Below are 72,089 nucleotides of genomic sequence, written 5' to 3' on the forward strand. Positions count from 1 at the left end.
CACCACCTCCACACACTACCACCACCTCCACACACTACCACCACCACCAAACACTACTACCACCACCATACACTACCACCACCACCACACTTTACTACCACCACTACACTCTACTACCACCACCTCCACACACTACCACCACCAACACACACTACCACAACCACCACACACTACCACCCAATACTACTTCCACCACCACACACTACCACCACCACCAAGCACTACCACCATCACCACACACTACCAACCCCACCATACACTACCACCACACACTACCACCACCACCAGACACTACCACCTCCACACACTACCACCACCACCACCACCTCCACACACAACCACCACATACTACCACCACCACCACACACTACCACTACACACTACCACCACCACCACACACTACCACTACACACTACCACCACCACCACCACCACCATTCACCACCAATACACACTACCACAATCACTACACTACCACCACACAATCAACCCGTTCTCACACAAGACAGCATATATATGACCTAATGCTTAAAGTCAATATGTTGAATATGAATTTGTAAATATGTGATATATTCCCAGTTACTTTTTTTCTAAGGCCCAAACTCTTCCTCACGTACCAATTTTCGTCTCACAGTACCAATCCGTCAACCTAGATAGCAGAATAGTCGTGATTGGTTCAATTATAAGGAAAATTGTTGTTTTCAGGTCCCACATGGGTTGTGAAATTTACCTACTATTGTCCATGCTCTTAGAATATTACAGATCAGCTACTTCCTATTGAAGGCTCGTAGTTTTGTTTTGAGAAATATTAGTTGTTCTTTGTAAATTATAATAAGCACTAAAAATTATTACATAGAATAACAGTCCTTCACCAATCAATATTATATACCATAGTTTGTGCTTTATAAATCTTTAAAGGATGTTTTGTAGGAACGCTAACAGAAAACGATGTTACATTGGAATGTCTATGGGGTAAACTATTGCAAAAATGGATGGTATTGTGTCTTACTATACCAACTATAGCTAGGATGGGTATATTGTCCACTACCACCTGTTAGGTGGGTAAGGGGTCCAATACCACCCACAGGATGGGTATGAGGGTCACATCCACCCACAAGATGGGTATGGGGATCACATCCACCCACAGGAAGGGTATGGGGTCCAATACCACCCACAGGATGAGTATGGCGTCCACTACAACCCACAGGATGGGTATGGGGCTCCAACCACCCATAGAATGGGTATGGGGTCCAATAACACCCACTGGATGTGTATGGCGTCCATTGCCGCGCGTCGAGCTCGAAAACCGCAGCATTCATCTCAGAACCATGCCTATTTCACACAGATTCCTTAATAAACGTAAGAGTTTTATATGTCACAAGAAACATAGAAATATAAGCTTCATTCTAAATACCTTACCATGGGCATATTTAAATTTAAAGCGAAGATACGTGTACTTTTATAATAGCCAAGCTCCGACCCGGGAAAGATCGATCGACCGAGCAACTCTCTCGCAGAAATATGTTTATTTTACGTGAATTCGTTAATAAACATATATGTTTTATATGTCTCAAGAAAGGCAGACATATAAGCTTCACTTTAAACACTTTACCATAGACATATTTAAAGTTCTAAAGAAGATACATGTATTTTAAAAATTACGGAGCTCCCACCCCGTACAGATTGAACGACAGACCAACTCTCTCTCAGATCAATGTTTATTTCACGTAAATTCGTTAATAAACACAAATGTTTTATATGTCTTAAGCAAGATAGAAATAAGAGCTTCATTTTAAATACATTACAATAGACATATTCATAGTTCAAGTGAAGATACATATGTTTTTATAGTAGCGCTCAGTAGCTTGTCGGGCATGGAGTGCAGACGCCTACGCACTTGCCGATATATTGTATAATTAACAAAGATACGCTAATAAAGCCTAAAATCTTATATGCCTCCAGAAAGACCGAGATATGAACGTTATTATGATTGCACCAAATGAAATATATCATGTTCGAGAACAAAGATATATCAATTTTAAATTAAGTTTCGATTCTTGCTCGGGCGAGAGAGATGGGGCGACTCTCGCCCCATCTCGCGTTCGCTACTTAAACTACCATGTACTGTACTTATGTAAAATCTCCCATGTCTCTTCACTCATCTCACCGAACCCTACAGGCTCTGTGATATATTGTTTAATTAATTGAGATTCACAAATAAAGCTTATAATTGTATATGTTATCAAAAAGGCAGAGCTTAGTTTAGTTCATTTATTATGCACTCCCATATCCATCCTATGGGCGGTAGTGGAGTGTTACAGAGGCACATAATGGGCTCAGGGACTGAGCCCCACAATTCATATAGCCAAGCAAGTTATAATCTTGATAAGCTAGTTACAAAAGTCAATGCACATTGTCACATCAACAATGGGCTCGAGACCGACCACAAGTACAGTTTATAATTTAAGCAACTGACATATATGGAGGGCTAGTGTCACAATTGATATGTTTATCATACACATAACCCCCTCTCCCCCATCCAATGGGCAGCGGTGGATAGGTTACAATCAAGTCGTTTTTTGCGTTTTATTCAGAGATTAGATCTTATTGGGTGAGGAAAGATATTCATATTTTAAAGAAGGCTTCTTGGCTGATGCTCTCCATTGATGGAAAATATACAACCTTTTGAAAATCAATGTTAGTTTGATCTAGATATTGTAATTAACGAAAGTATTTATGTCATCAGAAAGGTAGAAATATAGGCTACATTTAAAATTCTTTGTCATAAATATAACTGAAGTGAAAACGAAGATATATGCGTTTTGATAGTTACTTGATGGCTAGCTCTGAGAGTGTGAAGCCCTGCACACCATCCAATAAATTGTATAATTAGTTTCCATATATTTTAATTAATTTTAAAAATCTATATATCAGAAGAAAGGAAGATGTAGCCGTTAATGTGACAACATTTAAAAATATATATCTCTTAAGTTAAATAAATAATACCACCTTATCGCCGGTGTCCGGACACAGGAAAACTACCTAGGTATCAGTATCCAGCCAGGCGGGGATCACAAGCTGCACAATACTGATAAATTATGTAATGCACTACTTGTGGTCGATCTCGAACCCATTTATGATGTGACGACTTATAGTGAATTTTGTAACTAGCTCATCAAGATTGTATCTTGCTTAGCTAAATGAATTGTGGGGTTCAGTCCATTCATTTTCTTTCTTTATTATGCACCCCATAATACCCATTCCGTGGGCGGTGGTGTAAAGGATTACAGAGGCACATAATCGGTTCAGGAACTGAACTCTCTAGTTCGTTTAGCTAAGCAAATAACAATCTTTTGACGCTATTTACAAAATTATTAATGTACACATACTTATGCATACATGTACATATACATACGTATACATATATACATACATATTTATTCAACCAAACAAATACACACATCAGTAATCTTTTGTCACAAGTAATTCAACAAGAGGCTCACAACAGTCACTATAAAAGGCACTTTACATCTATGAGGAGTCGCACAGTTACTAGTCTTGCTCCACACCCACCCAACTGGGCGGCAGCTTTACAGTCATGTGCTCCACACCAACCCAACTGGGCGGCAGCTTTACAGTCATGTGCTGCACACCCACCCAACTGGGCGGCAGCTTTACAGTCATGTGCTCCACACCCACCCAACTGGGCGGCAGCTTTACAGTCATGTGCTCCACACCCACCCAACTGGGCGGCAGCTTTACAGTTACCTGGTGTTATTCTTCACCTTTACCTTTTTCTGGTTAATCCCTATTTACGTTATGCAGTTCACGTTTCGTCGCCATACTATAGTTTTTAGTTTAGTTAATTTATCACATAATGGGTTCAGGGACTGAACACACAATTTATTTATCTAAGCAAGTTACAATCTTGAGGAGCTAGCCACAAAATTCATAACACATCGTCACATCAACAACATGGGTTCGAGATCGACCACAAGTACAGTTTCTAAATTAAGCAAATGCCATATGTGGAGAGCTAGTGTCACAATTGATATGTTTGTCCTGCACATTTCCACAGTAGTTTGCTTGGGTTCTTTTAATTATCTTAGATATCATTGAAGAGAACCTCCTAGGTACTATACTGTATATATGCTGGTAAGAAGTATAATTATCCTGAGAAATCGTGTAAATTATGTTGTATGAGTGCTTCCAGTTAAGTAACATAGTTCATTTGTGTGTGCGTGCATGAAGAGGAAATGTTATCCCCCCCCCATTGTAAATATTTGTGGGTTTCAGACCATACGACCGCGACTTACCCTCGCCGCGGTCGAGGGTAAGAACACCGGATGTATACCCAGTATTACAAGTAAACATTAGCAATAACAATTATGGAAAGTTCCTTCATCTATACATAGACAAGAGACTGAACTTCAGCACCCACATACAACACACAAGGGGATGCTCTGAGAGAGAGAGAGAGTGAGAGTAAGAATGTCCACTCAGGTCTGATTAAGTCCTTTTGGGGACCTTAATCATTAGGACGTCCAATGATTAACGCAAAGTGAAGCGTATTCAGATGGTATATTGACAACATTCAGCATATTTCATTCAACATTCAGCAACATAGCAACATTCATAGTGACCTAGTAGTACTTGTTGCACAAATACCTTTTCCAAAGGAATCGCAAAACATAATTAAACACAACTGTACCGTACAGTGTTATATATTTATTTCAGTTTGAACAATTTTTAACATTAAAGGATAAATCCTTTAATTGGTTGATATTGGTTTTAATATTCGAAATCTAATTTGTTGATGTTAAATAATATAAGTTTCAAATTTATTATGATACATACTTTAAAAACTATTTCTATTTGAAATTTAAATAACATAAAAAGAGTTCAGAATATAACAAATACCGACTATATAAAAGACCTGACACTTGCAGCACTTAATTATGCTATTGTAACACATTGAAAGTAATAACATTATTTGATTCAGCAAAGCATTTGGTAAGGTTATAATAATAATAATAATAATGTATTAATTATTTTAAATTATAATTCATAACTTGCTAGCGCACAAGAAACAAATCCACGAATCATCATTACATTCTGTAACACCTACACATGATCCATGGTTCCATATATTGCAACGGTCACAGCATACTATCAGCTTCAAATCATTTGGCTTTCTGCAAATGCAGTACACTTCCATCGAGCATGACCGGATGATTCGTTTTCTTCTCAGTGTCTGAGCTGCAGGGAATGAAATGAGACACTTTCCTTTAAAGTTCTCTTGAAGATGTTGTCTCATATTCTGCATATCATACGAGGTTCACCGGATCTACACCACTTGCAAGTGATGCAGCAAACGCCACAGCATGTACCCCACTCATACTTGAGTCCCTGTGTCTGCTGACATTCATTATATTGCATATCAGATTATCATCCTGGCAATTAGCAAGAGCATACAAGATAACTGCAATAGATTTGGATGGTAATTTATGCCTGGTGTAGTATATGTTAATTTGTCCAGTTACTCCAATGTTGGAAACGGTGACCCAGTGACAACCATCAACTTGGATAATTTGAATAAATTCACCAATTGTAACTAGCCAGGAGAGGTCCCGGTACAACGCTGGGTCATGAAGGCCTCTACTCTTGGCACAGTTTGTTTGATGAGGTCACATGCAGATTTTATATGAAGGTCAGAGAGCTGTACATTTGTTCCAATGTTCATTATCTCGTCATCTGTTAAATAATTTAACATTGTCGAATGTGAAGCACTGTTATCACTCGCCTTATTGTTGCCTTGGTGTGAGGAGTGGCAGTGATTGGTGTAGTTTATTTTTTTTTTAAATAGGGACATATATTTGTACTGCAGATACCAGTACAGTTGCACCGTTTCTTTATATATTTTATACTTGGGTTAGCAAGGCGAGACGCTTCTCTTAACGTGATACTGTTGGTATCAAATAGAAATAGTTTTTAAAGTATGTATCTTAATAAATTTGAACCTTATATTATTTAACATCAACAAATTAGATTTCGAATGTTAAAACCAATTTCAACCAATTAAAGGATTTATCATTTAATGTTAAAAATTGTTCAAACTGAAATAAATATATAACACTGTACAGTACAGTTGTGTTTGCCTGCCACAGCCTTGAGAGCACGGAGCCTCTCTCTACATTGGCGACCCAGTCTGGCTAAAACATTGCGGTACAGTAGAACCTCAAGACCAAGGTATTTGTATCTGGTAACATAGTCGAGCAGAGAGCCATCATCCAACTGCATTTTGCGAACGGCCCCACCTCGTCTGGGTGGGTGTCGGTTCAGGATATTTGTTTTCTCTACTGAGATGACTAAGCATAGTTCCTGACATGTGCACAATACAGAGTTCAGAACATTTTGGGTGTTGGTATACCCATTGGTGTGGATCAGTATATCATCCACATAGCTAATGATGTGTTCGCTGGACCTTCTAGTTACTAAGTTTAAAAGTGCATTGATTAACACATTGAACAGAGTACGACTGAGGACACCTCCCTGTGGAGTGCCAAGTTCTAAATCTCTCGTTACACACCTATGCCCTTGGAACAGTACAGATGACTTCCTGTTGGATAGATAGCCTCTTATCTGTAGTAGGGACTAAGACGCACAGACGAATTTTCGTTTCTGGGAGAAATTCGTGTTTGTGGCACAGGGTTTTCAGGTCAAAATTCGTCTGTATGTCTTCGGGGTTTTCAGGTAAATTTGGGCAGTCACAGATTTGGAATTATGGAATTCTTATGAGGAAAATAATTTCTGAGATTTTAGAAGTTTGTTAAAAGTTCTTATGATGAAAATAAGTTCATACAAGTTTGTTAAAGTTCTTATGGGAGAAATTCAAAATTCGTGTTTATGGCACAGGGTTTTCAGGTCCAATATCCCGCATATAGCTTCGTGTTTTTCAGGTAATTTTTGTCAGTCACAGATTTTAGAAGTTGTTAAAAGTTCTTATGATGGAAATAATGTCATACGAGTTTGTTAAGAGTTCTTATGATGAGAATAATGTCATACGAGTTTTGTTAAGAGTTCTTATGGGAGAAATTTTCAGAGTTCCTACCGATAATAAACCAATATATACATTTAGCCTTATACATTTAAGTAGGATTCTTACTTAGAAACTAGTATATTGCTATATAACTGAATCATTTCCCTACCAACCCCTCCCCCTGCATCTCCTGCTCATACCTCACACCCCCTCCCTCCCCCCTTACCTCACAATCTCCGGCGACACCTGTGTTTACTTTACGCCGTTAGCCAAACGCCGCCTTCAGATCACCTCCGTAATCTTATCTTCTCCATAATATCTGGACCGTCCCTCTCCTTCATATTGTTCATTCATAGTTCCTCTTCATTAAACTAGTCAGTTTTACATATATAAGCAAAGTCAGGGTCTAGCTCACGTTCCCGCCTTAGTTTTACTAATACATCTTCTTTAGTATCCAATCATTTTCTTCAAGATTTAAAACACAGCTATTTCAAACGTATTAAAATACAATAATTTTTTTATCGAGCTCCAACTCCTGTCCCCCGCCTTAGTCCCCTGTCGTATAATAAATACTAACAGTCCAATCCCTCTAAAAATTTAAATAATCATATTTCAAACGTAGTTCAATACAGTAATTTAGTTACCAAACTCTAGCTCTTGTCCTCCGCCTTAGCTCTCTCTCGTATCTTCGTTAATACCTATTCAAATTCCCCGAAATTTCTACCCGATGTATTTCAGACATAGTTTAGTAAATGCAAACAGTTACCGAACTCTAGCTCTTATCCTCCGCCTTAGCTCTCTCTCGTATCTTCGTTAATACCTAATCAAATTCCCTGAAATTTTAACCCTCTGTATTTCAGACACAGTAAATAAGATCAAGTCAGTTACGGTTTCCAGCTCTCATCCCTTACCTTACTTCCCTCTCGTGTCTTCGGTAATATCCTATCAAATTCCCTGAAATTAATACCCTCTGTATTTCAGACATAGTAAATAGGACCCAAACAATTATCAAACTCTGGCTCTTGTCCCCCAGCTTAGTTCATTTGTACAAGATCGTTAGTAAAAGACCAATTTTCCCGAATTTTAAACAGACATACTTCAAAGTTAGTAAATAAGATCAAGTCAGTTACTGAGCTCCAGCTCTTGTCCCCCACCCTACTTCCCCCTCAAGTCTTTGTTAATATCCTAACAATTCCCCTGAAATTTTTACCCTCTGTATTTCAGACACCGTAAATAAGATCAAAAACAGTTATCGAGCTCCAGCTCTCGTCCCCACCTTAGTTCTCTCTCGTATCTTTGTAAATAACCCATCAATTTCCCTTAAATTTTTTACCCTCTGTATTTCAGACATAGTAAATATGATGTAAACAATTATAAAACTCTAGCTCTTGTCCTCGGTCCAAGTTCACTCTTGTAAATTCACTACTATCAGTCCAAATCCCCCGGAGATTTAAACACCCAACTACATTTTCAGAGATAGTAAATAAAAGCCAGTTCAGTTACCGAGTTTCAACTCTTGTTCCCCGCTTAGCTCATTTTGTACAAGTTCTTTATTATGCAACTAAATCACCTGAGATTTAAGATCACCTTACTTCTAACGTAGTAAAATTAATCAGGACATTAGCCAAGCTCCATTTCCTCTGTCTTAGATCATCGAACATAAATATATCCGATCAAGTCCCTCTCCAGCCTAACTCTTTATCATAGTAATCACCTTACCCTTTCCCTCCCTTACCTTCTCATCCCCAACGTATCCAAACCTTCAATAATCATACTGTATTTGCATATTTTCTCTACATTCAGCAGTGTTCTTCACATTTTTTCCATGTTTTCTGTGTTCGCTCCATGTTCTACAAATGTTCACAGCTAGCTCAGTTCAAATTTTTTCACCTGTTTTTCTCAATTTTTTCGGTTTTCTACCATTTTCCCCCCATGTTCATTACAGTCCCTTACATGTTCCCTGTACAACTTTTATACTCAGTATTCATGTTCTCAATGTTCTTAGCTTGTTCTTCACACATTCAGTGTTCATTATTTGTATTCCATATGTTCCTTATCATGTCTTCATATTCTCTATAAGTTCTTGTTCCCTGCATGTTCACTCTATTCATCAACTTTTTCTTACATGTTTTCTGTGTCTACCGTATGTTCACTGTGTTCATTCCCTTACTTAACCTCAATTTTTTTATGTTCTTTGTTTCTTTCAACCAATTTGTTTCTTCCATTCACTAACTAGTTCTTTGTCAAATATTATACAGCAATATTATACGGCAATACAGTTCCCTCAACAATTTTAGTCACCCAGTTTTATTTGCAAAACTATGTCAAAGTAATTCTCGTAGTCAACTTAATAGTTCTACCAACCCTGTTCTTAAACAAATCTACGCTTTATTCAGTTCCAAATTTTCAAAGACAAACCTTTCTTGTAACTTCTTAACTAAAAATTGCTTGTCAATCAACCGAAAATAGTCAGGATTAATCTTATTAAACACGATTCTTAACTAAAACAACCTTTCTCTTAGTTAAAAATCGTCAAAGGAATCTTACCATCACTGTTCTTAACTAAAATAACCTTTCTCTTAGCAAAAATAGTCAAGGGAAACGTTTCCAATACTGTTCATAACTAACTTAATCCATCGTCATTAATAAAATAATAACTTTCATCATTTCCTAACTAAACTTATTCCATAGTCAACAGAAAATAACCGTGTTCATCATGTTTCATTGTCATTTCTTATCTAAAAAATTATCCGCCAATCATCAGAAAAGTCATGTTCATCATGTTTTGTCTTTTGCTTAACTAAAAGTATTCATCAGTTGTTACGAACCCGGATCCAGCGTCCGAGCACGGAGCAGTGACGACCGCGCCATCTGTGGGTCGGCTCCCGAAACCCCCTCCAAGCAGACGATGACACCTGGTGAGGACAAGGTGTACTGGCCTAGAGGGCCTGTTTCCAATCCTGTTCAGCGCTCAACACAGCCGCTGCTGACCTCTGGTGAGGTGGTGCTTAGACACCAGCGCCATCTATGGAGTGGATATGTCGGGCGTTTGTGTCTGAGCCTGTAAGTGAGGTGTTTTAGTGTCCCTGTTATTGATGACGTGTCTGCTTACAGAGCCGACCTGGGACCACTGAGTTGGAAGTTGAGTCAGTCTACCCAAGGCAGCCGTCTCCATACCTTGTACTTTGCTGCAGCAGTTGTGAAGTCGTCCCCCCGGAAGAACACTGTGGTGTGTTACCCTGCCAGTGGAGTGGCAGTAGAAGGATTACCCGGGACCGACTGTTGGAGACGATCATCCACTGGGGTATTGAGGACAGGAGAGTGATTTGTGGTGTCACACGAGGCTCCTGCCTAGGGCGTTCCCCTTATATCGTTCGTGGAGTGGTCTGACCAGCCTTGCTGTTCCGGAACCTGCCAGCAGACCAGCTGGACGTGTGGTTGACGGCCTCCACGGCGGTGCCCCCAGTGGACCTGTGTTTTGGCTGACCTGTGGCCAGGGTAGGCTCAACTTCTCAGAGGATTCATTGTGGGGCCACGAAGAAACACCGAGGACTTAGCACCGCGAGTTTTGCACCAGGGTCTTCAGCAGAAGACAACGATTGTGAATAATCCCCCTGTATAGTGTTAATATCCCTCACCCTGTGCACTTTTATATATTATTTATTGGTGATGGGAATAATTATAATCTTAAGTTCTTAACTTTCTTTCCCTACCCCCTTTAAGTTACTTGCGTCACGGATCACATCCCTTGAAAGCCACTACTGGCTTGGGGTCGGATACAACTTCCTCTAACAACATCAGAGTAAGAACCCTGTTGCGTCCCGAGAGGGCCGTAACATAATTGGCATCCCCAGCGGGATCCGACCCCTTGTTAAGTATGTTTGACAGGGGTGGTGAAGTGGCGTAATCCCTGTATATAATTCCCCCTGTGTGTGACGATTGTGACGTTATACGTCCGGTGCGGTGCTCAAGAGTGACTAAGTGCAATATTGTGCAGTGCGGTGCTCGCTGTGACTAAGCGATTAAGTACAATATTGACTAGTGCGGTGCTCAGTGATTCAGTGCAATATTGTAGAGCGAAGGGTTCGCTGTGATTAAGTGCGATATTGCGTAGTGCGGTGCCCAAAGTGATTACGTGCAATATTGGCAAGTGCAGTGTTTGGTGCGATAAAGTGCAGTATTGGCGTAGAACAGTGCTCGGTGCGTTAAGTGCTAACGTGTAAGCAGTGTGTTAAGTGCTAAGTGTTCCATCTCTGACAATGGCAGAAAAAGCTACCATCGATGATCTGGACGAGGTTCAGGCTTTTCTGAACAGAGAGGATTGTCTTGCCAGATTAAAATATCTGAGCAAACCAGAGCTTGTACTAGTGAGCGCCTACCTGGAGATCAAGATCCGTGCCAGTGATTCCCGTGTGGAGATCTTGTCCAAGGTTCACCGGCACCTGAAGGCAGAAGAGAAACAGGAAGGCGAGACTCCTAGTACAAAGGAAAGTGCAGACATAGCTTCCACGGAAAAGGAAGATAAGGGCAGTGACGTTGACAGTGATGCAGGTGAGCTTAATATCAGCTTCCTAACAGTCAAGATGCGTGCCCTAGAAATAAATCGCGAGATAGAGTGGAAGAAGTTAGAATTGGAACGCGAATTAAAAGATAAAGAAATGGAGATGAGACGTTTAGAATTAGAGGAAAGGAAAGCAGAAAAAGAAGAGAAACGAGAAAGAGAAGAACGAGAAAGAGAAGAGAGACGAGAAAGAGAAAGAGAAGAACGAGAGCGAGAGAGAGAAGAACGAGAGCGAGAAAGAGAAGAACGAGACAGACAAGAACGACGAGACAGAGAGGAAAGAGAGAGACAACATGAACTAGAAGTTTTGCGATTAGGCGGTGGTCGGAGGCAAACAACGGACACCAGTAGCTTCGATCCGGTAAGAAACATCAAAATGGTCCCCAAATTCCATGAGAAGGAAGTGTCAAAGTTCTTTGCAGCCTTCGAGAAAGTCGCTGCCTCTTTGGAGTGGCCAAGGGAGAATTGGGCCATCATGATAGTCAGTCTTGACTGGGAAGGCCCAAATCGCTTACTCCACGTTATCCCTTGACGACTCCGGCGATTATGACAAGGTGAAGAAGGTTGTGCTCATGGCATACCAATTGGTACCTGAGGCTTACAGGCAAAAGTTCCGAAACCTGAAAAAGACCTCAGAGCACACGTTCACCGAATTCGCCACGATCAAGGAGCGACTTTTCCAGGAATGGTGTGCCTCTCGGAAGGTGGAGACCAAGGAAGACCTCGAGCAGCTGATGCTGCTAGAGGACTTCAAGGATTGTTTGTCTGGAGACCTGAAGACGTACCTAGAGGAACAGCAGGTAGAGACCTTGAGTGCGGCAGCCACCATGGCTGAAGAGTATATCCTGACTCATAGGCCGTCTGCTAAGTATGTCCCAAGGAATTACCAGCGCCGGTTTGACAGACCTCATGACGAAGAGGAAAGACCCGTCCCACAAAGTGCTAAGAAGACGCCCCCAAGTAGCCCTCGAAGAACAAGTCCTAGCAGTCCGAAACACCGGAGTCCAAGGAGGAATATGGTGTGCTGGACTTGTGGGCAGAAAGGGCATGTAGCTGCTATGTGCCGAGGCAGAAGAGGTGGCGGCGCACGAAGGGAAGTGATGTTGATGAGCTGTGGAATATCACCAGCAGGAAGCCAGTCGACGACGACGCAGGAAGAACCCAGATTGTTTTCCCCTCACACTTCAGGCGGGTATGTATCGAGTGATCATACTGGTAGACCAGTTGTAGTGCTCAGAGATAGTGGAGCAGCCCAGTCCCTGATCGTGAAGAGCTCGTTACCTGAGAGAGTAAGTGTGGACGGGAGACAACAGGTTGTCCTGGTTGGGTTTCCTAGGACGCAGTACATCGCCCCCTTAGTGCCAGTACATCTCGACTCGCCTTATTTCAGCGGCACTTGAGAGTTGGCAGTAGTCGATACCCTCCCTGTGGCTGGGATTGACGTGATACTAGCCAACGACTTGGTGACCGATTGGAGCACCAATCATCCCAAGATAGCGGACGAGTCAGCCAGAAAAGCAAGGTCTGAGGTAACGGCAGGCAATGGTAATATCCAGGTAAAGACAGACCCGGATTTGAACATGTTTAATTTGTCCTCTCACCCGCAGATCGACAGTATTCTAACGGTGTCTCCTGATTCTTCTCCCGATGAGGAACATACGGTTACGATAGCAGAGGTAACTGAGCAGGAAGAGAAGCCTTGTGTGCAGGCACCCACGGATACCAACGAGTCTGGAGCGAAGGCGGGTGTGTGCTTGCGGTATGGCAAGTTACAGCGTGTATTGAACCAGCCAGAGATTCCCCAGACGTCAGAGGTATGTGAGGTGTGTTCAAAAAGTCTAGTGTCCTCTTCGGTCCAAGCCAGGCTAGTGGATGTTGCCGGCTATGGACATGACAGGCTCAGGAAACTTGTCCCTAAGGTAACCAAATGTTTCCTACCGGTATTTTGTTTTGTTCTCGTATGTGTTCTCTGTGTTCTCAGTAAGGATCAGTGGACGACCCGAAGGATGATGGCTCCCGTGAATATCGTAAAGAGTTCCCAGGGATTGGAGATTTGCACTGCAAGTGTTGCAGGCAAAGGAGGGGCCTGGAAAGTGATGGTTGATACAGGAGGTACGAGATATGATAATGTGAGTGACTGTTTCCGACAGGTTGACACCCCCCACGTGACTGCTGAGCCTCAATGCAGCGTTATGCGGAACGTTGGCCGACCTGACGGTGGCAGAGCGAATGCCATCTTCGGTGTGCAAGCAGCCCTGTTGGAACTAGGTGTGGGCCTAGTAGATGAGTGTGTAGTATGTACTGCCTTGCCCACTGTCACTCTGAATTATCAGACCCCTGTATTCCAGGTTCCTATCTCCCTGAAGGACTACTGGACCGGCACCAGAAACGCCGTCTGTGACCAGCCATCATCGGTGCCACGACATAGGGAAGTGTCGAGTCGCCCTAAACCGGGTCGATATCGATCTTTACTCGAGAGGTGTGAGATGATGCCCCTGCTTGACATCGCAGTGGAGACGTGGAAGATTACGTCAGGCAGGTCATCGCCTGCCATTTTCAAGTTCCCTTTGTGCCAGGGTTTCCCCTTAGTACAGTTCTGTGGACGAGACAGCCTCGCCGTTCCAGTATATAAAGTATGGCTCCCGAAACCCCCTCCAAGCAGACGATGACACCTGGTGAGGACAAGGTGTACTGGCCTAGAGGGCCTGTTTCCAGTCCTGTTCAGCGCTCAACACAGCCGCTGCTGACCTCTGGTGAGGTGGTGCTCAGACACCAGCGCCATCTATGGAGTGGATATGTCGGGCGTTTGTGTCTGAGCCTGTAAGTGAGGTGTTTTAGTGTCCCTGTTATTGATGACGTGTCTGCTTAAAGAGTCGACCTGGGACTGCTGTGATGGAAGTTGAGTCAGTCTACCCAAGGCAGCCGTCTCCATACCTTGTACTTTGCTGCAGCAGTTGTGAAGTCGTCCCCCCGGAAGAACACTGTGGTGTGTTACCCTGCCAGTGGAGTGGCAGTAGAAGGATTACCCGGGACCGACTGTTGGAGACGATCATCCACTGGGGTATTGAGGACAGGAGAGTGATTTGTGGTGTCACACGAGGCTCCTGTCTAGGGCGTTCCCCTTATATCGTTCGTGGAGTGGCCTGACCAGCCTTGCTGTTCCGGAACCTGCCAGCAGACCAGTTGGACGTGTGGTTGACGGCCTCCACGGCGGTGCCCCCAGTGGACCTGTGTTTTGGCTGACCTGTGGCCAGGGTAGGCTCAACTTCTCAGAGGATTCGTTGTGGGGCCACGAAGAAGCACCGAGGACTCAGCACCGAGAGTTTTGCACCAGGGTCTTCAGCAGAAGACAACGATTGTGAATAATCCCCCTGTATAGTGTTAATATCCCTCCCCCTGTGCACTTTTATATATTATTTATTGGTGATGGGAATAATTATAATCTTAAGTTCTTAACTTTCTTTCCCTACCCCCTTTAAGTTACTTGCGTCACGGATCACATCCCTTGAAAGCCACTACTGGCTTGGGGTCGGATACAACTTCCTCTAACAACGTCAGAGTAAGAACCCCGTTGCGTCCCGAGAGGGCCGTAACATCAGTCAACTAGAAAATAGTTACTTTATCATTTTTCCCTGTCATTTCTTAACTAAAATATCGCTTCTCTCTTCTGAAAATAGTCATGTGCAGCCTCTTTCCAACACTGTCCTTAACTAAAGTAACCTTTCACTTCGCTAAAATACTCATATTCATCATTGTTCCTAACTAAAATTATATGTCGTTAAGTAAGAAATATAGTCAAAGACACTCTTTGAGACATCAAGGACTTACTCAAAGACATCAAAGTTGCACTCAAAGACATCCTTTGAGACATCAAAAAACATCCTTTAAGACTTCAAGGGCACTCTTCGAGATATCAAAAGACACTCTCAAACACTCAAAAAAATTTACTCGCATCCTCAAATTTATTCTCTAAGTATCTTTTAGTTCATCTGAGAAGCTTTCTAAGCCATCTTTGTTCATCAAAGTTGTTCTCTAAGACATCAATCTTGTTCTCTAAGACATCAAAGATGTTCTCTAAATCATAAAAGGTAATCTCTAAGTCACCTTCGTTCATTAGAGAAACTTTCCAAAACATCTTCGTTGATCAAAGTTATTCTCAGAGTCATCAAAGTGATCTCTAATTCACCTTTGCTCACCAAAAAGTTGTTCTCTAAGACATCTTTGTTCATCAAAGTTGTTCTCTAAGACATCTTTGTTCATCAAAGTTGTTCTCTAAGATATCAATGTTGTTCTCTAAGACATCAAAGATGTTCTCTAAATCATAAAAGGTAATCTCTAAGTCACCTTCGTTCATTAGAGAAACTTTCCAATCCATCTTCGTTGATCAAAGTTATTCTCAGAGTCATCAAAGTGATCTCTAATTCACCTTCGTTCTCCAAAAAGTTGTTCTCTAAGACACCTTCGTTCATCAAAGAAATTCTCCTTCTTCCATCATGTTATTCTTTAAGACATCTTCAGTCATAAAATTTCTCTCCAAAATGTAACTAGTTCAGCTTTTCATACCAAACCTGCACTTCTGTTAAAATATATTTTCTTAGTCACTTTACCCTAAAACAGTTCTCTGAACTACACTGCTCAAACCTACGTAACCTATCCTCTCCACCCAATGTTACTTAGTTAACGTAACGTTCCTAAACCTAACTTTACCTATCCTAACATAACTTACCTTATTTTACCTAACTTACCTAACCTAACCTAACTTATCCTGCTTAACCTAACTTACCTACATTACCTAACTTAACCTGCTTAACCTAACTTTACCTATCCTAACTTAACTTACCTTACCTTACCTATCTTACCTAACTCACCTAACTTAACCTAACGTATCCTGCTTAACCTAACTTACCTACATTACCTAACTTAACCTGCTTAACCTAACTTTACCTATCCTAACTTAACTTACCTTACCTTTACCTATCTTACCTAACTTAACCTGCATAACCTAACTTTACCTATCCTAACTTAACTTACCTTACCTTACCTAACTTACCTAACTTAACCTGCATAACCTAACCTGCTTAACCTAACTTACCTTACCTTACCTATCTTACCTAACTTACCTAACTTAACCTAACTTATGCTGCTTAACCTAACTTACCTACATTACCTAACTTAACCTGCTTAACCTAACTTTACCTATCCTAACTTAACTTACCTTACCTTACCTATCTTACCTAACTTACCTAACTTAACCTAACTTATCCTGCTTAATCTAACTTACCTACATTACCTAACTTAACCTGCTTAACCTAACTTTACCTATCCTAACTTAACTTACCTTACCTTACCTATCTTACCTAACTTACCTAACTTAACCTGCTTAACCTAACTTTCCTTACCTTACCTATCTTACCTAACTTACCTAACTTAACCTAACTTATCCTGCTTAACCTAACTTACCTACATTACCTAACTAAACTTGCTTAACCTAACTTTACCTATCCTAACTTAACTTACCTTACCTATATTACCTAACTTACCTAACTTGTCCAGCTTAACCTAACTTACCTACATTACCTAACTTGACCTGCTTGACCTAACTTTACCTATCCTAACTTAACTTACCATGCCTTTACCTATCTTACCTGACTTAACCTAACTTATCCTGCTTAACCTAACTTACCTACATTACCTAACTTGACCTAACTTTACCTATCCTAACTTAACTTACCTTACCTTTACCTATCTTACCTAACTTAACCTGCATAACCTAACTTTACCTATCCTAACTTAACTTACCTTACCTATCTTACCTAACTTAACCTGTATAACCTAACCTGCTTAACCTAACTTACCTAACCTTACCTATCTTACCTAACTTACCTAACTTAACCTAACTTATCCTGCTTAACCTAACTTACCTACATTACCTAACTTAACCTTCTTAACCTAACTTACATAACTTAACCTAACCTGCTTAACCTAACTTACCTTACCTTACCTATCTTACCTAACTTACCTAACTTAACCTAACTTATCCTGCTTAACCTAACTTACCTACCTTACCTAACTTAACCTAACCTAACTTACCTACCCTACCTAACTTAACCTGCTTAACCTAACTTACCTTAACCTGCTTAACCTAACTTACATAACTTAACCTAACCTAACCTGCTTAACCTTACTTACCTTACCTTACCTAACTTAACCTAACTTATCCTGTTAACCTAACTTACCTACCTTACCTAACTTACCTACCTTACCTAACTTAACCTAACCTAACTTACCTACCCTACCTAACTTAACCTGCTTAACCTAACTTACCTTACCTAACTTATCCTGCTTAACCTACCTTACCGAACTTAATCTTACATTCCCAAACTAATGTATCCTAACTTATCTAGTCCAACCAGACATTATCTAACTTACATAATTATTCCTGCTTGTCATTTGTTTTTCGTCAATCATTGTCTCATATTCATTTACTCATTTCAAGGGTTAATTTCTCAAATGGACATTTTTGCATTTCATGTGTTATTTGTTTAAGATTGGGTGTTTAACCATTTCAAAGGATTTTTGTTATATATGAGAATTTACTCGTTTCAAGGGTTAATTTCTAAAATGGTCATTTTTGCAGATCAAGGGTTATTTGTTAAAGTTCATCAAGTTGCTCATAAGTTGTATTTATTATGTTTGTTATCATTTATTCTTATTCCCCAACCCTTTAACCTAACCTTTCAGATGTAGTTTACTGTGTTTTTGACGTATTTGTTGAATATATTATCCTTTTCATAACCTTTCAGATGTAGTTTTGTTTCTCCTTTGTATATTTTTACCCAAACCCACCATCCCTCTTAACCTTCTTTCCTTCTTTTACTTTGTTTTCATATATAAGTTCATTCCTTATCTTAGTAATAATAAAATTACAATAGTAAAGAATCAGATCTACTAAGACTTGAAATTGAGAAAAAACAAGAGAGCAAGGGAGTGAGAGCATGAAAAGAGGAGAAAAGAGTAAGAGAGAGGGGGAGGAAGTGTATAGGAGCATTAAGACTTGAATTTGAGAAAAAGAAAAACTAAGTGAATGAGAGTGAGGGCGAGAGAATGGGAGCATTAAGACTTGAATTTGAGAAACAAGAGAGCATTTGAGCAAATGAGTGAGAGAGAGGGGGAGGAAGAGAGAGAATAAGGGAGAGAGATAGAAAAGGGGAGTTAGAAGGATAAAGAATGAACTTATATGTGAAAACAAAGTAAAAGAAGGAAAGAAGGTTAAGTGGGATGGTGGGTTTGGGTAAAAATATACAAAGGAGAAAAAAACTACATCTGAAAGGTTATGAAAAGGATATTATATTCAACAAATACGTCAAAAACTCAATAAACTACATCTGAAAGGTTAGGTTAAAGTGTTGGGGAAGATGATTAAATGATAACAAACATAATAAATACAACTTATGAGCAACTTGACGAACTTTAACAAAAAACCCTTGATCTGCAAAAATGACCATTTGAGAAATTAGCCCTTGAAACGAGTAAATTCCCATATATAACAAAAATCCTTTGAAATGGTTAAACACCCAATCTTAAACAAATAACACTTGAAATGCAAAAATGTCCATTTGAGAAATTAACCCTTGAAATGAGTAAATGAATATGAGACAATGATTGACGAAACACAAAAGGCAAGCAGGAATTTTTATGTAAGTTAGATAATGTCTGGTTGGACTAGATAAGTTAGGATACATTAGTTTGGGAATGTAAGATTAAGTTAGGTAAGGTAGGTTAAGCAGGATAAGTTAGGTTCAGTTAGGTAAGGTAAGTTAGGTTAAGCAGGTTAAGTTAGGTAGGGTAGGTAAGTTAGGTTAAGTTAAGTTAGGTAAGGTAGGTAAGTTAGGTTAAGCAGGATAAGTTAGGTTAAGTTAGGTAAGATAGGTAAGGTAAGGTAAGTTAGGTAAGATAGGTATGGTAAGGTAAGTTAGGTTAAGCAGGTTACGTTAGGTTAAGTTATGTAAGTTAAGTTATGCAGGTTAAATTAGGTAAGTTAGGTAAGGTAAGGTAAGTTAGGTTAAGCAGGTTAAGTTAGGTAGGGTAGGTAAGATAGGTTAGGTGAAGTTAGGTAAGTTAGGTTAAGCAGGATAAGTTAGGTAAGATAGATAAGGCAAGGTAAGTTAGGTTAAGCAGGTTAGGTTAGGTTAAGTTATGTAAGTTAGGTTAAGCAGGTTAAGTTAGGTAATGTAGGTAAGTTAGGTTAAGCAAGATAAGTTAGGGTAAGTTAGGTAAGGTAAGGTAAGATAGGTTAAGCAGGTTAGGTTCGGTTAAGTTAGGTAAGTTAGGTTAAGTTACGTAATATAGGTAAGTTAGGTTAAGCAGGATAAGTTAGGTTAAGTTAGGTAAGATAGGTGAGGTAAGGTTAGTTAGGTAAGTAAGGTAAGATAGGTAAGGTAAGGTAAGTTAGGTTAAGCAGGTTAGGTTATGCAGGTTAGGTAAGGTAAGGTAAGTTAAGTTAGGATAGGTAAAGTTATGTTATGCAGGTTAAGTTAGGTAAGATAGGTAAAGGTAAGGGAAGTTTAGTTAGGATTGGTAAAGTTAGGTTAATCAGGTTAAGTTAGGTAATGTAGGTAAGTTAGGTTAAGCAGGTTAAGTTAGGTTAAGTTAGGTAAGTTAGGTAAGATAGGTAGGGTAAGGTAAGTTAAGTTAGGAGAGGTAAAGTTAGGTTAAGCAGGTTAAGTTAGGTAATGTAGGTAAATTAGGTTAAGCAGGATAAATTAGGTTAAGTTAGGTAAGTTAGGTAAGATAGGTAAGGTAAGGTAAGTTAGGTTAAGAAGGATAGGTTATGCAGGTTAAGTTAGTTAAGTTAGGTAAAATAGGTAAGGTAAGGTAAGTTAAGTTAGGATAGGTAAAGTTAGGTTAAGCAGGTTAAGTTAGGTAATGTAGGTAAGTTAGGTTAAGCAGAATAAGTTAGGTTAAGTTAGGTAAGTTAGGTAAGATAGGTAAGGTAAGGTAAGTTAAGTTAGGATAGTTAAAGTTAGGTTAAGCAGGTTAAGTTAGATAATGTAGGTAAGTTAGGTTAAGCAGGATAAGTTAGGTTAGGTTAGGTAAGTTTGGTAAGATAGGTAAGGTAAGTTATGTTAGGATAGGTAAAGTTAGGTTTAGGAACATTACGTTAACTAAGTAACATTGGGTGGAGAGGATAAGTTACGTAGGTTTGAGCAGTGTAGTTCAGAGAACAGTTTTAGGGTAAAGTGACTAAGAAAATATATTTTAACAGAAGTGCAGGTTTGGTATGAAAAACTGAACTAGTTACATTTTGGAGAGAAATTTTATGACTGAAGATGTCTTAAAGAATAACATGATGGAAGAAGCAGAGTTTCTTTGATGAACGAAGGTGTCATAGAGAACAACTTTTTGGAGAACGAAGGTGAATTAGAAATCACTTTGATGACTCTGAGAATAACTTTGATCAACTGTTACGGCCCTCTCGGGACGCAACGGGGTTCTCACTCTGATGTTGTTAGAGGAAGATATATGTATCCGTTCCCAAGCCAGTAGTGGCTATCAAGGGATGAGATCCGTGACGCAAGTAACTTAAAAGGGAGTAGGGAAAGAAAGTTAAGAACTTAATATTATAATGTTCACCATCACCGATTAAATATATAGAATAAAAGAGTACACAAGGGGGAGGGGTATTAACACTTTACAAGGGGATCATGCACAATCTAGTCTTCTGCTGAAGACTCTTGATCAAGAAGCTAGGTGCTGAGTCCGCGGTGCTTTCTTCGTGGCCTCAAGACGTGTCTTCTGAGAATGCCGAGCCTACCCTGGCCACAGGTCAGCCAAAACACAGGTCCACTGGGGGCACCGTCGTGGAGGCCGTCAACCACACGTCCAGCAGGTCTGCTGGCAGGTACTGAGCCACCAAGGCTGGTACGGCCACTCCACGAACGATAAAAGGGGTACGCCCTAGACAGGAGTCTCGTGTGATATCACAAATCACCCTCCTGTCCTCACTACCCCAGTGGATTATCGTCTCCAACAGTCGGTCCCGGGTAAATCCTTTCACTGCCACTTCACTGGCAGGCTAACACACCACAGTGTTCTTCCGGGGGGACGACGTCACAACAGCTGCAGCAAACTTCACAGTATGGAGACTGGCTGCCTCGGGTAGACTGACTCAACCTTCAACACAGTGGTCCCAGGTCGGCTCTGTAAGCAGACACGTCATCAATAACAGGGACACTAAAACACCACACTTACGGGCTCGGGCACAAACACCCGACGTATCCAGTCCATAGATGGCGCTGTCGTCGGAGCACCACCTCGCCAGAGGTCAGTGGCGGCGGTGTTGAGCGCTGAACCAGACTGGAAACTGGTCCTCGAGGCCAGTACACGCTGTCCTCACCAGGTGTCGTCGTCCGTTTGGCGGGGGTTTCGGGAGCTGACCCACAGATGACGTGGTTGTCACAGCTCCAGGCTCGGATGCTGGATCCGGGTTCGTAACATCAACGAAGATGGATTGGAAAGTTTCTCTAATGAACGAAGGTGACTTAGAGATTAACTTTTATGATTTAGAGAACATCTTTGATGTCTTAGAGAACAAGATTGATGTCTTAGAGAACAACTTTGATGAACAAAGATGTCTTAGAAAGCTTCTCAGATGAACGAAAAGATACTTAGAGAATAACTTTGAGGATGCGAGTAAATTATTTTGAGTGTTTGAGAGTGTCTTTTGATATCTCGAAGAGTGCCCTTGAAGTCTTAAAGGATGTTTTTTGATGTCTCAAAGGATGTCTTTGAGTGCAACTTTGATGTCTTTGAGTAAGTCCTTGATGTCTCAAAGAGTGTCTTTGACTATATTTCTTACTTAACGACATATAATTTTAGTTAGGAACAATGATGAATATGAGTATTTGAAGTGAAAGGTTACTTTAGTTAAGAACAGTGTTGGAAAGAGGCTACACATGACTATTTTCAGAAGAGAGAAGTGATATTTCAGTTAAGAAATGACAGGGAAACATGTTGATATAACTATTTTTTAGTTGACTGATGAATACTTTTAGTTAAGCAAAAGACAAAACATGATGAACATGACTTTTCTGATGATTGGCGGATAATTTTTTAGATAAGAAATGACAATGAAATATGATGAACACGGTTATTTTCTGTTGACTATGGAATAAGTTTAGTTAGGAAATGATGAAAGTTATTATTTTTAGTTGAATGACGGTGGATAAAGTTAGTTATGAACAGTATTGGAAACGTTTCCCTTGACTATTTTTGCTAAGAGAAAGGTTATTTTAGTTAAGAACAGTGATGGTAAGATTCCTTTGACGATTTTTAGCTAAGAGAAAGGTTGTTTTAGTTAAGAACCGTGTTGAATGAGATTAATCCTGACTATTTTCGGTTGATTGACAAGCAATTTTTAGTTAAGAAGTTACAAGAAAGGTTTGTCTTTGAAAATTTGGAACTGAATAAAGCGTAGATTTGTTTAAGAACAGGGTTGGTAGAACTATTAAGTTGACTACGAGAATTACTTTGACATAGTTTTGCAAATAAAACTGGGCGACTAAAATTGTTGAGGGAACTGTATTGCCGTATAATATTGCTGTATAATATTTGACAAAGAACTAGTTAGTGAATGGAAGAAACAAATTGGTTTAAAGAAACAAAGAACATAAAAAAATTGAGGTTAAGTAAGGGAATGAACACAGTGAACATATGGTGGACACAGAAAACATGTAAGAAAAAGTTGATGAATAGAGTTAGCATGCAGAGAATAAGAACTTATAGAGAATATGAAGACATGATAAGGAACATAGGGAATACAAATAACTGAATACAAATGAACACTGAATGTGTGAAGAACAAGCTAAGAACATTGAGAACATGAATACTGAGTATAAAAGTTGTACAGAAAACATGTAAGGGAGTGTAATGAACATGGGGGGAAAATGGTAGAAAACAGAAAAAATGAGAAAAACAGGTGAAAAAATTTGAACAGAGCTTGCTGTGAACATTTGTAGAACATGGAGCGAACACAGAAAACATGGAAAAAATTTGAAGAACACTGCTGAATATAGAGAAAATATGCAAATACAGTATGATTATTGAAGGTTTGGATACGTTGGGGATGAGAAGGTAAGGGAGGGAAAGGGTAAGGTGATTACTCTGATAAAGAGTTAGGCTGGAGAGGGACTTGATCAGATATATTTATGTTCGATGATCTAAGACAGAGGAAATGGAGCTTGGCTAATGTCCTGATTAATTTTACTACGTTAGAAGTAAGGTGATCTTAAATCTCAGGTGATTTAGTTGCATAATAAAGAACTTGTACAAAATGAGCTAAGCGGGGAACAAGAGTTGAAACTCGGTAACTGAACTGGCTTTTATTTACTATCTCTGAAAATGTAGTTGGGTGTTTAAATCTCCGGGGATTTGGACTGAAAGTTGTGAATTTACAAGAGTGAACTTGTACCGAGGACAAGAGCTAGAGTTTTATAATTGTTTACATCATATTTACTATGTCTGAAATACAGAGGGTAAAAAATTTCAGGGAAATTGATGGGTTATTTACAAAGATACGAGAGAGAACTAAGGTGGGGACGAGAGCTGGAGCTCGATAACTGTTTTTGATCTTATTTACGGTGTCTGAAATACAGAGGGTAAAAATTTCAGGGGAATTGATAGGATATTAACAAAGACTTGAGGGGGAAGTAGGGTGGGGGACGAGAGCTGGAGCTCAGAAACTGACTTGATCTTATTTACTAACTTTGAAGTATGTTTGCTTTAAATTCGGGAAAATTGGTCTTTTACTAACGATCTTGTACAAATGAACTAAGCTGGGGGACAAGAGCTAGAGTTTGATAATTGTTTGGTTCCTATTTACTATGTCTGAAATACAGAGGGTATTAATTTCAGGGAATTTGATAGGATATTACCGAAGACACGAGAGGGAAGTAAGGTGGGGATGAGAGCTGGAAACCGTAACTGACTTGATCTTATTTACTGTGTCTGAAATACAGAGGGTTAAAATTTCAGGGAATTTGATTAGGTATTAACGAAGATACGAGAGAGAGCTAAGGGATGAACATGATGCGGCGGAGCAGGAGGCGATTTTCCTTTGGCCTTGTTGATCTGCCTCCAGATGTCGCCCAAGGACGTACGCTGATTTAGCTTGGCACACCACTCGAGCCATTTTTCTTCTCTGAATTTTGCTGTTTCTTCTGTTTCTTGTTTCTGTTTTGTGGAACCAATTACCGCGTAACGTGGTGGAGGTGGGGTCCCTAGATCGTTTCAAACGTGGGTTGAACGTGTATATGGGCGAGATTGGGAGACTGGATAAATAGGAGCTGCCTCGTATGGGCCAAAAGGCCTTCTGCAGTTACCTTCATTCTTATGTTAGCAGCTTATGTTCTACTGGATGCTTCCGTTCCTAGTGTAGGGTTATTAGGTCCAGTCACTGCGCTGGCCCGGGGTCTGGAAGTGGGTAGTGTGTAACTGTGTATTAGTTGGTTATTGATTGTAATCAATAACCAGCTAGTACACAATATTAGTACTCCTGGTACCCTGAGAAGTGGACCAGGGGTACCTGGTACACTGAGAAGTGGACCAGGGGTACCTGGCACACTGAGAAGTGGACCAGGGGTACCTGGTACACTGAGAAGTGGACCAGGGGTACCTGGTACACTGAGAAGTGGACCAGGGGTACCTGGTACCCTGAGAAGTTAACCAGGGGTACCTGGTACACTGAGAAGTGGACCAGGGGTACCTGGTACACTGAGAAGTGGACCAGGGGTACCTGGTACACTGAGAAGTGGACCAGGGGTACCTGGTACCTGAGAAGTGGTCCATGAGTACCTGGTACACTGAGAAGTGGACCAGGGGTACCTGGTACACTGAGATGAACAGAGAACCGTGTACCGGACGAGAGGGAACAAAGTCTTTGAAGAATATCATAATTAGAATGTCATTAGCGTTGTTCTAAAGGTTCTTATTAACAACCCTGTCGATTGTTGCCACGTGTGTGTCGCAACGCTGACTCCACCTGTGACTCCACCTGTGGCACCACCTGTGGCTCCACCTGTGGCTCCACCTGTGGCTCCACCTGTGGCTCCACCTGTGGCTCCACCTGTGGCTCCACCTGTGGCACCACCTGTGGCTCCACCTGTGGTTCCACCTGTGGCTCCACCTGTGGCTCCACCTGTGGCTCCACCTGTGGCACCACCTGTGGCTCCACCTGTGGCACCACCTGTGGCTCCACCTGTGGTTCCACCTGTGGCTCCACCTGTGGCTCCACCTGTGGCTCCACCTGTGGCACCACCTGTGGCTCCACCTGTGGCTCCACCTGTGGCTCCACCTGTGGCTCCACCTGTGGCACCACCTGTGGCTCCACCTGTGGCTCCACCTGTGGCCCCACCTGTGGCCCCAGCTGTGGCTCCACCTGTGGCACCACCTGTGGCTCCACCTGTGGCTCCACCTGTGGCTCAACCTGTGGCTCCACTTGTGGCCCCACCTGTGGCTCCACCTGTGGCTCCACCTGTGGCTACACCTGTGGCTCCACCTGTGGCTCCACCTGTGGCCCCACCTGTGGCTCCACCTGTTGCCCCACCTGTGGCCCCACCTGTGGCTCCACCTGTGGCTCCACCTGTGGCTCCACCTGTGGCTCCATCTGTGGCCCTCACCTGTGGCTCCACCTGTGGCCCCACCTGTGGCTCCACCTGTGGCTCCACCTGTGGCCCCACCTGTGGCTCCACCTGTGGCCCCACCTGTGGCTCCACCTGTGGCTCCACCTGTGGCTACACCTGTGGCTACACCTGTGGCTACACCTGTGGCTCCACCTGTGGCCCCACCTGTGGCTCCACCTGTGGCACCACCTGTGGCTCCACCTGTGGCTCCACCTGTGGCTCCACCTGTGGCTCCACCTGTGGCCCCACCTGTGGCTCCACCTGTGGCCCCACCTGTAGCTCCACCTGTGGCTCCACCTGTGGCCCCACCTGTGGCTCCACCTGTGGCTCCACCTGTGGCCCCACCTGTGGCTCCACCTGTGGCTCCACCTGTGGCTCCACTTGTGGCCTCACCTGTGGCTCCACCTGTGGCTCCACTTGTGGCTCCACCTGTGGCTCCACCTGTGGCTACACCTGTGGCTACACCTGTGGCTACACCTGTGGCTCCACCTGTGGCTCCACCTGTGGCTACACTTGTGGCCTCACCTGTGGCTCCACCTGTGGCTACACCTGTGGCTACACCTGTGGCTCCACCTGTGGCTACACCTGTGGCTACACCTGTGGCTATACAACGCTGCTACATCAAGGTCTTCCCTTAGTCACAGCGTTCCACGAAGAGGTCTGACTGTGTATCGTATTCTGTCTTCACTGTAAACTCTCCACATATTTCATCTGTGAGTTTACTGTAACCTCACTGTAAACCTAAGATGTCTTCACCTATCTTATGAGCAAGGCGTTGCGCCCTACTCTGATTTCTAATGACTCAATCACGTAATTAGGGCAAGCCTGGTGTTATCGTGTTAACGATTCCATGTAAATTATAGCGAGTCTACTCCTAAGTCTACTGAGTTTACTGAGTAAAGTCTACTCCTTCGAGTATCTCAGTTACTCTTTTATCTATAGATATTACAGTTTGAACCCTAACTGTACTATCCATTTTCCGCACCAGTAACCTGGAGACATTCAGTGTTCCGCTCCAGTAACTTGGAGACATTCAGTGTTCCGCTCCAGTAACCTGGAGACATTCAGTGTTCCGCTCCAGTAACTTGGAGACATTCAGTGTTCCGCTCCAGTAACTTGGAGACATTCAGTGTTCCGCTCCAGTAACTTGGAGACATTCAGTGTTCCGCGCCAGTAACTTGGAGACATTCAGTGTTCCGCACCAGTAACCTGGAGACATTCAGTGTTCCGCTCCAGTAACCTGGAGACATTCAGTGCTCCGCGCCAATAACTTGGAGACATTCAGTGTTCCGCTCCAGTAACCTGGAGACATTCAGTGTTCCGCTCCAGTAACCTGGAGACATTCAGTGTTCCGCTCCAGTAACTTGGAGACATTCAGTGTTCCGCTCCAGTAACCTGGAGACATTCAGTGTTCCGCTCCAGTAACCTGGAGACATTCAGTGTTCCGCTCCAGTAACCTGGAGACATTCAGTGTTCCGCTCCAGTAACTTGGAGACATTCAGTGTTCCGCTCCAGTAACCTGGAGACATTCAGTGTTCCGCACCAGTAACCTGGAGACATTCAGTGTTCCGCTCCAGTAACTTGGAGACATTCAGTGTTCCGCTCCAGTAACCTGGAGACATTCAGTGTTCCGCACCAGTAACCTGGAGACATTCAGTGTTCCGCACCAGTAACCTGGAGACATTTAGTGTTCCGCGGCAGTAACCTGGAAATCAGTACAAGGTAGAATTCCCATTTTCCCTGGTTCAATGCGACCTTCCGCAGCTCTGGGTGAAAATATTGGCAAGTTACCCCTCTCATTTTTCCCTCTCTAAGGGGTAACTATATTACATTCGTTTACTTGTTCCCACTTGTATCTTCATGGGTCCCTGGCGTGTTTAGTGGTGTGGTAGGCTATATTGCAGGGGCTCCCGGAGACCATTTACCTCCTTGGGTACCCATACGTCAAGTTCAGGAATGATAGGGGTAGTCCTCAGAGAGTGACAACGAAGTATGTGAGGAATTCTTTGCGATATTTCGGATTTTTTTTTTTAAGTGAACGAGAGTGGAGACGGAGCGAGAGGCGAGGAGAAGCAACAATGAAGAACATAGTGGTAAATGAGGAAGTAAATGGAATGCGTCCAAGGCTACAGGATCATGCCGGATATCGCCAGGGGTACTAAAGGAAGCTACTGAACTACTAAGAAAGCCACTAAGGTCTACAGTGTAACACTTGCACTAAAGAGTGCATCAATTCAGGATATTTCGGAAACTAAAGGAAATTCAGGCGTACATAAAATCCATTTCCTGGGATATAGAGGCTGAATACAGTGAGTATTCTACGATTGTTAAAGTGTCTTTGATAAGAGCCAGGCAGGAATAACTGAGGAGGTCTGAGACTGAACGAGGGAATACCTCAGAGATAGAAAATAGAGAATGATGAAAAATATCAAAATGGAGACAAGTTGAAGCCGAGATCTAGAATGGCTTAGTTCTTGTCCCCCAATTCTGCTCCAGACCTAAGTCAGTCACTTCCATTGGCACTCATATCTGTCAATGCATACTTGCAGCATACCTGTCAATGCATACCTGCAGCATACCTGTCAATGCATACCCACAGCATACCTGTCTATGCTTGCAAGATATGTAAAGGTGACAAGTAGGTTACGCTCGGAGGAGGCTTGCAGACTCCTGCAAGTGACCCTAGGCCTAGACAAACTGTAACATCATATGTATAATGAAATCGATAATATTCTCGATAATCCTTATGTTTTTCTTCACTGAAGCAGGAAGATTAAAAATTAACTCTCCAGAGTTAATTTTTACTCATTATTTGTGTGTGACGCCTAGTGAAGCGTTTCGTAATGTGTCGCCTCACATGCTCAAAGACAAATTCTTCTGTGTAGCTCCTGATTATCTCCTCTAGTGGTGAGGTGGCAGGTGAGTACACTCACACCTCCCCTAGCACGTGGGGGAGTATATCGGGGTATATGACCCCCACCGTTGACCCCAGTACCCTGACCCCCAACACCCTGACCCCCCACGCCTCCATCAGACAAGACACACATATATACCCAGATATTCGGTGTATTCATCTCACTGTGGACAATCGGAGCATCTTATGTTTAAACAAGTATCCTGATGGGCGCCGCTTCTGTGTTCTCCACAACTCTGATAGGCTGATGGGCCCCATAACTGTGGACCCCCCCCCCTGCCCCCCTGCCTGCCCCCCCCCTCCACCATGCACGCGCTACACGATATTTTTTCCACGCAAAAAGAAGTTCACCTTCGCTATATTTCGAGCCGCTGACAGGGGCGGCCCAAGGAAGGCTGGCACTACCTGCAACACTGCTTGCACCAGCGAGGGCCGACGCATTATACCCCAAGCTGTCAACACAAATAATTCCGTCAATATATCATAAGAGAGTGCTGACCCTCATCCCCCGGGAGCAGGTCTTAGAGGCGAAAGTCCCCAGGTAAGGCGAGGACATGTGGGCTGTCAGTCAGCTCCAGGTCAGCCGTAGGACGACAGCTCAGCCCTTCAAGGCTGACACTTAGACTTTCCAGTCTTGGGGACACTGTCATTACCTCGATAAATGTCAGCAAGTTGCAACGGGAGGAAATATGAGGTTGCGCATACGGTGGGTCGAGTGCCAGCTCCTGAGTCCAGTTTCGCAAAACAATGGATATAAATAGGATAAATTTAGAGATTCAGGAAAGACCTGGGTAAATACTGGTTCGCTAACAGGTTAATACTGGGTTAATACCGGTTTGGGAAGAGGGTCATTCACTTATGGATAAACCGGTAACACAACAGACGAAGGATCACTGGATTGTTTCAAGCGCAGGTCAGACATATATATTCCTATGTTCTTGTCTTCTCTGGTTGAGTTATTCAGTGACCGCATCTTCTTATATATAGATATACTTTCCATTCACCGGGGGTGTAGGAGACTCGAACCCTGGGCCCCCACACGTGTTAGGCTCACCCCCAAGCTCACCCCCCTGGTTCACTCTCGTCCCAAGCTCATCCCCCTGGTTCACTCTCGTCCCAAGCTCATCCCACTGGTTCACTCTCGTCCCAAGCTCATCCCACTGGTTCACTCTCGTCCCAAGCTCATCCCCCTGGTTCACTCTCGTCCCAAGCTCATCCCCCTGGTCCACTCTCGTCCCAAGTTCATTCCCTGGTTCACTCTCGTCCCAAGTTCATCACCCTGGTCCACTCTCGTCCTAAGCTCATCCCCCTGGTTCACTCTCGTCCCAAGCTCATCCCCCTGGTTTACTCTCGTCCCAAGCTCATTCCCCTGGCTCACTCTCGTCCCAAGCTCATCCCCCTGGTTCACTCTCGTCCCAAGCTCATTACTTTTGGTCACTATCGTCCCAAGCTCATCCCCCTGGTTTACTCTCGTCCCAAGCTCATTCCCCTGGCTCACTCTCGTCCCAAGCTCATCACCCAGGTTCACTCTTGTCCCAAGCTCATCTCCTGGTTCACTCTTGTCCCAAGCTCATCACCCTGGTTCACTCTTGTCCCAAGCTCATCTCCTGGTTCACTCTCGTCCCAAGCTCATTCCCCTGGCTCACTCTCGTCCCAAGCTCATCACCCTGGTTCACTCTTGTCCCAAGCTCATCCCCTGGTTCACTCTTATCCCAAGCTCATCCCCCTGGTTCATTCTCGTCCCAAGCTCATCCCCCTGGTTCACTCTTGTCCCAAGCTCATCCCCCTGGGTCACTCTCGTCCCAAGCTCATCCCTTGGGTCATTCTCGTCCCAAGCTCACCCTTTGGGTCACTCTCGTCCCAAGCTCATCACCCTGGGTCACTCTCGTCCAAGCTTATCCCTTGGGCCACTCTCGTCCCAAGCTCACCCCTTGGGTCACTCTCGTCCCAAGCTCATCACCCTGGTTCACTCTCGTCCCAAGCTCAAGACTTAACTTGTCTATTCAAGCGTTCTTGACCTTACTGCCAGGTATAATATGACGTGTAATATCATATATATATATATATATATATATATATATATATATATATATATATATATATATATATATATATATATATATATATATATATATATATATATTCTTAAGCAATGTAATTCAACAATATTAAAGGATTTAGAGTGAGATGAATGCCAAGAGAACAAGAGGGTGCACATAGCAGTCAAGACACCCATTGTCTGTCACTATTCAATACTTCAAGAATAGGGTACAAGTACCTTCAACAGCTGAGCTTGACAAAGGGGCCCTCAACCCACGCACAGGGGCCCTCAAGGCACACACAGGGGCCCTCAACCCACGCACAGGGGCCCTCAAGGCACACACAGGGGCCCTCAACCCACACATAGGGGCCCTCAAGCCACAGTCATAGGGCCAATCATACCTGCAATGAAAAAAAGTATCAATATGTTAATTATACGTTCAATTTCCATGTTGTGTTGACACTTTGCATCAATAAGATACAATGACTGTATGATAATATGTATTGTGATCCAAGATGCAAGAATGATTCCGTTATGTATATGTATCCACCCAGGAATACATGAAACAAAAACTGCGAACACTTTTCTTGTTTCAAGACGTTATCCAGGATCTTGATCTACTGAGCTGTAGTGAGTACATGTTCCTAAACCCGTGAGAAAGTTAGTAGGAGGAAATGAGGAGGATTCGAACCTGGGTACTCGCGATCACACCCATAACTACTCCGTCTGTATTCCTTGATAATAACTAGGACCTTTAACAAGGTGGTAGTTTGCCGTCTCCTGTAACTACCATCGCTACTACTGTCTTACCCAGCCCGTCCTTCTAAGGTTCCCCAACGTCCAGAAAACGGTCTGTTTAAAGTGCCCTTATCCTAACCTGCCAGAGGAAATACAACAGAAAACGGGACAGTAAGTCACATTCGCCAGCCGCTTCCATTTTCTAGTACGATAATTTTTGGCCTTAATTTATTTTAATTTTGCCCCGAGGGGCGAGTTTATTGGGCAGCGTCACTCATCCTGTGAGTGGACACACCGCCATAGTGACAGTATTGGGCAGCGTCACTCATCCTGTGAGTGGACACACCGCCATAGTGACAGTATTGGGCAGCGCCACTCATCCTGTGAGTGGACACACCGCCATAGTGACAGTATTGGGCAGCGTCACTCATCCTGTGAGTGGACACACCGCCATAGTGACAGTATTGGGCAGCGCCACTAATCCTGTGAGTGGACACACCACCATAGTGACAGTATTAGGCAGCGTCACTCATCCTGTGAGTGGACACACCGCCATAGTGACAGTATTGGGCAGCGCCACTCATCCTGTGAGTGGACACACCGCCATAGTGACAGTATTGGGCAGCGGCACTCATCCTGTGAGTGGACACACCGCCATAGTGACAGTATTGGGCAGCGCCACTAATCCTGTGAGTGGACACACCACCATAGTGACAGTATTGGGCAGCGTCACTCATCCTGTGAGTGGACACACCGCCATAGTGACAGTATTGGGCAGCGCCACTCATCCTGTGAGTGGACACCGCCATAGTGACAGTATTGGGCAGCGCCACTCATCCTGTGAGTGGACACACCGCCATAGTGACAGTATTGGGCAGCGTCACTCATCCTGTGAGTGGACACACCGCCATAGCAGTATGTACAACACTCCCCAATAGGAAGAAAACCCGCTGGGTTGTTCATCCTGTCACTTGTACCCAGACACAGCTGGGACTTGCTTAACTGTCTCAAGTGAACAGCTCCTCAAACAAGATTAACATCTATGAACCCTTAAAATCTTACGTTATCTTGCGGGTGCAAAATGGGGAAATCTTTTAAGAACAGATATTTAACCAATGACATTTTCCTAACTCCAACAATGTGGGGTTAATTATTCTACACATATGTTTAATGATCTACACATATGTTTAATGATCTACACATATGTTTAATGATCTACACATATGTTTAATGATCTACACATATGTTTAATGATCTACACATATGTTTAATGATCTACATATATGTTTAATGATCTACACATATGTTTAATGATCTACACATATGTTTAATGATCTACACATATGTTTAATGATCTACACATATGTTTAATGATCTACACATATGTTTAATGATCTACACATATGTTTAATGATCTACACATATGTTTAATGATCTACACATATGTTTAATGATCTACACATATGTTTAATGATCTACACATATGTTTAATGATCTACACATATGTTTAATGATCTACACATATGTTTAATGATCTACACATATGTTTAATGATCTACACATATGTTTAATGATCTACACATATGTTTAATGATCTACACATATGTTTAATGATCTACACATATGTTTAATGATCTACACATATGTTTAATGATCTACACATATGTTTAATGATCTACACATATGTTTAATGATCTACACATATGTTTAATGATCTACACATATGTTTAATGATCTACACATATGTTTAATGATTGTTAGATGTGCACTCTCTCTCAGGTAGTGGTGAAGGCGGTGTCCGTCAATCTCACCACACACTTTGCTGCTGCTCCATAGCTGTGACAACGTCTGTTAGTCTGCTGACTGTGTCTAACCCGTCTCCTTGTGGTGATCAATGGACCTGTTACTTCCTGCTGGCACTTTTGGGTTTTCTTTCTATTTACCTAAACAGTTCTCGTGTAATGACACTTTTAATGGGACTTATTTGGGTGCTCATTATTACGTTCATCATTGTCATTATTTACTGTAAACTTAGCCAGCTGCAGCCTTAGCCAGCTGCAGCCTTAGCCAGCTGCAGCCTTAGCCAGCTGCAGCCTTAGCCAGCTGCAGCCTTAGCCAGCTGCAGCCTTAGCCACCTGCAGCCTTAGCCAGCTGCAGCCTTAGCCAGCTGCAGCCTTAGCCACCTGCAGCCTTAGCCACCTGCAGCCTTAGCCACCTGCAGCCTTAGCCAGCTGCAGCCTTAGCCACCTGCAGCCTTAGCCAGCTGCAGCCTTAGCCAGCTGCAGCCTTAGCCAGCTGCAGCCTTAGCCAGCTGCAGCCTTAGCCAGCTGCAGCCTTAGCCAGCTGCAGCCTTAGCCAGGGCGTCAACTTTAACATGTTCCTGCAGACCAAGGTGAGAGGGGAGCCACAACAATGTGATGTTAACCGCCTTGTTAAGTGTGCATATATAGCTTGGGAGAGAAGCTCGGTGGTTGACTGTAAGTTGATTGTAATGACAGCAGTGTGTTAAGGAAGAATGGAATAAGGTGATTCCATTCAGGTGAAGAAGTCACCTCCACAGATGGGGACCGACTACTCACACTATGGCTAAATTTCCAATGAAAACCCCGCGCCTTGACACCAGTTTAGAACCGAGAACCGAGAACCGAGAACTTTGTCCACCAACAAAGTGGCTCTACACCTGGGGCATGGGCAGGAGTACCCCACACTCGCCGGTGGAATGGTCAGTCTCCATGTAGCGGAGATTATCATGTAGTGTGACTGGAGAGTTCTGCCCGACTGCTCGGCCTACTCAATTTGCCACTCGTCAACCTGGTGGGATCACAGGCAGGTGATGCTGTACAAGAATGTAACAACTCTTGTATATATATATATATATATATATATATATATATATATATATATATATATATATATATATATATATATATATATATATATATATATATATATATAAGCTGTTAACTATACGGCCCACATCCTCCCTATAGACTCAATGACGGATTGTAACCTCAGCCAACCTCTAACAACTGCTAGTAACTCACTTTGTAACCTGGCACTGTGCTCTGTGAGCTAGCACTGTGCTCTGTGAGCTGGCACTGTGCTCTGTGAGCTGGCACTGTGCTCTGTGAGCTGGCACTGTGAGCTGGCACTGTGCTCTGTGAGCTGGCACTGTGCTCTGTGAGCTGGCACTGTGCTCTGTGAGCTGGCACTGTGCTCTGTGAGCTGGCACTGTGCTCTGTGAGCTGGCACTGTGCTCTGTGAGCTGGCACTGTGCTCTGTGAGCTGGCACTGTGCCCAGAGACCTGGCACTGTACACTGTGAGCTGGCACTGTGCCCTGAAACCTGGCACTGTACACTGTGACCTGGCACTGTACACTGTGAGCTGGCACTGTGCCCTGAAACCTGGCACTGTACACTGTGAGCTGGCACTGTGCCCAGAGACCTGGCACTGTACACTGTGAGCTGGCACTGTGTCCTGAAACCTGGCACTGTACACTGTGACCTGGCACTGTACACTGTGAGCTGGCACTGTGCCCAGAGACCTGGCACTGTACACTGTGAGCTGGCACTGTGTCCTGTGAGCTGGCACTGTGGTCTGTGACCTGGCACTGTGGTCTGTGACCTGGCACTGTGGTCTGTGACCTGGCACTGTAATCTATGACCTGGCACTGAGCTCTGTGAGCTGGCATTGTGCCCTGAGACTTGGCACTATACACTGTGAGCTGGCACTGTGCCCTGAGACCTGGCACTGTGCACTGTGACCTGGCACTGTGGTCTGTGACCTGGCACTGTGGTCTGTGACCTGGCACTGTGCTCTGTGACCTGGCACTGTGCCCTGAGACCTGGCACTGTGCTCTGTGAGCTGGCACTGTGCACACAGGGGGGGGGGAAGTGATTGATGAACAATAAGCCACCCAAATGGTGGCACGGGCATGAATAGCCCGTAATGCAGGGGAAGAGGAAAAGAGGTTCAAGTTATGGAGACCAACCACTACCACTATCACTACCACTATCACTCCCTGTCGGGGAAAACCGACACCATTAACCAACATTTAACAATATATGCAGATAATATTGCTGCTGTTGTAAGTACAAAACAAACTAACCTTGGAAATAGTGCTTTAATCACTCATAGAAGACGGAGCACAGTGGAAATTTCCTCAGTAGAAAACGGGGTTATCATTGGACGGTAAACATCATAAAAACGTTCATTTGAACCAACATAATTACCAGTACCAAAATAGGGGTTAGACTTAAGCGGCAACAATCCCGGTTACAATTCTTTTGACCACGTCGTGGCGCAGTCGACTAAGGCGCGTCTGGGATCATCCCGGACCTAAGTTCGAACCCTCATCACGGCCCTAGTGGATTTATCCACACTAATGTGTTCTCACAGAGATAATAACATAGGACAAGAACATAATTACCATGAAACACATATGAACATGTATTACACGAATCATATGTAACAACTCTTGTATATATCTAAAAAAAATATATATATATAATCTCTTAGTTGGAAACTGTCAAAATCGTTCGCAATCAATTTAAAATAATTACAAAACAAGTTAAGAAAGTACAGAATTATTAACACATAAAAACACTGAAGCTATACAATGGGATTGAACAGGCGATCGTGGACTATAGGGCTCTCTACAGTACCTCATTGATCCATCACCTTATTGTGGCATCACTGTGCATATAATAACAATAAAATTATATATAAATATAATTCGTTAGTGGTAACTTTCTAGTGAGGAAGTAATAGGCAGGTTGTATGACACACCGGCGCTCATCGGTGGTATTCTTGGGGACCGGGCCGCGGGGACGTTAAGCCCCGAAATTGTCTCAAGATAAGGATGCCTTACCCAAGCCTCAAGTGCTGCTGGTATGACCCAATATACACCAGTATACGCAATCATCACACCATAATATAACACAGTATACCATTGTATCACCATTATATATTGCTATATCCTTATACCCTATTATGTATATAGGTTCCATGTATTACTATGCTTATGTATCTTATGTATGACTATCCCATGTATTATTATATATCTATTAATATGTCAAGTGAAGTAGGTTAATATGGGCTGATAGATATTGTTATACTTTGTGTTGTGAGGACCTCACAACAGTCACAACCAGGGGTTATGAGGTCACGTGGTATTGTATTGTATATTGCGAGTTGTATATTGTGATGCTCAGCTGTGTTTGCTCAACGAGTGCCGGCGGGGTGATGGGGAATTAGCCTCGGCTACCATCATCTTTTGTCCAGTCGTGATGGTCGAGTGGTTAAGGTGTCCTGTACACCAGTTGCAGAATGCTCCTGACAGTATGGGTTCGAGTCACTTCTGGGGTGTGAGTTTTCAGTTATATATATGTTACAAACTGGTAAGTATTTTATTGCACTTTCCATAACCCCTTGACCATAATATTGTAGGCCAGGGGGCCATGTTGTGATGTCTGTAAGGTTCAACATGGCCAGGGGTGCTGTGGGACACGCAGCCATGACAGTTGCTCCCTCCCAGCGGGGCTCGATCCTGGCACAGTGACACGCACATTATCCAGTTACTTGCCAGACCCATCGGTGCTTAACCTCGCTGATCGAGTGACACGCACACTACGCATGCGCCACGCATGCGTCACCAGCGGTCACGGAGTGTAGGTCAAGGGCTCACTAAGCCACGATCACCGTATCGTAAGAATGATCGTCTTGCAGGTAACGATCTTCAGCCAGTTGGTCTACCTCGGTTGTGAGCCCAGGACGCAGACCACTGTGCTATAATAAGGAAACGATAGCCACTTATGATGCAATCACCCAAGTGGCCACAATCACCCAGGTGGCTGCAATCACCCACGTGGCCACAATCACCCAGGTGGCTGCAATCACCCAGGTGGCTGCAATCACTCAGGTGGCCGCAATCACTCAGGTGGCCGCAATCACCCAGGTGGCTGCAATCACCCAGGTGGCTGCAATCACCCAGGTGGCTGCAATCACTCAGGTGGCCGCAATCACTCAGGTGGCCGCAATCACCCAGGTGGCCGCAATCACCCAGGTGGCTGCAATCACCCACGTGGTCACAATCACCCAGGTGGCTGCAATCACCCAGGTGGCTGCAATCACTCAGGTGGCCGCAATCACTCAGGTGGCCGCAATCACCCAGGTGGCCACAATCACCCAGGTGGCTGCAATCACCCAGGTGGCCGCAATCACCCAGGTGGCCGCAATCACCCAGGTGGCCGCAATCACCCAAGTGGCCGCAATCACCCAGGTGGCCGCAATCACCCAGGTGGCCGCAATCACCCAGGTGGCCGCAATCACCCAGGTGACCGCAATCACCCAGGTGGCCGCAATCACCCAGGTGGCCACAATCACTCAGGTGGCTGCAATCACCCAGGTTGCAACAATCACTCAGGTGGCTGCAATCACCCAGGTGGCTGCAATCACCCAGGTGGCCGCAATCACCCAGGTGGCCGCAATCACCCAGGTGGCCGCAATTACCCAGGTGGCCGCAATCACCCAGGTAACCGCAATCACCCAGGTGGCCGCAATCACCCAGGTGACCGCAATCACCCAGGTGGCCGCAATCACCCAGGTGGCCGCAATCACCCAGGTGGCCGCAATCACCCAGGTGGCCGCAATCACCCAGGTGACCGCAATCACCCAGGTGGCCGCAATCACCCAGGTGGCCGCAATCACCCAGGTGGCCGCAATCACCCAGGTGGCCGCAATCACCCAGGTGGCCGCAATCATCGAGGTGGCCGCAATCACCCAGGTGGCCGCAATCACCCAGGTGGCCGCAATCACCCAAGTGGCTGCAATCATCGAGGTGGCCGCAATCACCCAGGTAGCCACAATCACCCAGGTGGCCACAATCACCCAGCTGGCCGCAATCACCCAGGTGGCCACAATCACCCAGGTGGCCGCAATCACTCAGGTGGCCACAATCACCCAGCTGGCCGCAATCACTCAGGTGGCCGCAATCACCCAGGTGGCCGCAATCACTCAGGTGGCCACAATCACTCAGGTGGCCGCAATCACCCAGGTGGCCGCAATCACTCAGGTGGCCACAATCACCCAGGTGGCCGCAATCACTCAGGTGGCCACAATCACCCAGGTGGCCGCAATCACCCAGGTGGCTGCAATCACCCAAGTGGCCACAATCACCCAGGTGGCCGCAATCACCCAGGTGGCTGCAATCACCCAAGTGGCCACAATCACCCAGGTGGCCGCAATCACCCAAGTGGCCGCAATCACCCAGGTGGCCACAATCACCCAGGTGGCCGCAATCACCCAGGTGGCTGCAATCACCCAAGTGGCCACAATCACCCAGGTGGCCGCAATCACCCAGGTGGCTGCAGTCACCCAAGTGGCCACAATCACCCAAGTGGCCACAATCACCCAGGTGGCCGCAATCACCCAGGTGGCCGCAATCACCCAGGTGGCCGCAATCACCCAGGTGGCCACAATCACCCAAGTGGCCGCAATCACCCAGGTGGCCGCAATCACCCAGGTGGCCGCAATCACCCAGGTGGCCACAATCACCCAAGTGGCCACAATCACCCAGGTGGCCGCAATCACCCAAGTGGCCACAATCACCCAGGTGGCCGCAATCACCCAAGTGGCCACAATCACCCAGGTGGCTGCAATCACCCAAGTGGCCACAATCACCCAGGTGGCCGCAATCACCCAAGTGGCCACAATCACCCAGGTGGCCGCAATCACCCAAGTGGCCACAATCACCCAGGTGGCTGCAATCACCCAAGTGGCCACAATCACCCAGGTGGCCGCAATCACCCAAGTGGCCACAATCACCCAGGTGGCCGCAATCACCCAAGTGGCCACAATCACCCAGGTGGCTGCAATCACCCAAGTGGCCACAATCACCCAGGTGGCCGCAATCACCCAAGTGGCCACAATCACCCAGGTGGCCGCAATCACCCAAGTGGCCGCAATCACCCAGGTGGCCGCAATCACCCAAGTGGCCACAATCACCCAGGTGGCCGCAATCACCCAAGTGGCCACAATCACCCAGGTGGCTGCAATCACCCAAGTGGCCACAATCACCCAGGTGGCCGCAATCACCCAAGTGGCCGCAATCACCCAGGTGGCCGCAATCACCCAAGTGGCCACAATCACCCAGGTGGCCGCAATCACCCAAGTGGCCACAATCACCCAAGTGGCCTCAATCACCCAGGTGGCCGCAATCACCCAAGTGGCCACAATCACCCAGGTGGCTGCAATCACCCAAGTGGCCACAATCACCCAGGTGGCCGCAATCACCCAGGTGGCCACAATCACCCAGGTGGCCGCAATCACCCAAGTTGCCGCAATCACCCAAGTGGCCGCAATCACCCAGGTGGCCGCAATCACCCAAGTGGCCGCAATCACCCAGGTGGCCGCAATCACCCAAGTGGCCACAATCACCCAGGTGGCCGCAATCACCCAAGTGGCCACAATCACCCAGGTGGCCGCAATCACCCAGGTGGCCACAATCACCCAGGTGGCCGCAATCACCCAAGTGGCCGCAATCACCCAAGTGGCCGCAATCACCCAGGTGGCCACAATCACCCAAGTGGCCGCAATCACCCAGGTGGCCGCAATCACCCAGGTGGCCGCAATCACCCAGGTGGCCGCAATGTCACTTCCGTAAAAATATATTAACTCAATATGTAAAAATAAAATAAAGATATGAGCTAATAATGAAACAAAAATTTAACAAATTTAAACTAAAATACATTTTTATTAAATTTGTCACCTTTTCATTTAGATTTTAAGATATGATTGTGTTAATAAAATATAACAGTAAAGTAATATTTGGACCATATGAACAAATCCACAAGGGCAGTGACGAGGGTTCGAACCTACGACCGAGAAGATCCCAGACGAGCCTTAATTCACTAAGCTACATGGAAAAAAATTGCAACCGGGAAATCCTCCCGACCTACACGGATCCTGCAGCCTCTCCGAGACACAAACCAGAGTTTTACACAACTTCCCCCATGCACCCGGGCTCTGTCAATAGGCTGTTCTACCTCTTCACCTTCACTTCATGACACACACAAATCACAATAGTGTGATGCATCAAATGAACAAATCCATCCTTTGTGGAATTGTTCAGTTTTACACACACCAAGACCCTCAGTCTGCCCTCACACACCACGACCCCCAGTCTGCCCTCACACACCAAGACCCTCAGTCTCCCCCCACACACCACGACCCTCAGTCTGCCCTCACACACCAAGACCCTCAGTCTCCCCCCACACACCACGACCCTCAGTCTGCCCTCACACACCAAGACCCTCAGTCTCCCCCCACACACCACGACCCTCAGTCTGCCCTCACACACCACGACCCTCAGTCTCCCCTCACACACCACGACCCTCAGTCTCCCCCCACACACTACGACCCCCAGTCTCCCTCCACACACCACGACCCTCAGTCTCTCCCCACACACTACGACCCTCAGTCTCCCCCCACACACCACGACCCTCAGTCTCCCCTCACACACCACGACCCTCAGTCTCCCCCCACACACCACGACCCTCAGTCTCCCCCCACACACCACGACCCTCAGTCTCCCCCACACACTACGACCCCCAGTCTCCCTCCACACACCACGACCCTCAGTCTCCCCCCACACACCACGACCCTCAGTCTCCCCCCACACACTACGACCCCCAGTCTCCCTCCACACACCACGACCCTCAGTCTCTCCCCACACACTACGACCCTCAGTCTCCCCCCACACACCACGACCCTCAGTCTCCCCTCACACACCACGACCCTCAGTCTCTCCCCACACACTACGACCCTCAGTCTCCCCTCACACACCACGACCCTCAGTCTCTCCCCACACACTACGACCCTCAGTCTCCCCCCCACACACCACGACCCTCAGTCTCCCCTCACACACCACGACCCTCAGTCTCTCCCCACACACCACGACCCTCAGTCTCCCCCCACACACTACGACCCTCAGTCTGCCCTCACACAACACGACCCTCAGTCTCCCCTCACACACCACGACCCTCAGTCTCTCCCCACACACTACGACCCTCAGTCTCCCCCCACACACCACGACCCTCAGTCTCCCCTCACACACCACGACCCTCAGTCTCTCCCCACACACTACGACCCTCAGTCTCCCCCCACACACTACGATCCTCAGTCTCCCCCCACACACCACGACCCTCAGTCTGCCCTCACACACCACGACCCTCAGTCTCCCCCCCACACACCACGACCCTCAGTCTCCCCCCACACACTACGACCCTCAGTCTCCCCCCCACACACCACGACCCTCAGTCTCCCCCCACACACTACGACCCTCAGTCTCTCCACACACACTACGACCCTCAGTCTCCCCCCACACACTACGACCCTCAGTCTCCCCTCACACACTACGACCCTCAGTCTCCCCCCCACACACCACGACCCTCAGTCTCCCCCCACACACCACGACCCTCAGTCTCCCCCCACACACTACGACCCTCAGTCTCTCCCCACACACTATACGACCCTCAGTCTCCCCCACACACCACGACCCTCAGTCTCCCCTCACACACTACGACCCTCAGTCTCCCCCCACACACCACGACCCTCAGTCTCTCCCCACACACTACAACCCTCAGTCTCCCCCCACACACCACGACCCTCAGTCTCCCCCCACACACCACGACCCTCAGTCTCCCCCCACACACTACGACCCTCAGTCTCCCCCCACACACCACGACCCACCGTCTCCCCCCACACACTACGACCCTCAGTCTCCCCCCACACACTACGACCCTCAGTCTCCCCCCACACACCACGACCCACCGTCTCCCCCACACACTACGACCCCCAGTCTCCCCCCACACACCACGACCCTCAGTCTCCCCCCACACACCACGACCCTCAGTCTCCCCCCACACACCACAACCCTCAGTCTCCCCCCACACACCACGACCAACAGATACCCCCCCACACACCACGACCCTAAGTCTCTCCCCACACACCACGACCCTCAGTCTCCCCCCACACACCACGACCAACAGATACCCCCCCACACACCACGACCAACAGATACCCCCCCACACACCACGACCCACCGTCTCCCCCACACACTACGACCCCCAGTCTCCCCCCACACACCACGACCCTCAGTCTCCCCCCACACACCACGACCCTCAGTCTCCCCCCACACACCACGACCCTAAGTCTCCCCCCACACACCACGACCCTCAGTCTCCCCCCACACACCACGACCAACAGATACCCCCCCACACACCACGACCCACCGTCTCCCCCACACACTACGACCCCCAGTCTCCCCCCACACACCACGACCCTCAGTCTCCCCCCACACACCACGACCCTCAGTCTCCCCCCACACACCACGACCCTCAGTCTCCCCCCACACACCACGACCAACAGATACCCCCCACACACCACGACCCACCGTCTCCCCCACACTACGACCCCCAGTCTCCCCCCACACACCACGACCCTCAGTCTCCCCCCACACACCACGACCCTCAGTCTCCCCCCACACACCACGACCCTCCGTCTCCCCCCACACACTACGACCCCCAGTCTCCCCCCACACACCACGACCCTCAGTCTCCCCCCACACACCACGATCCTCAGTCTCCCCCCACACACCACGACCCACCGTCTCCCCCCACACACTACGACCCTCAGTCTCCCCCCACACACTACGACCCTCCGTCTCCCCCCACACACCACGACCCACCGTCTCCCCCCACACACCACGACCCACCGTCTCCCCCCACACACCACGTCCCACCGTCTCCCCCCACACACCACGACCCTCCGTCTCCCCCCACACACCACGACCCACCGTCTCCCCCCACACACCACGACCCACCGTTTCCCCCCACACACCACGACCCACGACCCCCAGATACTTCCTGTGAGACATTTCTCGCGGGTAAATCTGGGGTTTTCCTGGCGCGAGGCCGTCCACACCTCCAAGAATTTCCTGATATTTCTTCCCTGTCCCAAGGACAGCTGGTCTAAGTTACTTGTCACTCACAGCCTCCCTGTCTCTGTCCCTCACCCACCTGCACCACAACACTCCCCCACCTGCACCACAACACCCCCCCACCTCCCCCACCTGCATCACAACACCCTCCCACCTCCCCCACCTGCACCACAACACCCCCTCACCTCCCCCACCTGCACCACAACACCCTCCCACCTCCCCCACCTGCACCACAACACTCCCCCACCTCCCCCACCTGCACCACAACACCCCCCACCTCCCCCACCTGCACCACAACACCCCCCCACCTCCCCCACCTGCACTACAACACCCCCACCTCCCCCACCTGCACCACAACACTCCCCCACCTCCCCCACCTGCACCACAACACCCCCACCTCCCCCACCTGCACCACAACACCCCCCACCTCCCCCACCTGCACCACAACACCCCCCACCTCCCCCACCTGCACCCCAACACTCCCACCTCCCCCACCTGCACCACAACACTCCCCCACCTGCACCACAACACCCCCCACCTCCCCCACCTGCACCCCAACACTCCCCCACCTCCCCCACCTGCACCACAACACCCCCCCACCTCCCCCACCTGCACCACAACACCCCCCACCTCCCCCACCTGCACCACAACACCCCCCACCTCCCCCACCTGCACCACAACACCCTCCCACCTCCCCCACCTCCCCCACCTGCACCACAACACCCCCCCACCTGCACCACAACACCCCCCACCTCCCCCACCTGCACCACAACACCCCCCACCTCCCTCACCTGCACCACAACACCCTCCCACCTCCCCCACCTGCACCACAACACCCCCCCACCTGCACCACAACACCCCCCACCTCCCCCACCTGCACCCCAACACCCCCCCACCTCCCCCACCTGCACCCCAACACCCCCTCACCTCCCCCACCTGCACCACAACACTCCCACCTCCCCCACCTGCACCACAACACCCCCCACCTGCCCACCTGCACCACAACACCCCCCACCTCCCCACCTGCACCACAACACCCCCCACCTCCCCCACCTGCACCACAACACCCCCCACCTCCCCCACCTGCACCACAACACCCCCCACCTCCCCCACCTGCACCACAACACTCCCCCCACCTGCACCACAACACCCCCCACCTCCCCCACCTGCACCACAACACCTCCCACCTCCCCCACCTGCACCACAACACCCCCCACCTCCCCACCTGCACCACAACACCCCCCACCTCCCCCACCTGCACCACAACACCCCCCACCTCCCCCACCTGCACCACAACACCCCCCCCACCTCCCCCACCTGCACCACAACACTCCCCCACCTCCCCACCTGCACCACAACACCCCCCACTTGCACCACAACACCCCCCACCTCCTCCACCTGCACCACAACACCCCCCACCTCCTCCACCTGCACCACAACACCCCCACCTCCCCCACCTGCACCACAACACTCCCCCATCTCCCCCACCTGCACCACAACACCCCCTCACCTCCCCCACCTGCACCACAACACCCTCCCACCTCCCCACCTGCACCACAACACCCTCCCACCTCCCCCACCTGCACCACAACACTCCCCCACCTCCCCCACCTGCACCACAACACCCCCTCACCTCCCCCACCTGCACCACAACACCCCCTCACCTCCCCCACCTGCACCACAACACCCTCCCACCTCCCCCACCTGCACCACAACACCCTCCCACCTCCCCCACCTGCACCACAACACCCCCTCACCTCCCCCACCTGCACCACAACACCCCCTCACCTCCCCCACCTGCACCACAACACCCTCCCACCTCCCCCACCTGCACCACAACACCCTCCCACCTCCCCCACCTGCACCACAACACCCCCTCACCTCCCCCACCTGCACCACAACACCCTCCCACCTCCCCACCTGCACCACAACACCCTCCCACCTCCCCCACCTGCACCACAACACCCCCCACCTCCCCCACCTGCACCACAACACCCCCTCACCTCCCCCACCTGCACCACAACACCCTCCCACCTCCCCCACCTGCACCACAACACCCCCCACCTCCCCCACCTGCACCACAACACCCTCCCACCTCCCCCACCTGCACCACAACACCCTCCCACCTCCTCCACCTGCACCACAACACTCCCCCACCTCCCCACCTGCACCACAACACCCCCTCACCTCCCCCACCTGCACCACAACACCCCCTCACCTCCCCCACCTGCACCACAACACCCTCCCACCTCCCCCACCTGCACCACAACACCCCCCCACCTCCCCCACCTGCACCACAACACCCCCTCACCTCCCCCACCTGCACCACAACACCCCCTCACCTCCCCACCTGCACCACAACACCCCCTCACCTCCCCCACCTGCACCACAACACCCCCTCACCTCCCCCACCTGCACCACAACACCCCCTCACCTCCCCCACCTGCACCACAACACCCTCCCACCTCCCCCACCTGCACCCCAACACCCCCCCACCTCCCCCACCTGCACCACAACACCCTCCCACCTCCCCACCTGCACCACAACACCCTCCCACCTCCCCCACCTGCACCACAACACCCCCCACCTCCCCCACCTGCACCACAACACCCCCTCACCTCCCCCACCTGCACCACAACACCCTCCCACCTCCCCCACCTGCACCACAACACCCTCCCACCTCCCCCACCTGCACCACAACACCCTCCCACCTCCCCCACCTGCACCACAACACCCCCCACCTCCCCCACCTGCACCACAACACCCCCTCACCTCCCCCACCTGCACCCCAACACCCTCCCACCTCCCCCACCTGCACCACAACACCCCCTCACCTCCCCCACCTGCACCACAACACCCTCCCACCTCCCCCACCTGCACCACAACACCCTCCCACCTCCCCCACCTGCACCACAACACCCTCCCACCTCCCCCACCTGCACCACAACACCCCCACCTCCCCCACCTGCACCACAACACCCTCCCACCTCCTCCACCTGCACCACAACACCCTCCCACCTCCCCCACCTGCAACACAACACCCCCCCCCCACCTCCCCCACCTGCACCACAACACCCTCCCACCTCCCCCACCTGCACCACAACACCCCCCCCACCTCCCCCACCTGCACCACAACACTCCCCCACCTCCCCCACCTGCACTACAACACCCCCCCACCTCCCCCACCTGCACCACAACACCCCCCACCTCCCCCACCTGCACCACAACACCCCCCACCTCCCCCACCTGCACCTCAACACCCCCCACCTCCCCCACCTGCACCACAACACCCCCCACCTCCCCCACGTGCACCACAACACCCCCCACCTCCCCCACCTGCACCACAACACCCCCCACCTCCCCCACCTGCACCACAACACCCTCCCACCTCCCCCACCTGCACCACAACACCCTCTTACTTCCCCCACCTCCCCCACCTGTACCACAACACCCCCCACCTGCACCACAACACCCCCCACCTCCCCCACCTGCACCACAACACCCCCCACCTCCCCCACCTGCACCACAACACTCCCCCACCTCCCCCACCTGCACCACAACACCCCCCACCTCCCCCACCTGCACCACAACACCCCCCACCTCCCCACCTGCACCACAACACTCCCCCCACCTCCCCCACCTGCACCACAACACCCCCCCCACCTGCACCACAACACCCCCCCCCCCACCTGCACTCCAACACCCCCCACCTCCCCCACCTGCACCCCAACACCCCCCCCCACCTCCCCCACCTGCACTCTGTAAGCCAGTTCACTTTCACTACCACCTACACTCCCCAACCACTCTCGTTCTCTGGGGGTGCACTCGCCTATTTGTGAGTGCATGATCGAGTTCTAGCTCCTTGGATCCGGCCTTTACAACAGCTGGTTCTCTAATGACCTCGTCTCAAGCTGCCATCCACCCCCTCTCCCAAGCTGCCATCCACCCCTCTCCCCAAGCTGCCATCCACCCCCTCTCCCCAAGCTGCCATCCACCCCTCTCCCCAAGCTGCCATCCACCCCTCTCCCCAAGCTGCCATCCACCCCCTCTCCCCAAGCTGCCATCCACACCCTCTCCCCAAGCTGCCATCCACCCCACTCCACAAGCTGCCATCCACCCCTCTCCCCAAGCTGCCATCCACCCCTCTCCCCAAGCTGCCATCCACCCCTCTCCCCAAGCTGCCATCCACCTCTCTCCCCAAGCTGCCATCCACCACCCCTCTCCCCAAGCTGCCATCCACCCCTCTCCCCAAGCTGCCATCCACCCCCTCTCCCCAAGCTGCCATCCACCCCCTCTCCCCAAGCTGCCATCCACCCCTCTCCCCAAGCTGCCATCCACCCCCTCTCCCCAAGCTGCCATCCATCCCCTCTCCCCAAGCTGCCATCCACCACCCCTCTCCCCAAGCTGCCATCCACCCCCTCTTCTTCTCAAGCTGCCATCCACCACCCCTCTCCAAGCTGCCATCCACCCCTCTTCTCAAGCTGCCATCCACCCCCTCTCCCCAAGCTGCCATCCACCCCTCTCCACAAGCTGCCATCCACCCCCTCTCCCCCAAGCTGCCATCCACCCCCTCTCCCCAGATATGGTAGATAAGGGGTCAGATATGGTAGATAAGGGGTCAGATATGGTAGATAAGGGGTCAGATATGGTAGATAAGGGGTCAGATATGGTATATAAGGGGTCAGATATGGTAGATAAGGGGTCAGATATGGTAGATAAGGGGTCAGATATGGTAGATAAGGGGCAGATATGGTAGATAAGGGGTCAGATATGGTAGATAAGGGGTAGAAATATTGAGGTTAAAGGTTAAGGGGAACCTCTTAACTCAGTGAGTCAGTGTCATCCTTAACTATTCTCCCCCCCCCCCAACCCACCTTTTGGTGGGCTGGGGGGGGGGGAGTAGAATAGGTCTATTCTACCCCCAACCCCCGGCTCATATATGAGGATCAGACGGTTCCTCACCATACTTCACCATACTTCATCATACCTCATACAATACTCACCATCATACATTCATCGTGTGACTTACATACACAGTGATGTGTTTGGCTACATTATGTGTAGTACACTTACCACCACTTTACCACATAATGTGAACCACTTGTGCTTGGAAATGTAAATGGTTGAGCTAAACAGCATTGTGTGTGTGTGTGTGTGTGTGTGTGTGTGTGTGTGTGTGTGTGTGTGTGTGTGTGTGTGTGTGTGTGTGTGTGTGTGTGTGTGTATGTGTGTGTGTGTGTGTATGAAGAGGCCAAGAGGCAAGAGAGTTGCTACAACATGGCTGTTAATTACTGAACCACCCAACAACAACTGGGTGATTACAGCGCCTCCTTTACAACTCCAAGATGTAATGACATTAGAGCCAGGCGTGTTACACAACCATTACACGGGTACAGGTCCTGTATATCATCACACGTTACAATACAAGACTTAGATACAGTTGAGTCCATCTGGGAAGTCCGTCAATATGGGAGAGCTTTCAATATAATCAAACCGGACATGATAGCGCTCGCTAACACCTCTAAATACTGAACAAGTTGGAGCAATGTAGAACCAGGAGATGCTTTGTCACCCACAGGTTTGGGAACCCATGGAACCGCCTACCCGCCCGAGCCCTAAATACCAAGACTGCAGTTCAAAATGCAGTTAAAAAAACTAAAAAAAAAATCACAAACAAGGGGAGGGGACGTTTAACAAGCCACCGGCTTCCTGCCCCCGCTGAGGCCACTAGGTGGAGAGAGGAGGTCAGTCAGAGACACACTAGCCTGCTCTTGTTCACCAGCCCGTCCCCCTAACCTGCCAGAGGACCCACAACAGAAAACGGGACAGTACGTCACTTTCGCCAGCCGCTTCCATTTTCCAGTACGACAATTTTTATGGCCTTATGTGACACATACGACCGAAAAACGACGTTCTATGCAGGAGGACAGGTTGCGTTTACTCGAGTTAGACAGGCGCCGCGAGCATCTGCCCTCAGATTGGACAACTGAGAGAGAGAGAGAGAGAGAGAGAGAGAGAGAGAGAGAGAGAGAGAGAGAGAGAGAGAGAGAGAGAGAGAGAGAGAGAGAGAGAGAGAGAGAGAGAGAGTTAGAGAGAGAGAGAGAGAGAGAGAGAGAGAGAGAGAGAGAGAGAGAGAGAGAGAGAGAGAGAGAGAGAGAGAGAGAGAGAGAGAGAGAGAGAGAGAGTTAGAGAGAGAGAGAGAGAGAGAGAGAGAGAGAGAGAGAGAGAGAGAGAGAGAGAGAGAGAGAGAGAGAGAGAGAGAGAGAGAGAGAGAGAGAGAGAGAGAGAGAGAGTTAGAGAGAGAGAGAGAGAGAGAGAGAGAGAGAGAGAGAGAGAGAGAGAGAGAGAGAGAGAGAGAGAGAGAGAGAGAGAGAGAGAGAGAGAGAGAGAGAGACAGAGAGAGCACAGCTCTGGGCGCTACCTGCCAGGCGGGGTAGCAGCAGGAAGAGCAACCTGACAATGTGCAACAGGTGTGCAACAGGTCCGTGCAGGGAGGGAGGGAGGGGGAGGCCAGGGGCTGACACCCACCACCAGCACTACCAGGTGAGTAAGGCCAGGTGAGTACCCTCACTCATGTACACCACCACCAGCACAACCAGGTGAGTAAGGCCAGGTGAGTACCCTCACTCATGTACACCACCACCAGCACAACCAGGTGAGTAAGGCCAGGTGAGTACCCTCACTCACGTACACCACCACCAGCACAACCAGGTGAGTAAGGCCAGGTGAGTACCCTCACTCATGTACACACACTCCTCCAGGCCAGACTCAGTCGCCACTTTCTACCATAACGGGCCAGTTTTTGTGGCTGAAGCACAAGGTGCTGGTGGTGGGGGGGGGGGGGGGTCGTGGGGGGGGTGGGGGGGGAGGGTGGTGGTGGAGGGTTGTGGTGGGTGGTGGTGGTGGAGGGTGGTGTTGGAGGGTACTGGTGGTGGTTGTTCACCAACAACCACCACCACCACCATAAAGGTGCACCCCACAAGTGTACCAACACCCACGCCTCTACACCAAGGTAAACCAGACCTCCGTAACACTCTACATAAACAAGTGGCAAGCAACATAATGGATTTGGAGGAAACTCAAATAATACGTATACCAAGCCGAAACAGATGTCAGAAGGAGGAACACAGAGAATGTCTGGGACTGGGTTACAGACCCACTTGTATACCTGAGTCACAGACACAATTACCCACTACAACACAGCTACAACTACGGCAACAACCCTACAACTACGACACGCAACAACCCTACAACTACAACAGGCAACAACCCTACAACTACGACAGACAACAACCCTACAACTACGACAAGCAACAACCCTACAACTACAACAGGCAACAACCCTACAACTACGACAGACAACAACCCTACAACTACAACAGACAACAACCCTACAACTACAACAAGCAACAACCCTACAACTACAACAAGCAACAACCCTACAACTACAACAGACAACAACCCTACAACTACAACAGACAACAACCCTACAACTACAACAGACAACAACCCAACAACTACAACAGACAACAACCCTACAACTACAACAAGCAACAACCCTACAACTACAACAGACAACAACCCTACAACTGCAACAAGCAACAACCCTACAACTACAACAGACAACAACCCTACAACATCAGCACTGGTCAGAACAAACTCATTATGTCCACGCATAATGGGCTTGCCGAAAAAGTCTCCCATTCAAACTATCACTAATAGAGTAACCTCATTTGCAGGCGATGAGTCACAATAACGTGGCTGAAGTATGTTGACCAGACCATACACTAGAAGGTGAAGGGACGACGACGTTTCGGTCCGTCCTGGACCATTCTCAAGTCGAGACAATCGACTTGAGAATGGTCCAGGACGGACCGAAACGTCGTCGTCCCTTCAACTTCTAGTGTGTGGTCTGGTCAACAGTAACCTCATTCATCTTGGCCAACATACAAGGACTGAAAACAAGAACAAACAACAAAGTACAGTTCATAAATGGCCTCCTCACGGAGTCAAATGCAGTATTTGGAGCTTTCACAGAAACCCATGCAGAGGAATTGTTGGACAGTGAGATCTGGATTCCAGGATATAACATATACAGGTGCGATAGGAAAATTAGGTCACATGGAGGAGTGGGTCTGTATATTAGGGAAGACCTTGTATGCTCGGAGCTCCTAAACGTTACAAATGAGGTGGTAGAGGTACTGGGAGTAAAAATAGAGAAAATAAATTTAGTGATTATACTAATGTACAAACCGCCAGATGCAACGGCTGAGGAATTCACAGAACAGATAAACAAATTAGAGAATAGCCATGATAATTTGGAGAAGCAGGACAGTTTCAGGCAGAGTTTCTTTCACCCTATGTCCCTGTTACCTAGCAGTAAAATAGGTACCTGGGTGTTAGTCAGCTGTCACGGGCTACTTCCTGGGGGTGGAGGCCTGGTCGAGGACCGGGCCGCGGGGACACTAAAAGCCCCGAAATCATCTCAAGAAGATCTCTCAAGATAACCAGATACCTGATATTATCTTCCTAGGTGACTTCAACTTTCCTAGTCTAAGATGGAAAATAGCAAACAATAATATTATACCAGGAAATCTATCAGGACCTAACCAACCACAGATTAGAGAACTACTTAGATTCTGTGACAAATTTTCACTCAATCAGCAGATATCAGAGCCAACGAGAAATTAAAATATTCTAGATCTGGTCTTTACAAACAATGAAGACATTATCAGGGACATTACGATATCAGATACCACATACTCAGATCACAAGCTCATTGAAGTGCAAACGACCATCAATACTCAGAATAGACCTAAAACGTTGATAAAGCGAGAGGGGCTATTCAGTAAATTCAATTTTAATAATAAAAGGATAGACTGGGAGATAATAAACAGGGAACTTACAAACATTCCATGGGAAACTGTTCTAAGTAATACAAGTCCTACAGAAGGAATAGAAAAACTGACTTCGGAAGCGTATCAAGTCTGTCTGAAACATGTTCCTTTGAGGAAAGCCAGAAAGAGATCCAACGTAGAAAGAGAACGCAGACGACACTATAAACGCAGGAAAAAAATCACGGAAATACTTAAGCAGACACAACTTTCACTACAAATATTTTACAAAGTACATTCAATGTCTGCCTGAAGTACAATGTACAAATACACTGTACTTCCGAGAGTACAAAGAAGGAATAATTTAAACAGGAAGATGGAAGAAAGCCAGCAGAGACTGAAACAGTCATCAGACTGAAGAAAGGCAACTAGAACAGAAAGCAATTCAATAAATAAAGAAAAGCTCAAAATATTTCTTCACATATGCGAAATCAAAAGTAAAACCCACTGCCAGTATTGGACCTATTTGTATTAGTGAAGGTTCATACACGGAGGACGACAAAGAAATTAGTGAAATCCTAAAAAAGCAGTATGAGGACACGTTTAGCACTCCGATACACAGTATGAAAGTGGAAGATCCGGACAATTTCTGTATGCATGATATCCAAACACCTGTAAATATAACTGATATCAACACGAGCGTGGCAGATTTTGAAAATGAAATTGAAAACATGTCCATGCACTCGGCTCCAGGCCCAGCCTCACGGAATAAAATATTAATAAAGAAATGCAAAGTGCCAGTAGCACAGGCACTCAGTATAGTGTGGAGGGAGAGCTTGGACACGGGGGAGATACCAGATGCGCTTAAAGCAGCAGACATTGCCCCTCTACACAAGGGAGGTAACAAAGCATTGGCAAAGAATTATAGACCAGTTGCACTAACATCCCACATAATAAAAGTATTTGAGAGAGTGATCAGGAGTCAGGTCACTAGATTCATGGAAACCAATGACCTCCACAATCCAGGCCAACATGGATTTAGAGCAGGAAGATCATGCCTCTCACAGCTACTGGACCATTACGACAAAGTCACTGAGGCATTAGAAGAAAAACAGAATGCAGATGTGGTATACACAGACTTCGCAAAGGCATTCGACAAATGTGACCATGGAGTGATAGCATCCAAAATGAGGTCAATGGGAGCAACTGGTAAAATAGGACGCTGGATACTCAGTTTTCTGTCAAACAGAACACAAAGAGTAACAGTCAACCATATAAAATCGAGTCCAAGCGCAATTAAAAGCTCTGTACCTCAGGGTACAGTCCTTGCACCGCTGCTTTTCCTTATTCTCATATAAGATATGGACAAAAATACAAGTCACAGCTTCGTGTCATCCTTTGCAGATGACAAAAATCAGCATGAAAATCACTTCTACTGAAGACATTCAAAAACTTCAAGCAGACATTAATAAAGTTTTCGACTTGGCAACAGAAAATAACATGATGTTTAACAGTAAAAATGAGGACATTAAACATAATACAGAGTACAAAACACACTCAAATCTGCCCATAGTAGGAAAGCAACATGTGAAGGATCTGGGAATAATGATGTCTGACGACCTAACATTTAGGGAGCATAACCAAGCAAATATATCGTCAGGCAGAAAAATGATGAGATGGATTACGATAACGTTCAAATTGAAGAAAACAATATAGTTTCCTCTTGAAGATGTCCACGGTTGTTCCGGCAATATTTCTGATGCTCGCTGGGAGGGTGTTGAACAACCGCGGACCTCTGATGTTTATACAGTGTTCTCTGATTGTGCCTATGGCACCTCTGCTCTTCACTGGTTCTATTCTCCATTTTCTTCCATATCGTTCACTCCAGTACGTTGTTATTTTACTGTATAGATTTGGGACCTGGCGCTCTAGTATTTTCCATGTGTATATTATTTGGTATCTCTCTCGTCTCCTTTCTAGTGAGTACATTTGGAGAGCTTTGAGACGATCCCAATAATTTAGGTGCTTTATCTCGTCTATGTATGCCGTATATGTTCTCTGTATTCCCTCTATTTCAGCAATCTCTCTGCTCTGAAGGGGGGAAGTGAGTACTGAGCAGTACTCAAGACGGGACAACACAAGTGACTTGAAGAGTACAACCATTGTGATGGGATCCCTGGATTTGAAAGTTCTCGTAATCCATCCTATCATTTTTCTGGCTGTCGCAATATTTGCTTGGTTATGCTCCCTAAACGTTAGGTCGTCGGACATTATTATTCCCAAATCCTTGACATACTGTTTTCCTACTATGGGCAGATTTGTTTGTGTTTTGTACCCTGTATTATGGGTACATAACCTATAAGTTTGCCTTAGCAAAGCACATCGTACATATTATAGTAATATATGCAGTGAGAAAATGCGTCCAAACAATGTGTTATGTTTACCATATTTCTCTAGGTTTAGTTAGAAAGAGTCCTCGTAGTGATAATTGTGTCATTTACCAATACCTTGTAAAGACTGTACTAGGTTCTATGCATGCCAAACATCCAAAGATTTCAAATGTAGAATTTCACAACATAAATACTCTATAAAACATGGCCAAGTGTCTAATGCTTTATTTGTTCATTCGTCAGTGAACCCCGGGCTCACAAGTGGTATAATCAAAGCAGTCAACAAGAAATATGAATTTGAAGAAAACTTCGGGTTGGCCTAGTTACATAAGAAGTAGTAAGAGATACTCATCAATGCTTACCAATATAATAAGGAAAGGAAGGAAGGAATTATCAAGGAAAAGCGCCAAGTCATTACGACTATATAGCACTGGGAAGGGGTCAGGATAAGGATTTGGGATGGGACGGGGGGAAAGGAATGGTGCCCCAATCACTTGGACGGTCGGGGATTGAACGACGATCTGCATGAAGCGAGACCGTCGCTCTACCGTCCAGCCCAAGTGGTTGGGTATATAATAAGAAAAGCAAAACATTCCCGTTATGAGAATAGATTCAAAGAAGCAAAGGAAACATAAGAAGCACATGGAGAGCAATCTCTAATGCAGGATTGAACCAGTGAAGAGCAGAGGTGCCATAGCCACAATCAGAGAACACTGTATAAACATCAGAGGTCCAGTGAAGAGCAGAGGTGCCATAGCCACAATCAGAGAACACTGTATAAACATCAGAGGTCCAGTGAAGAGCAGAGGTGCCATAGCCACAATCAGAGAACACTGTATAAACATCAGAGGTCCAGTGAAGAGCAGGGGTGCCATAGGCACAATCAGAGAACACTGTATAAACATCAGAGGTCCAGTGAAGAGCAGAGGTGCCATAGCCACAATCAGAGAACACTGTATAAACATCAGAGGTCCAGTGAGGAGCAGAGGTGCCATAGCCACAATCAGAGAACACTGTATAAACATCAGAGGTCCAGTGAAGAGCAGAGGTGCCATAGCCACAATCAGAGAACACTGTATAAACATCAGAGGTCCAGTGAAGAGCAGAGGTGCCATAGCCACAATCAGAGAACACTGTATAAACATCAGAGGTCCAGTGAAGAGCAGAGGTGAAATAGCCACAATCAGAGAACACTGTATAAACATCAGAGGTCCGCGGTTGTTCAACGTCCTCCCAGCGACTATAAGAAATATTGCCGGAACAACCGTGGACATCTTCAAGAGAAACCTGGACTGTTTTCTAAGAGAAGTTCCGTTCCGAATCAGCCGGGCTGTGGTGGGTATGTGGGCCTGCGGGCCACTCCAAGCAACAGCCTAGTGGACCAAACTCTTACAAGTCGAGCCTGGCCACGGGCCGGGCTTGGGGAGTAGAACAACTCCCAGAACCCCATCAAGCAGGTATCAAGCAGGTAACATCCTAGACTCTAAACAACATTCACATAACCAGATACAACTCTCCAATGATGGTTATACTCCTGCAACAGATCTAGAAATGGCAACATAACTCAACAGCTTCTTTTCATCGGTTGGTGTTAACCTTGCCAGAAAAATCCCGGAGACTTAACACATGTTAACACATATCTTTCAGGCAGCTACCCAAACTCTCTTCTCCTCTCACCAGTCAGCCCTACAGATGTTGTGTCCATCATACACTCGCTAAAAACCAAAGCTGGAAACATTAGTGAAATACCATCGATGGTATACAAGAGCCTAATGCCCTTCCCATGCCCTTGCACCACCCATAGCTCTGCTGTTCAATAAATCCCTTGAGAGTCATACCTTCCCTGATATCTTTAAAAAAGCAGGAGTAACGCCAGTTCATAAAGGAGGCAATCCGGCGGACATTAACAATTACAGACCAATATTAAATCTACTTATATTATCAAAAATATGTGAAAAAATGATTTACAAACAGCTGTACTCCTACCTCATAAAAGTCAATATATTAAGCCCCTGTCAGTTTGGCTTCCGCTCCCAAAAGAGTACCAACGATGCAATTATTAGTCTCCTTGATATAATCTACTCAGCCCTTGACAAAAGTGAGTTTCCGATTGGACTCTTCATTGACCTGAGAAAGGCCTTTGATACTGTGAACCATAACTACCTCTTACTTAAACTCCACCATTATGGAATTCGAGGCCATGCCCTGAACTATATCCGATCCTATCTTAGTGACAGACACCAATATGTAGCCATCAATGATGTAACCTCTCCTACCTTACCTTGAGGTTACCTTGAGGTAATTCCGGGGTTCAGCGACCCCGCGGCCCGCACGTCAACCAGGCCTCCTCGTTGCTGGACTGGTCAACCAGGCTGTTGGATGCGGCTGCTCGCAGCCTGACGTATGAGTCACAGCCTGGTTGATCAGGTATCCTTTGGAGGTGTTTGTCAAGTTCTCTCTCTTGAACACTTAGGGGTCGGCTAGTTATGTCCCTTATGTGTAGTGGAAGCGTGTTGAACAGTCTCGGGCCTCTGATGTTGATAGTTCTCTCTTGAACACTGTGAGGGGTCGGCCAGTTATGCCCCTTATGTGTAGTGGAAGCGTGTTGAACAGTCTCGGGCCTCTGATGTTGATAGTTCTCTCTTGAACACTGTGAGGGGTCGGCCAGTTATGCCCCTTATGTGTAGTGGAAGCGTGTTGAACAGTCTCGGGCCTCTGATGTTGATAGTTCTCTCTTGAACACTGTGAGGGGTCGGCCAGTTATGTCCCTTATGTGTAGTGGAAGCGTGTTGAACAGTCTCGGGCCTCTGATGTTGATAGTTCTCTCTTGAACACTGTGAGGGGTCGGCCAGTTATGTCCCTTATGTGTAGTGGAAGCGTGTTGAACAGCCTCGGGCCTCTGATGTTGATAGTTCTCTCTTGAACACTGTGAGGGGTCAGCCAGTTATGTCCCTTATGTGTAGTGGAAGCGTGTTGAACAGTCTCGGGCCTCTGATGTTGATAGAGTTCTCTCTCAGAGTGGTTTTCTCCCACTCTATCATTAACCGTAGGGGTTCCACAGGGCAGCATCCTAGGACCTCTCCTATTTCTTATATACATCAATGATCTGCTTAATGTCTCTAACATTCTTAAACATATATTATTTGCTAACGATACTACCCTTATCTACTCAGACCCCCAACCCAAACACATTAAATGATGTTGTTAATAACGAATTAAAAAAACGTCCACTCATGGATGTCAACCAACAAACTAACTAAACATACAAAAGACCTACTACAGTTTATTTGGTAGTAAATCAACAAATGCAATTCAGTTTCAGATAGACAATGTTAACATCAGCAAAAAAAATGATGGAAAGTTCCTTGGCCTATACATAGACAAGAGACAACTTCAGCACCCACATACTACACATAACCAAGACAGTCACAATAACGGTTGGTATACCTGGTTGATACCTGGTTGATGGGGTTCTGGGAGTTCTTCTACTCCCCCAAGCCCGGCCCGAGGCCAGGCTTGACTTGTGAGAGTTTGGTCCACCAGGCTGTTGCTTGGAGCGGCCCGCAGGCCCACATACCCACCACAGCCCGGTTGGTCCGGCACTCCTTGGAGGAATAAATCTAGTTTCCTCTTGAAAATGTCCACGGTTGTTCCGGCAATATTTCTTATGCTTGCTGGGAGGACGTTGAAAATCAAATATACTTTCTAAAATCAGATATTATGTTCCAAACTGCTCTCCTCTCACTATACTAGGCGCTAATCTATCCCTATCTTACCTATTGTATCTGTGCATGGGGTTCAACCACTGCAAACCACCTCAAGTCCATCATCACCCAGCAAAAGTCTGCTATCAGTACTATAACAAACTCTGTCTTCAGAGAACACACAGCCTCTCTGTTTAAGTCCCTTAACATGCTAAACACTCACTAAACATGCTAAACATGCTAAACATGCTCACCCTTAACATGCTAAACACTCACTAAACACTAATGCTCACTCCACACATTCCCATGTGCTATCTACATGTACAAAACTTTGTTCCTAAATGCTAATCCTGATCTGAAACTTTTCCTTGATAGATGTAATAGAACCCATGACCACCACACCAGAAATAAATATCTGTGATATTTCCAGAGTCAGAGTAAATCTGTGCAAACACTCCATGCAAATAAAAGGACCCAATTTTTGGCACTCACTCTCTGGTCAACCTGTCGTCTGACAAATTACGTCTGAATTTGGCCGTTTGACCGTATGGCCGAAAATGGACATAATTAAAAAAAAATGAAAATAATTTAGGATTTTTTCCCCAAAACAGTAAGTTAAGGGTCCTCTGGTAGGTTAGGAGGGTAGGAAATTCTCCTAAAGTTTCAAAACGTCATAAAAAACGTTAATTGAAAGTTTCTTCTACTAACTTAACCGAGTAAGCCGGAGGATTCAAACAGAAAACGGGACAGTACATGACTTTCGTGAGCCGATTTCATTTCCAATTACGTTCATTTTTGGCCATACCGTGCATATGAGCGAAAAATAACGTTATTTTCAAGAGGACGGGTCGTCCTGATGAATTAAACAAATTTCCAACCTATGCCCTATTCAAAAATAAAACCCAAAAGTACCTAATTTCCTCCTCATAGTTTCCTACCTTGTGCTTCAAACGCACACAGCATTTGAGATATAAACAAGAGTTGTTACATTCTTGTACAGCCACTAGTACGCGTAGCGTTTCGGGCAAGTCCTTAATCCTATGGTCCCTGGAATACGATCCCCTGCCGCGAAGAATCGTTTTTTCATCCAAGTACACATTTTACTGTTGCGTTAAACAGAGGCTACAGTTAAGGAATTGCGCCCAGTAAATCCTCCCCGGCCAGGATACGAACCCATGATATAGCGCTCGCGGAACGCCAGGCGAGTGTCTTACCACTACACCACGGAGACTAAATCTTGTACTGCCCCAATATTAGTATTCAAGACGCATGTCCTGACCAGTGTCATCACCGCTGTCATCTTAGGTTGTAGTTATTGATTGATTTAAACCTTGCTACAATGTGCCTTTTCATCTTACCTGATATGTTAGATTAAGGACCTGCCTGAAACACTATGCGTGTTAGTGGCTTGGCATCAATGTACAAATAACAATCTTATGTAATCTTACTAACCTATTGTACCTTCTTACAGAGAAATTATTATTATTATTATTATTATTATTATTATTATTATTGAAAGTTCTCACCAAATTGATTGGGAGAAGTTTCTTCAATTACAAATTGTAAAATTTCTTTCAATAGGAACATAATTGAATCTACTTTAATACAGATTACAAAATCTTGTAATTCGAACATTAGCAGTGGTTTGTATAATTTATATACATTTTTTGATTGATCCTTTAAAGGGCGATTTGAGTAGGATCAGTGATACACATTTATCTCACTAATACCTTATTAATATCTCCTTATCTCATTAAAGACATTGTACCTCACTTCACATCTTTGCTCCTTATATATCCACACCCAGTGAACTGTAGATCCATCCTTCTAAAGATGTATAATTAAATACGAAAGCACTTAAGGAAATTCCTGTCTTAATCCTGTCTTCGTGGTCTGACACTGTCACATTGTTCATCACGTGTTAACTTCTTGGTGATTTACACACACACACACACACACACACACACACACACACACACACACACACACACACACACACACACACACACACACACACACACAAGAGTGAAATCCTGCAAGAGTCAAATAGAGAGAAAGATCTGGGGGTTGATATCATACCGAACCTGTCCCCAGAGGCCCACATCAAAAGGATATCATCAGCGGCATATGCTAGGTTGGCCAACATAAAAACTACCTTTAGAAACTTGTGTAAGGAATCGTTCAGGACCCTGTATACCATTTACGTAAGACCAATCCTGGAGTATGCAGCTCCTGCCTGGAGTCCATACCTAGTTAAACACAAGACAAAGTTAGAGAAGATTCAGCGGTATGCCACCAGACTCGTCCCGGAACTGAGAGGAATGAGCTACGAGGAAAGGCTAAAGGAGCTGAACCTCACATCCCTGGAAAACAGAAGAGTAAGGGGAGACATGATAACCACCTACAAAATTCTCAGGGGAATTAACAGGGTGGACAAAGACAAACTCTTCATCACGGGAGGAACACGAACAAGGGGACACAGGTGGAAACTTAGTACCCAGATGAGCCACAGAGACGTTAGAAAGATTTTTTTTCAGTGTCAGAGTAGTTAATAAATGGATTAGGCAGTCTCCGTGGTGTAGTGGTAAGACACTCGCCTGGCGTTCCGCGAGCGCTATGTCATGGGTTCGTATCCTGGCCGGGGAGGATTTACTGGGCGCAATTCCTTAACTGTAGCCTCTGTTTAACGCAACAGTAAAATGTGTACTTGGATGAAAAAACGATTCTTCGCGGCAGGGGATCGTATTCCAGGGACCATAGGATTAAGGACTTGCCCGAAACGCTACGCGTACTAGTGGCTGTACAAGAATGTAACAACTCTTGTATATATTAATAAAAAAAAAAAAAAAAAAAAAAGAATGTACTAGGAAGTGATGTGGTGGAGGCTGACTCCATACACAGTTTCAAATGTAGATATGATAGAGCCCAGTAGGCTCAGGAATCTGTACACCAGTTGATTGACAGTTGAGAGGCGGGACCAAAGAGCCAAGGCTCAATCCCCTCAAGCACAAATAGATGAGTATAGGTGAGTACACACCCACACATATATACACACACACACAAACATACAGGCTTCTTGTCCCCGTTAAATAAATAATTTGATCAACTTTCCAAGCCGTCCTCCCAACAGACCGCCACATCTTGACCTACACTCCACCTAAGGCCAAAAATCGTCGAACTACAAAATGGAAGATGCTGGCAGAGTTGACACACTGTCCCGTTGTTGATTCACTACTTGGAACAAAAAGTTCCAAGTAGCACGGGCTATGGTGAGCCCGTAGTATTTAATACTGTCCCGTTTTCTGTTTTGGGTCGTCTGGTAAGTTAGGATAAGGGCACTTTAGTACGACTGTTTCTTGACGTTGGGAGACCTTAGGAGGCCAGGCTAGGGGGGGGGGGGGGGCAGCGTCACCAAACACCATAGTATACCCTGATGATGCCCCGAGGGCCAGAGAAAACTGTATATTGACGGGAGACTTAAGTAGATGTGTGAAGTTACATCATCTAATCCCCACCAATCCCCTTGTCTGAAACAGGCAGCATGTACCTCGGGGTAACCCCATAGATCCATCCACCAATCTTCCCCACGATGCTACCGACATGTCTAGTTCCCAGAGCCATCAGGTTGAAAGGAATCGTGCCCAACTGTCTCTTTCCTCACACACTTCAATCCCAGACTGCGAACTAAGAACGTCGACCACTGCGCCACAAGACCCACACTACCAAGGGCACATGCTCACTATATACCTGGTAGTTACTAGTGGAGGCTGTTGGGCACGCGTCCCGCCGCCCGGGGCGCCGGGCTCTGACGGGGGACACACAGGGGTGACTGTGGTCACACACTGTGCCAGTGAAAGCTGTTTGGCACCACTTGTCTCATCTCCCCCTCCCAAGCCACCCCAAACACCCCCCCAGACCCCCCCCCAAGCACCCCCAGACCACCCCAAACACCCCCAGACCACCCCAAACACCCCCCAGACCACCCCAAACACCCCCCAGACCACCTCAAACACCCCCAGACCACCACAAACACCACCAGACCAGCCCAAACACCCCCCAGGTCACCCCAAACACCTCCCAGACCACCCCAAACACCCCCAGACCACCTCAAACACCCCCCAGACCACCTTAAACACCCCCAGACCATCCCAAACACCCCCCAGACCACCTCAAACACCCCCCAGACCACCACAAACACCCCCCAGGCCACCCCAAATATCCCCAGACCACCCCAAACACCCCCAGACCACCCCAAACACCCCCAGACCACCCCAAACACCCCCCCAGGTCACCCCAAACACCCCCAGACCACCCCAAACACCCCCCAGGTCACCCCAAACACCCCCCAGGTCACCCCAAACACCCCCCAGACCACCCCAAACACCCCCAGACCACCCCAAACACCCCCCAGGACCACCTCAAACACTTCCAGACCACCCCAAACACCCCCAGACCACCTCAAACACTCCCAGACCACCCCAAACACCCCCAGACCACCCCAAACACCCCCAGACCACCACAAACACCCCCAGACCACCCCAAACACTCCCAGATCACCCCAAACACCCCCCAGACCACCCCAAACACCCCCAGACCACCCCAAACACCCCCAGGCCACCCCAAACACCCCCCCACCACCCCAAACACCCCCAGACCACCCCAAACACCCCCCAGACCACCCCAAACACCCCCCAGACCACCTCAAACACCCCCAGGTCACCCCAAACACCCCCCCAGACCACCCCAAACACCCCCAGACCACCCCAAACACCCCCAGACCACCCCAAACACCCCCCAGACCACCTCAAACACTCCCAGACCACCCCAAACACCCCCAGACCACCCCAAACACCCCCAGGCCACCCCAAACACCCCCAGACCACCCCAAACACCCCCCAGACCACCTCAAACACTCCCAGACCACCCCAAACACCCCCAGACCACCCCAAACACCCCCCAGACCACCCCAAACACCCCCCAGACCACCTCAAACACCCCCAGGTCACCCCAAACACCCCCCAGACCACCCCAAACACCCCCAGACCACCCCAAACACCCCCCAGACCACCCCAAACACCCCCCAGACCACCTCAAACACCCCCAGGTCACCCCAAACACCCCCCAGACCACCCCAAACACCCCCAGACCACCCCAAACACCCCCCAGGCCACCCCAAACACTCCCAGACCACCCCAAACACCCCTCAGACCACCCCAAACACCCCCAGACCACCCCAAACACCCCCAGACCACCACAAACACCCCCAGACCACCCCAAACACCCCCAGACCACCCCAAACACCCCCCAGACCACCTCAAACACTCCCAGACCACCCCAAACACCCCCAGACCACCCCAAACACCCCCAGGCCACCCCAAACACCCCCAGACCACCCCAAGCACCCCCCAGACCACCCCAAACACTCCCAGACCACCCCAAACACCCCCAGACCACCCCAAACACCCCCCAGACCACCCCAAACACTCCCAGACCACCCCAAACACCCCCAGACCACCCCAAACACCCCCAGACCACCCCAAACACCCCCAGATCACCTCAAACACCCCCCAGGCCTTCCCAAACACCCCCAGACCAGCTCAAACACTCCCAGACCACCCCAAACACCCCCAGACCACCCAAACACCCCCAGGCCACCCCAAACACCCCCAGACCACCCCAAACACCCCCAGACCACCCCAAACACCCCCCAGACCACCCCAAACACCCCCAGACCACCCCAAACACCCACAGACCACCTCAAACACTCCCAGACCACCCCAAACACCCTCCAGACCACCCCAAACACCCCCAAACACCCCCAGACCACCCCAAACACCCCCAGACCACCCCAAACACCCCCAGACCACCCCAAACACTCCCAGACCACCCCAAACACCCCCCCAGACCACCCCAAACACCCCCAGACCACCCCAAACACCCCCAGACCACCCCAAACACCCCCAGACCACCCCAAACACTCCCAGACCACCCCAAACACCCCCCCAGACCACCCCAAACACCCCCAGACCACCCTAAACACCCCCAGACCACCCCAAACACCCCCAGACCACCCCAAACACCCCCAGACCACCCCAAACACCCCCAGACCACCCCAAACACCCCCAGACCTGGGATATCTGTAGTTGCAAGGTCCGTTCCACTCATTACTTTTAATTTCAAAATATTACATATACATCTATTTGAATTTATGTTTACATAGCCTTATATATTAAGGGATTGATAGACGATATTAGTTCACAAATAGACTGTTATAGATATCATTCAGACACACACAACGAGCCACACTAACCTCAGGTCATCCAGAGTCACATACCACGTATGTTAGACTAATCCTGGAGTATGCAGCTCCAGCATATGGAGTCCATATCTTGTTAAGCAAAACACTAAATTGGAGAAGGTTTAGAGGCATGCCACCAGAATAGTACCAGAGCTGAGAGGTATGAGCTATGAGGAGAGACTACGGGAACTATAACCTCACGTCGTTGGAAGACAATAGGTAGGGGGAGACATGATCACCACGTACAAGATTCTCAGAGAAATTGATAGGGTAGATAAAGACAATTTATATAACACAGGGGGTACACGCACAAGGGAACACAGGTGGAAATTGAGTACCCAGATGAGCATCGACATATCAGAAAAAACTTTTTACTGTCAGAGTAGTTAACAGGTGGAATGCATTAGGCAGTGATGTAGTGGAGGCTGACTCCATACACAGTTTCAGGTGTAGATATGATAGAGCCCAGTAGGCTCACGAATCTGTACACCTGTTGATTGACAGTTGAGAGGCGGGACCAAAGAGCCGAAGCACAACTAGGCGATTACACACACACACACACACACACACACACACACACACACACACAAACAGGCTGCAGAGATGGTCAGGGAAATGGCTACTGGAGTTTAACACCAGTAAATGTAAAGTTATGGAAATGGGATCAGGTGACAGGAGACCAAAGGGACAGTACACAATGAAGGGGAACAGCCTACCTGTAACGATTCGAGAAAGAGACCTGGGAGTGGATGTGACACCTAATCTAACTCCTGAGGCACATATAAATAGGATAACGACAGCAGCGTACTCTACACTGGCGAAAATTAGAACTTCATTCAGAAACCTAAATGAGGAAGCTTTTAGGGCGCTTTACACTGCCTACGTGAGACCCGTCTTAGAGTATGCCGCGCCATCATGGAGCCCCCACCTGAAGAAACACATAAAGAAACTGGAGAAGGTTCAGAGGTTTGCGACGAGGCTTGTCCCAGAGCTACGAGGGATGGGATATGAAGAGCGGCTGAAGGAACTGAACCTTACGACACTAGAGAAAAGAAGGGAGAGAGGAGATATGATAGGGACATATAAAATACTCAGGGGAATTGACAAAGTGGAAATAGATGAAATGTTCACACGTAATAATAACAGAACGAGGGGACATGGGTGGAAACTGGAAACTCAGATGAGTCACAGAGATGTTAGGAAGTTTTCTTTTAGCGTGAGAGTAGTAGAAAAATGGAATGCACTTGGGGAACAGGTTGTGGAAGCAAATACTATTCATACTTTTAAAACTAGGTATGATAGGGAAATGGGACAGGAGTCATTGCTGTAAACAACCGATAGCTAGAAAGGCGGGATCCAAGAGTCAATGCTCGATCCTGCAAGCACATATAGGTGAGTACATATAGGTGAGTACACACACACACACACACACACACACACACACACACACACACACACACACACACACACACACACACACACACACACACACACACACGTGTGTGTGTAATCCACACAGGATTAGGTGAGAACACACATTCACTACAAACGACAAGGAAGTGTGCGGGGAACTGAATAAGAAATTACAGGTTTTCACATTAGAGAAAGGCGAAGTTCCAGAGATAAGAGAGGGAATAGTTAACCGGGCACCATTGGAAGAGTTTGAGATTACCAGCGGGGATGTAAGGAAGCTTGGCTGGAGTTGGATGTGACAAAGGCTATAGGCCCAGATGGAATCTCCCCTTGGATCCTAAAGAAAGGAACAGTAGCACTGTGCCTGCCACTCTCCATGGTGTACAACAAGTCACTGATAACAGGTAAACTGCCACAAATTTGGAAGACGGCTAATGTAGTCCCGATATACAAGAAAGGGGATAGACAGGAGGCACTGAACTACAGGCCAGTGTCCCTAACTTGCATACCATGCAAGCTGATAAAGAAGATTATACGAAAAAAAAAAGCTAGTGGAACATCTGGAGCGAAGGAACTTTGTAGCACAACATCAACTTAGGTTCAGGGATGGCAGGTCCTGCCTCACAGGATTAAATGAATTCTACGACCAGGCAACAAAAATAAGGCAAGAAAGAGAAGGGTGGGCAGACTGCATATTTGTGTGAGGGGGGGAGGACTCGGATTGGCGAGATATCACCATTGGAGTCCCGCAGGGTTCAGTCCTTGGACCTATACTGTTTCTGATACATGTAAATGATCTCCAAGAGGATATAGATTCGTTCCTCTCATTGTTTGCTGATGATGCAAAAATTATGAGGAGGATTAAGACGGAGGAAGATAGTATGAGGCTACAAGAAGACCTAGACAAAAAGAATAAATGGTCCAACGAATGGCTGCTAAAGTTCAACCCGAGTAAATGCAAAGTAATGAAACTAGGCGGTGGAAACAGGAGGCCAGACACAGGATACAGAATAGGAGATGAAGTTCTTCATGAAACAGACAGAGAGAAAGATCTAGGAATTGATATCACACCAAACCTGTCTCCTGAAGCCCACATAAAAAGAATAACGTCTGCGGCATATGCGAGGCTGGCTAACATCAGAACAGCGTTCAGGAACCTGTGTAAGGAATCATTCAGAATCTTGTACACCACATATGTAAGACCAATCCTGGAGTATGCGGCCCCAGCATGGAGCCCGTACCTTGTCAAGCACAAGACGAAGCTGGAAAAAGTTGAGAGGTATGCCACTAGACTAGTCCCGGAGCTAAGAGGCATGAGTTACGAGGAAAAGCTGCGGGAAATGCATCTCATGACACTGGAAGACAGAAGAATAAGGTGGAGACATGATCACTACCCACAAAATTCTCAGAGGAATTGATAGGGTTGAAAAGGATAAATTATTCAACACTGGTGGGACGCGAACAAGGGGACACAGGTGGAAACTGAGTACCCACATAAGCCACAGGGACGTTAGAAAGAACTTTTTCAGTGTCAGAGTAGTTAACAGGTGGAATGCATTAGGCAGTGATGTGGTGGAGGCTGACTCCATACACAGTTTCAAATGTAGATATGATAGAGCCCAGTAGGCTCAGGAATCTGTACACCAGTTGACTGACAGTTGAGAGGCGGGACCAAAGAGCCAGAGCTCAACCCCCGCAAGCACAAATAGGTGAGTACAAATAGCTGAGTACACACACACACCCACACACACACACACACACACAGGGGGGCCTCGTAGCCTGGTGGATAGCGCGCAGGACTCGTAATTCTGTGGCGCGGGTTCGATTCCCGCACGAGGCAGAAACAAATGGGCAAAGTTTCTTTCACCCTAAGTGCCCCTGTTACCTAGCAGTAAATAGGTACCTGGGAGTTAGTCAGCTGTCACGGGCTGCTTCCTGGGGTGTGTGTGTGTGTGTGGTGTGGAAAAAAAAAAAGTAGTTAGTAAACAGTTGATTGACAGTTGAGAGGCGGGCCGAAAGAGCAAAGCTCAACCCCCGCAAAAACACAACTAGTAAACACACACACACACACTCACACACACACACACACACTCACACACACACACACACACACACACACACACACACACACACACACACACACACACACACACACACACACACACACACACACACGTGGTCGCCACAAGTAACGCTGAAAGGGCTGAAGTAATGACACAGTTTACACTAACAAGCACACCTGGTCATGTCAGGTGAGAAGTCAGGTGTCACCACAACTACCCACCTACACCTACACCTACACCTCGTAACCTGGTAACTCAACGTGAACAAATCACTCCAGCCACAGACAAGCCTCCTAACAGTCCTCAAGAAACTTGACGTATTTCATTCTAAATTGTGAACTACTAGAGAGCTTAGCCAACGAACTCTTCAAAGTTTACCTCTTGTAGGTAGAGCATCAATGAAAACTCTTCACAGAGAGTATTGGTATGGGGCCCACTACCACCCACAGGATGGGTATGGGGTCCACTACCACCCACAGGATGGGTATGGGGTCCACTACCACCCACAGGATGGGTATGGGGTCCACTAACATCCACAGGATGGGTATGGGGTCCACTACCACCCACAGGATGGCTATGGGGTCCACTACCACCCACAGGATGGCTATGGGGTCCACTACCACCCACAGGATGGGTATGGGGTCCACTACCACCCACAGGATGGGTATGGGGTCCACTACCACCCACAAGATGGGTATGGGGTCCACTACCACCCACAGGATGGGTATGGGGTCCACTACCACCCACAGGATGGGTATGGGGTCCACTACCACCCACAGGATGGGTATGGGGTCCACTACCACCCACAGGATGGGTATGGGGTCCACTACCACCCACAGGATGGGTATGGGGGTCCACTACCACCCACAGGATGGGTATGGGGGCCCACTACCACCCACAGGATGGGTATGGGGTCCACTACCACCCACAGGATGGGTATGGGGTCCACTACCACCCACAGGATGGGTATGGGGGCCCACTACCACCCACAGGATGGGTATGGGGGCCCACTACCACCCACAGGATGGGTATGGGGTCCACTACCACACACAGGATGGGTATGGGGGTCCACTACCACCCACAGGATGGGTATGGGGGGTCCACTACCACCCACAGGATGGGTATGGGGTCCACTACCACCCACAGGATGGGTATGGGGTCCACTACCACCCACAGGATGGGTATGGGGGCCCACTACCACCCACAGGATGGGTATGGGGTCCACTACCACCCTCAAGATGGGTATGGGGTCCACTACCACCCACAGGATGGATATGGGGTCCACTACCACCCACAGGATGGGTATGGGGTCCACTACCACCCACAGGATGGGTATGGGGTCCACTACCACCCACAGGATGGGTATGGGGTCCACTACCACCCACAGGATGGGTATGGGGGTCCACTACCACCCACAGGATGGGTATGGGGTCCACTACCACCCACAAGATGGGTATGGGGTCCACTACCACCCACAAGATGGGTATGGGGTCCACTACCACCCACAGGATGGGTATGGGGTCCACTACCACCCAAAGGATGGGTATGGGGTCCACTACCACCCTCAAGATGGGTATGGGGTCCACTACCACCCACAGGATGGATACGGGGTCCACTACCACCCACAGGATGGGTGTGGGGTCCACTACTACCCACAGGATGGGTATGGGGTCCACTACCACCCACAGGATGGGTATGGGGTCCACTACCACCCACAGGATGGGTATGGGGTCCACTACCACCCACAGGATGGGTATGGGGTCCACTACCACCCACAGGATGGGTATGGGGGTCCACTACCACCCACAGGATGGGTATGGGGGCCCACTACCACCCACAGGATGGCTATGGGGTCCACTACCACCCACAGGATGGGTATGGGGTCCACTACCACCCACAGGATGGGTATAGGGTCCACTAACATCCACAGGATGGGTATGGAGTCCACTACCACCCACAGGATGGGTATGGGGTCCACTACCACCCACAGGATGGGTATGGGGTCCTCTACCACCCACAGGATGGGTATGGGGTCCTCTACCACCCACATGATGGGTATGGGGTCCACTACCACCCACAGGATGGGTATGGGGTCCTCTACCACCCACAGGATGGGTATGGGGGTCCACTACCACCCACAGGATGGGTATGGGGTCCACTACCACCCACAGGATGGGTATGGGGTCCACTACCACCCACAGGATGGGTATGGGGGTCCACTACCACCCACAGGATGGGTATGGGGGTCCACTACCACCCACAGGATGGGTATGGGGTCCACTACCACCCACAGGATGGGTATGGGGTCCACTACCACCCACAGGATGGGTATGGGGTCCTCTACCACCCACAGGATGGGTATGGGGTCCACTACCACCCACAGGATGGGTATGGGGTCCACTACCACCCACAGGATGGGTATGGGGTCCACTACCACCCACAGGATGGGTATGGGGTCCACTACCACCCACAGGATGGGTATGGGGTCCACTACCACCCACAGGATGGGTATGGGGTCCCACTACCACCCACAGGATGGTAGTGGACCCCACAGGCCACATTTACATAATAAATAAACGCAATAAATCTATACAAGAGCAAGATCTCGAAGGGGGCTCGAACCAGGGACCCTTAATTGTGGGTCGAGAACATAGCTTCCTTTCACGAACAATTCCACGTGTGAATTAACTCGAACTTTTCCATTCTGGCAAGGCTAGAACCACGACCAGCCCCGTAGCGCGTCTGCTTCCCTCTCCTCGGGGGAGGGGGGTCTATTGGGGGTCATGTCACGTCATTCATGTCACTCCTGTCTAAAGAATGACAGATCTTAATCAAAATACTGTCAATACCACATGTTTTAATATACACAAGGGGTCCAGTGTTCGACTCTCCTACAGCCCAGGTGTATGGAATATACATGGGAGTGTACTGTGACTCACAGTAAACTGGTATGCCAACATGGGGGTGTACTGTGACCCACAGTAAACTGGTAACCCAACATGGGGGTGTACTGTGACCCACAGTAAACTGGTAACCCAACATGGGGGTGTACTGTGACCCACAGTAAACTGGTAACCCAACATGGGGGTGTACTGTGACCCACAGTAAACTGGTGCCCCAACACGGGGGTGTACTGTGACTCACAGTAAACTGGTGCCCCAACACGGGGGTGTACTGTGACTCACAGTAAACTGGTGCCCCCAACATGGGGGTGTACTGTGACTCACAGTAAACTGGTACCCCAACACGGGGGTGTACTGTGACTCACAGTAAACTGGTGCCCCAACACGGGGGTGTACTGTGACTCACAGTAAACTGGTGCCCCCAACATGGGGGTGTACTGTGACTCACAGTAAACTGGTACCCCAACACGGGGGTGTACTGTGACCCACAGTAAACTGGTGCCCCAACACGGGGG

General features: G+C 47.7%; 2 protein-coding genes across 2 annotated transcripts; both read left to right on the forward strand.

Moving 5' to 3' along the window:
• The first annotated feature begins 13,179 nt into the window (after window positions 1-13,179).
• On the forward strand, window positions 13,180-41,036 carry LOC138365353 (uncharacterized). The gene is made up of 4 exons (XM_069325654.1): window positions 13,180-13,413; window positions 13,948-14,134; window positions 37,743-40,629; window positions 40,787-41,036. The coding sequence occupies exons 1-4, from the start codon at window positions 13,180-13,182 to the stop codon at window positions 41,034-41,036; spliced, it is 3,558 nt and encodes a 1,185-aa protein (XP_069181755.1).
• Window positions 41,037-47,864: 6,828 nt separating this feature from the next.
• Window positions 47,865-48,725, forward strand: LOC138365354 (splicing factor 3A subunit 2-like). The gene has a single exon (XM_069325655.1). It carries the CDS (start codon window positions 47,865-47,867, stop codon window positions 48,723-48,725), a length of 861 nt encoding a protein of 286 aa, XP_069181756.1.
• The last annotated feature ends 23,364 nt before the right edge of the window (window positions 48,726-72,089 follow it).

This window comes from Procambarus clarkii, chromosome 16 (genome assembly GCF_040958095.1).
Source record: "Procambarus clarkii isolate CNS0578487 chromosome 16, FALCON_Pclarkii_2.0, whole genome shotgun sequence".
Classification (NCBI taxonomy): Eukaryota; Metazoa; Arthropoda; class Malacostraca; order Decapoda; family Cambaridae; genus Procambarus; species Procambarus clarkii.

Excerpts from the sequence above, each read along its gene's own strand:
- LOC138365353 (XM_069325654.1), top strand. The coding sequence starts at position 13,180 with ATGTTTAATTTGTCCTCTCACCCGCAGATCGACAGTATTCTAACGGTG. Across the intron at positions 13,414-13,947 it reads AGATTCCCCAGACGTCAGAG|GTTCCTATCTCCCTGAAGGA; the intron begins GTATGTGAGGTG and ends CCTGTATTCCAG. Across the intron at positions 14,135-37,742 it reads GACGTGGAAGATTACGTCAG|GACGCAGACCACTGTGCTAT; the intron begins GCAGGTCATCGC and ends TTGTGAGCCCAG.
- LOC138365354 (XM_069325655.1), top strand. The coding sequence starts at position 47,865 with ATGACCTCGTCTCAAGCTGCCATCCACCCCCTCTCCCAAGCTGCCATC.